The sequence below is a fragment of the Lepidochelys kempii genome, chromosome 1 (assembly GCF_965140265.1).
Source record: "Lepidochelys kempii isolate rLepKem1 chromosome 1, rLepKem1.hap2, whole genome shotgun sequence".
In the NCBI taxonomy this organism is placed as follows: Eukaryota; Metazoa; Chordata; order Testudines; family Cheloniidae; genus Lepidochelys; species Lepidochelys kempii.
The window spans coordinates 219,576,451-219,648,539 of NC_133256.1; the positions used below are offsets into that span (position 1 = coordinate 219,576,451).

The 72,089-nt window shown below is 44.4% G+C and overlaps 2 protein-coding genes and 1 long non-coding RNA gene across 6 annotated transcripts in view; all 3 read left to right on the forward strand.

Annotated features, from left to right (window-relative positions):
• Positions 1–6,776, forward strand: part of LOC140906001 (very long chain fatty acid elongase 4-like) — a 13,338-nt gene extending 6,562 nt beyond the window's left edge. For 2 of the 4 annotated variants that reach the window (XM_073329491.1, XM_073329508.1), the window contains exons 4-8: positions 193–273; positions 1,275–1,334; positions 3,079–3,193; positions 4,063–4,190; positions 5,807–6,776. In XM_073329491.1, coding sequence (XP_073185592.1) covers positions 193–273; positions 1,275–1,334; positions 3,079–3,193; positions 4,063–4,190; positions 5,807–5,977 — 555 coding nt within the window. In that variant the 3' untranslated portion in view covers positions 5,978–6,776. The remainder of the gene's footprint in view (positions 1–192; positions 274–1,274; positions 1,335–3,078; positions 3,194–4,062; positions 4,191–5,806) is intronic. The other 2 variants (XM_073329500.1, XM_073329515.1) reach the window with 1 other exon arrangement.
• Positions 6,777–17,513: 10,737 nt separating this feature from the next.
• Positions 17,514–19,631, forward strand: LOC140899412 (potassium voltage-gated channel subfamily A member 5-like). The gene has a single exon (XM_073314920.1). It carries the CDS (start codon positions 17,707–17,709, stop codon positions 19,603–19,605), a length of 1,899 nt encoding a protein of 632 aa, XP_073171021.1. The 5' UTR covers positions 17,514–17,706; the 3' UTR covers positions 19,606–19,631.
• Positions 19,632–20,315: 684 nt separating this feature from the next.
• Positions 20,316–48,164, forward strand: LOC140899417 (uncharacterized). The gene is made up of 3 exons (XR_012155310.1): positions 20,316–21,051; positions 44,240–44,371; positions 47,421–48,164. It is a non-coding gene; the product is annotated as an uncharacterized lncRNA (long non-coding RNA).
• The last annotated feature ends 23,925 nt before the right edge of the window (positions 48,165–72,089 follow it).

The following is a 72,089-nucleotide window of genomic DNA, read 5'->3' on the forward strand; positions in this document are numbered from 1 at the left end:
AAAAAAAATCTGCAAATATTTGTAGCTGTAGTGATGAATTTGAATCACTATCAGCCTGTGCTGGATTGGGACTGGTTACCTAGCATTACAATGTAAATCTCCTTGAGACCAAGGGAATATGAAAGATGGGATAGATGCAGGACAGAAAATGGGTTTCTCCTATTAGTTTTTTTTTCTTTTCTTTTCTTTCAGTTCCTCGTAACTTCAGTCTTGGCCAACTACAGTTACCTGTGTCAGCCAGTGGATTACACCCAAAGCAAGTTGGGAATGAGGGTACAGTTTCATACAGAACTAGTCTTTGGTCCCTCTCATTCTTCAGAGATAGATGGGTTGCTTTGCTGGAAGAATGGTGCCAAACTGCACTCTGGCTACCTTTGCATGTCCTAAGAAGGCTTTTGCTCCTATTCCTCTACTTTCAAATCCATTTCACTAAAAGATTTGCTTCACCGCTCAAGGAATCTCTCTAACTCATGGCACATGGATAAGCCTGTATTGTCTACCTGAGGTTCATAAAAGCTTATGGATTCAGTAATTTTCATTACAAAATCCATGATTTTTGTTGATAATTCTGTAATTTTGCCATGTTCCTATTTGTCTGCAAATACAGCCAGGCTTTGAATGAGTATAGGTGTGGATCTGGATTTGTGGCTTGGGCCCGCCTCCCATGCTGATGAGTCCACTGCTTTGCCAGGAGGCTGAAAATACTTGGCAATCAATGAAATGATACTCTGCCCTTGCCCCACCAAAAATAAACAAGCAAATCAACTAACCAACCAACCAAAATAAATAATGCAGGCTAAATGTTTACCTGTGAAAAGGGAGATCCATAAAGTCCACTCGGAACTTCACTATACCTATAGATTTTATGTAGAAGACAGTCAGATACAATGAAGAACGTCAGCCGTATAAGACCCTCAGGGGACAATGTACTGAAAACATACATCAGCATAGCTATGTCTCTCAGGGGTGTGAAAAATCCACCCTCCCCAGAGACACAGCTATGCTGGCCTAACCCCCAGTGTAGACAGTGCTTGGAAGAATTATTCCAAATGCCTTGATCCATCACTCGGGGAGGTGGATTACCTATAGCAATGGGAGAACCCCTGCCGTCATTGTAGTGCGTGTTTACACTGAAGCACTACAACGGCGCAGCTGCGAGGCTGCAGCTGTGCTGCGATAGCGTTTTAAGTGTCGCTGTTCCCTCAGGCGGACAGATATGTGTTGAACAAGGATTTTTGTCTCGGTATCAGATGGCATTTCCTTCTCTTTTCCAGCAGATGGCGAGAGTGTGTTGGTGGTTCTTCTTCTCCAAAGTCATCGAGCTGCTTGATACGGTAAGGTGGGCCTGGCCAAAATAACGGGGCTGAGGCTCTGTAATAAACCGTTGGCTCTGAGCCCCCTCATGGGACAAAGACATGGTGCCAAGGCCAATGCGCTGTATTTATTCTGTATGTGGCTGATGCCTTTCAGTACACACTCACTTTCTCTCTCTCACACACACGCTGTCTGCATGCTTCAGGGAATAAATCCTGACACTGTCATGGGATGAGGACACAGCTTCAGGGTAGTGTCATATGGAAACCACTTGCCTTCAAGCTTCTAGCCTTGCCACTGGCATCAGCCCAGTAAGTTTCTTTCCAAGCACTGGCTGTGCCTTTTCTGTCCCAATGACTGCATACCTGACATCATATTCTCTGAGTGGACGTTCCCTTTAAATCTAGGATCAGCCCCCTTTACACAAGCACACACTTTCTGATGTTTAGGTAGCTCAGACTGTCAGGGGTTCATGCAGGGCCAAAAGGAGAAATCTGAACCTGAGCGGTGGGTGGGTGGGAGAGGGACTGGTGAGGTTACACACCCACACGCTGGGAGAGTCCACTCCCCAAATGTGGGTGCAGGGTTAATTTCACCAATTAGTCAAATCTATTGTAGCGTCTGCCCGTTTTGCAGGAGACCGAGGCTAGTCATTGTCCCTCTGACTAACGTATGATATTAAGCTGAAGAGTAAACAGCCTAGGACTATGCAGGTGCCCCAGACTCTCCACTGCTGCATGTGCATTGACAAGATGAGATTATTCCAGGCCGTTGATCCTGGGATAAGGGTTTGTGCCCCGGGTGAGTTTCACCTTGAATTTCCATCATGGAGGCCAACTGTTCCATAGTAATATACCAGACCTTCCCTTGCACCTCAAATGGCATACTGGACCCTATGTGGGAACTGGTCAGCAAGGGCAGGGTGTTTGCTGGATTGCCTAGAACCCCTAGAACCGATCCTGGCTGGGGAATACTTTGACACCCTCTATGCCCAGACTTTATTAGTGTAGGGACTGCCTATGAACTGGATCAACTGGAGTGAAAGTTGCATGGCTAATGGGCTGGCCTACCCCTCTGCATTCTGAGTAGCAGATATGGGCTGTTCCCCCAGTCATAGAATCATAGAAGATCAGGGTTGGAAGAGACCTCAGGAGGTCATCTAGTCCAACCCTCTGCTCAGAGCAGGACAAACACCAAACAAATCATCCCAGTCACCACTGCCCAGAAAGCAGTTCTTCCTGGTAGTGACAAAGCAGCATATGATTGATTGATATCACCCTCTTTCCTAATGGGAACACCATCAGAGCCTGGCTGCTCAATGTGATGCCTCCCCTGGAGATCTGTGTCCGGTGCTAGTAGACTATATGTAACTTGTGCTTCTGCATCATGGACCTCAAACAAAACCCGAGATCCAGACACCTCCAAACTACATGGATGTTCAGGTCTGGATCCAGATGTTGTGTCTTGGGCCCATCTGTGTGGGTAACCACTGAGAGAGTCTGCAGTGGAATCCCAAGGTACAGATGGCTGAGGCTTTGTGGAAGGCCTCTCCTCTTCCAAATAGCATAAGGTCCGTGTGTGTGTTGGATTTGCCAGTCTTCAGCTTGGCTTCTAAAGGGAAGGATGATATGTCACCAAGATGCAAGCGGAATGGAGTTGGGGTGCTTCAGGTCAAGTGCCGGCCACCCGTAGCCCCTTGTACTCCTAGGCCCTGTCTATACATACAGAAGAACTCAAGATTTTCTCTCTTCTGACTTCTTTCAGGTCTTCTTCATCCTGCGCAAGAAGCCTGAGCAGGTGACTTTCCTGCATGTGTATCATCATGGCACCATGCTCTTCAACTGGTGGGCTGGTGTCAAATACGTGCCTGGAGGACAGGGTAAGCTTTGCTTCACTGGGCATACTTTGTCTCCCTCTCTCTTGTTCTGGAGATAATCTGAACCCTGCATCTTGACTGGTTAGTGGACAGAAACCTCACTGTACATTATCCACTTTGGTAGTGAGAGACGAGGGTATCACCACTGACACCTGTTGGATGCTTTTTTGGACTGTCCTGTCCACCTTTAGACTGTTCTAATCACTGCCTCATCCAGGACAAGACTGCCCCATTCACTGCCCAGACAGAAATGAGAACACCAAGTTCAAAGCCTAAGTTTGCACCTACTTGTTTTCCTTCCCAGAGCAGGACTGCCCTCATTCTCTGTTCAGCTAGGGCCTGTCCCATTCATTGCTGTGCCAAGATCCAGACTGTCCCATTCACTCTCTAGCTCATATCCTGACTATTCCCCACTCCCTGTCTAGCCTGACTGCCCCCTCTGACTAATCCACCCTAATGCACAATGCTAGAACTATAGAGCCAAGCTTGGCATAGGAATTCATGGTGCTTTTGCATGGGAAGCAGTTTTGTAAAAGGCCTTGGTATCTGAGTGATCTGCACTATCCAATCCAGCATTCCCTCCTCTGTCTTTGGACCTCCTGTCTGTTCCTTCTAGAAACCAGTTATGGCTCGGGCCCACACAGAGGGAGCAGGGTGGTGTAGGGTGCTCCTTGGAGGGTGTGAGATGGTATAGGATGATGGGTCATGTTTCTAGGGCATTCTTGGTGATGTTTAGTAAATGAAGGGTGTCACAAGGGAACAATATTTTGGACATGTTACCTAGGGAACTGTGTCTGTCAGTACAGGAGGATGAGTCTGATAGACTCTGTGTGCCTTGTTCTTCCTGCTTTCCTGTATTCTCTATCCCACAGCCTTCTTCATTGGGATGTTGAACTCCTTCGTGCACATCTTCATGTACCTGTATTATGGGCTGGCCAGCCTGGGACCACAAATGCAGCGCTACCTGTGGTGGAAACGCTACCTTACCATCCTGCAGCTGGTAATTAATTCCATACATCCACCTCCTCCCTCTCCAGCCCTGGGATAGGGTGGCACCAGTTTTCTGTCTGTCCCCTCCCTGGCTCTCTCATCCCTGGTCTAACCTACTGGAATGGCCATCTCCCTAGGTGTCCTACTGCAATTGATCAGGGAGAAGTCTGGGTTGAGTGGTACTCAGGAATAAGCCAAGAGACATTTCAATACTTACAGTGACTTTTTCCAGACAAGTTTTATCCCCACAAGGGGAAGAAAACAGGCAGAAGACTTTTACACGTCCGTTACCCTCCCCACCCCAATTTATAAAAGAGTTTTCTGCATCACAGCATAGTACATTTCAGCTAAGGATTCTGGGGGAAGATCATTCCAACCACTGATTCCTCGTCAGAAAGACTTGACTTCTTATGTATGGTGGCTGTTTCCATACCCCACCTCCCCACCCCCAAAGTCCTTAACAAGTAGTTTGATTTTTGTGTGTGGAAGTGTTGAGTGATCACTGGAGTTTGTGGGAGCTGTGGTTGTCCAGTAACTGTGGAAATCAGACCTCCTTTTATTTTGATTCCTCAGTGTGGATTTAAGTTGTATGTACCCAGGTTTAAAAAACAAAACACAAAAATGGTAGGCCTTATCTCCTAAATTGTTTTCTCTTGGCTTTCTCCTTTCCTCATCTCTGAGGATGTGGCAAATCCTGACATTTCAACCATGTGTTTCTCTGGTTGCTTAAGGCTACGACATAAATAGAAATAGTCCAGAGAAGGGCAATGATTACAGCCATGTGCCTGGGGGAGCGGGGAGTTAATTCCACATACAAAGAGAGATTAGGAAGACTAGGATTATTTAGTTACTAAAGAAGAGTAAGAGGAGATATTGTAAAGTTAAAATAATAAAGGGTGTAAAGAAGCCTGTTACAGAGCTCTTTTTTACCATGTGCTGTAATACAGGGACAAGAAGGCACTGCATGAATGAAAGATTTAAAAATACATGTTTACACAACATACATTCAATGTATAGAACTCCATGCTGCGAGATATTAAGGCAAATGGCTTAGTAAGATAAAAAATGGATTGATGCTTACATGAATAAGAGTAATAGCTGCAGTTACACTGGCTAAGATAAAATGTAAAGGGCTCTCAATCCAAATGTTTAAAGGTATAATCTGAACACCATCTGGTGAAAGGAAGGATTCTCCTTACCTTCAGACACCTATCCCAAAGCATCAGTTACTGGACAGTAGCAGAGAAGGGACACAAAAGAAGACTGACTAGTGATCTGCTCTTGAATGGCATGGGGCAGGATACTAAACTTTATGAACTAATTTCCTGCTCCCCCATGGCAGTGGGCAGGATCCAGTACTTCATGGACCCATGATATCCTTCAATATGATAGAAGCTGAATATTGGACTTGGTGAATAAATGGTTTCCTCCACTATGGTGGGAGATGGGATATCTGACCTGCTCCAGTCTAAAAGAAGGCTTGTTCTGGACTGAGTGGACCAATGGTCTGTTGTGATGTGGCTAGTGGAGGATGCTGGACTGGAAGAACCAATAGTCAGTTGTAGTTTGACTATTTTGCTATGTAGCATCTCTAATCCTGCTTCTGTTTTTTTCCCTCACTGGCAGTGCCAATTTGTGGCCATCGCCGTTCACTCCTCCTATAACCTCTTCACAGAGTGCCCATTCCCCAAAGGCTTCAATATTGCAGTCTTCCTCTACATCCTCAGCCTCATTGTTCTCTTCCTGAACTTCTACTACTGGACCTACACCAGGGGGAAGTGGGAGAAACTAACATGAAGGAGAGGGACATGGTCTGAGGACATTGCCAGAATTCACATATACTCCATTGCCTCTTCCTCGATTCCACTTAGAAGATGTATTTGGAGAGGGTGAGGGAGGATCATACAAGAAGATTCTTGGCTGCCTTATCATTATCAGTTGGGAAGGGAAAAGGAACTAGAGGGCTCAGAAGACAAGTAATGAAGTACTGATGTTTGCTTATTGAACATTGGTACAAATATAAGCCAAGCTGATAGATGATAGTCACCAACATTTGGTGGCCTGTGTGAAACTGGTTGTTTGTCTCAGGTCCAGTGCTAGCAGGTAAGTGTCCAAAGCACAGTTGACATATTTGTTACAAGTAACAGCAGAGGCCAGGAACTCACTGGGATTCGAGAATGTACTAGCTTGTCATCCCTCCATATCAGGGAGCATGTAGTCTCTCTCCATATTCTATCCCTCCATATCCGGAGCACACGAGCAGAGAGTGGACTTCATCCTGCTCTCTCTTTCACAAGTGTGTAACCCCACTGACTTCAGTTTACACCAGTGTAAGTGAGAGGAGAATCAGGCACTAACCACAGGAAACTTGCTGTGCTGCTGAACTTGCTCTCTGGCTCAAAAAAGGTCGTCGGACCCCAGAGCTGTCAAGACAGCACTGACTTTCACCCTAAGTAAGAAATTAATGTGATGAAGGAAAACATATTAACATACCATTTTCTGCCTTGCATGTATTTATCTTTTGATTATTGTTGTAACGCTAAAGCAATAACTTTTTAGTAGGGATGTCAAGCAATTAAACAATTAATCGTGATTAATCATGCAATTAATCGCACTGTTAAACAACAGTGGAATTCTTATTGAATACCATTTATTTAAATGGAATAGAATATCATTTATTTAAATATTTTTGGATGTTTTCTACATTTTCAAATATATTGATTTCAATTACAACACACAATGCAAAGTGTACAGTGCTCACTTTATATTTATTTTTAATTATAAATATTTGCATGGTAAAATAACAAAAAAAATAGTATTTTTCAATTCACCTAATGCAAGTACTGTAGTATAATCTCTTTATCATGAAAGTTGAACTTACAAATGTAGAGTTATGTACAAAATAACTGCATTCAAATATAAAACAATGTAAAATTTTAGAGCCTGCAAGTTCACTCAGTCCTACTTCTTATTCAGCCAATCACTCAAACAAGTTTATTTACATTTGCAGGAGACAATGTCACCTGAAAGTGAGAACTGGCGTTTTCATGGCACTGTTGTAGCTGACGGTGCAAGGTATTTACATGCCAGATGCGCTAAAGGTTCATATGTCCTTTCATGATTCAACCACCATTCCAGAGGACATGCGTCCATGCTGATGACGGGTTCTGCTCAATAACAATCCAAAGCAGTGCAGACCGATGCATCTTCATTTTCATCATCTGAGACAGATGCCACCAGCAGAAAGTTGATTTTCTTTTTTGGTGGTTCAGGTTCTGTAATTTCCACATCAGTGTTGCTCTTTTAAGACTTCTGAAAGCATGCTGGGAGGGGTTGCAAGTGCTTTGGAAGTTAGGTTTAAAATTGAAAGTCGTCTGGACAAACTGGAGAAATGGTCTGAAGTAAATAGGATGAAAGTCAATAAGGACATATGCAAAGTACTCCATTTAGGAAGGAACAATCAGTTGCACACATACAAAATGGGAAATGACTGCCTACGAAGGAGTACTGCGGAAAGGGATCTGGGGGTGATAGTGGACCACAAGCTAAATATGAGTCAACAGTATAATGCTGTTGCCAAAAAAGCGAACACCATTCAGGGATATATTAGCAGGAGTGTTGTAAGCAAGACACAAGTAATTCTTCCACTCTACTCTGTGCTGATTAGATCTCAACTGGAGTATTGAGTCCAGTTCTGGGCGTCACATTTCAGGAAGGATGTGGACAAATTGGAGAAAATCCAGAGAAGAGGGACAAAAATGATTAAAGTTCTAAAAAACATGACCTAAAAGGAAAGATTGAAAAAATTGGGTTTGTTTAGTCTGGAAAAGAGAAGACTGAGGGGAGACATGATAATAGTTTTCAAGTACATAAAAGGTTGTTACAAGGAGGAGGGAGAAAATTTGTTCTTAACCTCTGAGGCTAGGACAAGAAGCAATGGACTTAAATTGCAGCAAGGGCGGTTTAGGTTGGACATTAGGAAAAACTTCTTAACTGTCAGGGTGGCTAAGCACTGGGATAAATTGCCTAGGGAGGTTGTGAAATCTCCATCACTGGAGATTTTTAAGAGCAGGTTAGACAAACACCTGTCGGGAATGCTCTAGGTCAGAGGTGGGCAAACTATGGCCCACAGGCCACAACCAGCCCGCAGGACCCTCCTGCCCGGCCCCTGAGCTCCTGGCCCAGGAGGCCAGCCCCTGGCCCCTTCCCCACTTTTCCCTCTCCCCCGCAGCCTCAGCGTGCCGTGCTGCCGGTGTAGTGTATTAAACTGCTCCGCGTAGGAATGTGCTACCGCTCGCAGTTGCGGAGAGCAATTTACTACACTGCACTAACGCAACGCTCTGGGTGGCCGGGCAACACTCTGGGTGGTGCGGCTGTAGCGTCGCCAGCCGCCGGTGCTCTGTGCTGTGCGGTAAGGGGCCAGGGAGTTGCGGCGGGGGGGGGGGGGGGTGGATAGAGGGCAGGGGAGTTTGGGGTGCTTGTCAGGGGGCGGGGGTTTGGATGGGGTCGGGGCAGTCAGAAGGCGGGGAATGGGGGGGGTTGAATGGGGGCAGGGATCCCTGGGGGGGCAGTCAGGAAGGAGGAGGGGTTGGATGGGGCAGTCGGGGGGAGGGGTTCTGGGGGCAGTCAGGGGACAGGGAGCGGGGTGTGTGTGTGTGGATGGGGCAGAGGTCAGGGAACAGGAGGGGTTGGATGGGGCAGGAGTCCTGGGGGGTGGGGCTGTCAGGGGGCAAGAAGCAAGCGGGGGCAGATAGGGGGCGGCGGCACAGCCTTCCCTAACCGGCCCTCCATACAATTTCTGAAACCCGATGCGGCCCTCAGGCCAAAAAGTTTGCCCGCCCCTGCTCTAGATAATACTTAGTCCTGCCATGAGGCTGGGGACTGGACTAGATGACCTCTCAAGGTCCCCTCCAGTCCTATGATTCTATGCTTCACACCTCATCCCTCTCAGATTTTGGAAGGCACTTCAGATTTTTAAACCTTGGGTCGAGTGCTGTAGCTAACTGTAGAAATCTCACATGGTGCCTTCTTTGTGTTTTCTGAAATCTGCAGTGAAAGTGTTCTTAAAACGAACAACATGTGCTGGGTCATCATCCAAGACTGCTATAACATGAAATATATGGCAGAATGTGGGTAAAACAGAGCAGGGGGACATACAATTCTCCCTCAGGAGTTTCAATCACAGATTTAATTAACACATTTTTTTTTAAGGCGCGTCATCAGCATGGAAGCATGTCCTCTGGAATGGTGGCCGAACCATGAAGGGGCATACGAATGTTTAGCATATCTGGCATGTAAATACCTTGCAATGACAGCTACAAAAGTGCCATGCAAATGCCTGTTCTCACTTTCAGGTGACATTGTAAATAAAAAGCGGGCAGCATTATCTCCTGTAAATGTAAACAAACTTGTTTGTCTTAGCGATTGGCTGAACAAGAAGAAGGACTGAGTGGACTTGCAGGCTCTGAAGTTTTACATTGTTTTGTTTTTGAGTGCAGTTATGTAACAACAAAAATCTATATCAGTAAATTGCACTTTCATGACAAAGAGATTTCACTACAATACTTGTATGAGATGAATTGAAAAATACTATTTTTGGTTTCACAGTGCAAATATTTGTAATAAAAATAATATGCACTTTGATTTCAATTACAACACAGAATACAATATATATGAAAATGTAGAGAACTATCCAAAATATTTAATAAAGTTCCCTTGGTATTCTATTGTTTAACTGTGTGATTAAAACTGTAATTAGTCACAATTAATTTTTTGAGTTAATCGTGTGAGTTAACCGCAATTAAACGACAGCCCTACTTTTACCCCATTGGGCATTGCTCCTGTCAGTTCTTAGAGCAAGCAGAAAATCTTTACTTTCCCCATTTATAATTTTTGTTACTGATGATTATTACCATTACTTATTTTTCCACTCAGAATTGGAAGAGATTTAGACCAACATTGATAACTGCCTACACTATTAAATCATACTTCTACATAAAATCCCATATAAGGCTCCATCCTCAGTTTGTATAAATTGGCACAGATCCATTGAAAGTCAATGCTGCTATACATCAGCTGTGACATGTGGGTGGGGTTTTCTAAAAAAGACTGAATGGCTCTTTAGTGCTCCTAAGTCACTTAGCGACAGTTTCATTTCCAAAGATATTTAAGCACTTAAAGATGCAGCTAGTGTCTAGTGGGATTTTCAAAGCATCTAGATACTTAACTGAAAGTCATTTAAATGGAACTTAGACACCTTTGGAAATCCCATCCATAGCCCATAAATGACAAACCTGTATTTATTGCATTCTCATTTTTAATTTGGGGTATACATTTAAGTTGCACGTCTATTACGGTGTCTTTAAAGAGTTTCCATGCAGCCTGCTGGGATTTCACTTTTGGTGCTGTACCTTTCAATTTTTGTTTTACTAACTTCCTCATTTTTATGTAGTTCTCCTTTCTGAAATTAAATGCTACCGTGTTGGGATGTTGTGGTGTTTGCCTCACTACAGGGATGTTCAATTTAATTATATTATGGTCGCTATTACCAAGCGGTCCAGCTATATTCACCTCTTGGACCAGATCCTGTGCTCCACTTAGGACTAAATTAGTGATCATGAACTCCTTATTTGCAGTACTCAACTTTTTTTCATTTAAACTGGGTGATCAAAGTTGTTATTATCAGACTTAGGCATCCTGTCAGGTGGCAACAGTTGAAACTTGACAGTAGAGGTATATCCTTCTTTTTTAAAAAAAAAAAAGAGCAAAAAATGTAAATTTCCCTTTAATGTCATATCCCTAGAGTTTAAGATTACATCACAGTAATATACTGTAAGTAGCAAAAGGATGGAGATTAAAAATATCAGGCATGTGTTTGCAAGTCGGAAAGATTCATGCTGTCTGGTGGAGGCCAAAGCTTTGAGAGTGGAATGGAAAATACCGTGTAACTGCTGGATTTGTAATAGTCCCTGGGCCCAATCCTGCTTGTTCTAAAATCAGTGATAAAGCCCCCACAGATTTCAGTGGGAGCAGGATGATATTGAAATATGGCCTATACACAAAATAGTACCTAGAAGCACCACTCTAGTCTAATAGATGGCCTGATTTTAAATTTTTTCTATTTCTTTTTTTTTTTTAAGAGGCAGAGTGGGCCAGTGCGTAAGACACTGGATCAGGAAATCTGCATTCTATTGCCCGCTCTGCTGCTGAATTCTTGTGTAACATCGAACAAATTACTTCATATCTGTGTACTTCCATTTTCCCCTTTGTAAAATGGGGCTCATTAGGTCTTCCTTCGTATAGCACCTTGAGCTCTCCGGATGCAAATCACTATATAAGTGGATGTAAGTGGCCGGATTTCCAGAAGTTCTGGGCACTCACTGCTGCTCTTCAAGTCAATGGGAGATGTGGGTCTTAGCACTTCTGAGAAATCAGGCCACTTTCATTCTGTGTGCCTAAAAAATGTCCAAGTTTAGAAATTTTGGCCCTAAAGCACCAAATTAACCAGGAAATTAGCCTAATGTTCAGTTTTAAGAAAGAAAATATCCCTGAGGGATTATAATCTTAATCAAAGCAAAATTCAGAAAATAAAAGAAATCTCGATTTTAAATCTTTTCCATATATTATCACAGATGCCGGTAAGGTGCTAAAGAACGTGTGTATTAATTCTAGGGAAATAGAAAGGATAGGAACACTCGCTGGCTTTGTTATAATTCTCAGAGCTTTTCAGCTATTAACAGTGTATGTGATGCAGTGTACAGTCCAAAAGCAAAGGGCTGAATCTCCAAGCAGTTTCTGCATCTCACTGGACAAAGCGGGTAATGTAGGAGATTGTCACATGAAATAAATAAAAAATCAGTGGTGCAGAAATACACATCTGCACAACTTACACTAAAATGGATCAGCCAGACACTATAGATAGAACAGTGTGAATGTCTTGAATTCATTAATGAATTTCTTTGTGGATTAGGCCTTGATGGAGAGAGTGCTCACATACAGATGTTTATTGTGATTTGTCAATGGCCTTGTACTTAATCCTCCTGAACAGGAAATAAGAGTCTGTACAGGGGACTCCCTCAGGGACTATGGCAGTTTGCAGAAACTCTCTCTCTCTCTCTCTCTGTGGCCTGAATCATCACAACACAGGATCAAGCTGCTGGAGGATTAGCAAAGGGAGGAAATGGATTTGCCTTTAACCCCTTCAGCAGCTTCTCTGCTTCAAATGGCATCCTGCATCTGATGAAGTGAGCTGTAGCTCACGAAAGCTTATGCTCAAATAAATTTGTTAGTCTCTAAGGTGCCACAAGTATTCCTTTTCTTTTTACCCAGGAGGGACATGTTATTTATAGATCAGCTATGGCATGAATGGAGAGGAAACAAGGGGGAAGATCTAGCAGATACCCACTTCCACAGGTGGCTCGGCCCCCCATTCCACCTACCAGTGGAGGCCCATTATTAGCCCTACACCAGCTGAGGTCAATGGTAAAAGCTGATCAACATCAAGGGAGAGCTCAGCAGGGTGAGTTACAGCTCAGTGTCATATGTATTTCTAGGGTGATGCACCTTTGCAGCACTAGTGAGGATGGGATGCATCCAGGGGCAGAGCACGTGGGCACACAAATAAATGAAACTGGAAGCAGCTAGTCTCCCCAAGATGATTCATAGCCAAGAAAACAAAATTATTTGTGTACGTGTCCAGAGTGTGGAGCTGGGCAGGGGGCATTTGAGCTGTGCGAAAGGCTAGGGTTGGGGGCGGGGGCAGCTGGTTCACTGGCAATTCTAAAAAAAAAAAAATTAAAAAAAGGTTTAGGTTGGTTCGAATTTTTTTTCCCCAAAACTATCAGTAAATAAAAGTTTTAAAAAATTCTTTGGGATAACAAACATTTCATTTAGATGTTGAGAATGTTTTAAAGGGTTTTAATTAAAAAAAATAAAATGGAAGGGAATTTCTGAACAAAAAGTGGTTGTGCATCAACATTTTGACATCTTCCAATTAGAAAATGTCAAAACAAAATGTACTGATGTAAAAAACAAACAAACCAGTTTGAGACACAAACAAATTGGTGAAACTGACAAGTCGCTCAGTGTTTTGGTATGGTCAAATATGCTTTTTTCACTGCAAAAGGCTTTGGCTGAAAGGTTTTTGCCCAGCTCTAGGTGGCACAGCCTGTGAAGCTAGTACATGATTCCCATCCCCATTTCTACCACGATGGAGAATGTGGCCAGGGTGGAGGCTCTGGACCGACTGAAAAACAAGTAAAAATGGATGCTTGGGGGTGGGAGGGGTCCTTCCATGGAACATTGTGCAATTCCCTGCATTTTAGGAATAGTATTGACCTTTCAAAATAGAGGTTTGACAGTAAATCTATGTATGATTGTATTATTTATCTGTACCTGGGAGGGAGCTGGCAGAGGGATGTATGCGTGAGTATAGGGAGACAATGGTTGGGTACAGGTCTGCCTTTCTCAGGCACTGTTGCTATGGGAAGGCCTTTCTGAGGCACTGGTAGGAAAGGATGGGAGCCTCAGCCAGACACTAGCTCCTCTTCCTGTCCACACTTAAGATTCTCCTCCCTGGGGAGTCCTCATCTCACAAGCCAGTGGGAGGGGATGTTCCAGGGGAGCAGCACTCTTTGAAACCAGGAAAAGGGAGACATTTCCCTCTGCTCTTAGCAAAGGGGAAGAAGCTGTCCTTCCCTGTGCATCCCCCTGGCCAGGGGAAACCAACAGCAGTCAGAAGGGGCCTGCGCACCTAAAGAACCAGAGGAATCCCATTTACCAGCCAACCAACCACAAGAGGAGGTTTGTTACTCAGGCCACAAGCCAATCCACCTGCTCCTTCTGTGAGGAACAGGTAAGAGAGCCATGTAGAAGTACCTCCCTGAAGCAGGAAGTATGGCAAACTGAGAGTGGAAGTGTTGATCCCTTTGATGCATGGATGGTGCTGGAACGAACGGAATGTTTTGGTGTGGACGTGAGTGTGGTTGAGGTTATGTAACCCAAGGAATGTCACATGTATCACTGAGTGAAGTGGAACATTTCTGAGAAAGACCCTTGTTAAAGTATTGGCAGCATTACTACACTATCTACAAGTCAGCCTATTTTCCATGCCTCCCTCTCTATCCAATGCCACATTCCTGGGGTTTTCATAGACACTACTACCCTTCAAGAAAGCATTCAGCCACACAGCCACTGCTCACTGCACTCAGAAACGTGGGGATCCTGAACAAGAGCTGCTTTCATCATGCCCCCCCTCACATAAAACACCACATACACACAACCTGACAACCTGCCCTGTATAGAGGAAAGGGACACAGACTCAATCATACATGGAGGTGAGGGTTCCAAGGATGGTTAAACTGGGAGGCTGGTGCAGGGAGGAAGGGAGAGAGAGAGAGAGAGAGAGAAATAGTGGTATTCTACTCAAAAACTGCCCACAATCCCAAAGTAGTTGGATGTTTCTGCTAAAATGATCAGGAGGGCAAGAGGTAAGGAAGTTGCCATTTTAATTTCCTTTATTAGGTTTCAGAGTTAACACTCTACCTGAGCTGAATGAAGAGAGCTTATCTCTCTTTTAGTGCTATAATTCCCATTTGCCTCCAAAAGCGGGAAAACAGCACTGCATCAGTTCACCGTCAGAAGGTTACCTTCACAACTGTTAGGGCTAGAATTTTATTTCAAATGAAAGCTTAAATTCTGCAGAAACTCCTACAGGCATCAGAGAAATGCTGGTACAGTGTGTCACAGAGTGTTGAATCTCTCTCTCACCCTGATTGGGGCTAGGACAGAACACTCTGGGAGAGAGAAATCTGCCTGTCCTTTCCCAACTCTCTCCTCCCCCGGCTCTCCGAAAGAGGCAGTAGTATCAACCCCTAGATGCTGTGCCAGGGAAGGCTGTGATCTCCACCATAATACTGCACTATGTGTGTTAAGTGGGGCGGGGTGGCGGGGTGTGGGGAGGAAGAGAGAATTGCAGAGGGTGTTTCTGGGGGTGAGTATAGGTGGATGCTTCAAGAATATGCATTGAGCTGTGCATCCACCTATACTCACCTCCAGAAACACCCTCTGCAATTCTCCCTCCCATGAGTGTGGATCTGTGAGATGTGTGTATGAAGGGGTGAAGGTTGGTATTATGGGATGTGTTTGGGGCTATTTATCAAGGTGTACCCAATGCCATGGATGGATTATTGTGGTTGCAATGTAGGAAAACTGTGTAAAGAGGATAGGATATGTGTGTGTGTGCTCCCATGGATGTACTGTATTTACATAAACCCACTACACCTCTGCACTTACCCACTCACATAGGTGTGAACACAAATGCCATGCATGTGTGTGTGTGTGTATATATATATTTTGCAGGTTTGAATTATTATCTAAATAATTGGTATTGCAGAATAAGGGCCCTGTGTTGCAAACGTACACAGAATTTTGCTCCTGGGCAGGTAGTCCCATTGGATTCAATAGGGACTGCTCATGTGAGTAAAGTCACTTGTTGGACCCTAGGTAATAGCTGCATAGCCTTACATGTCACTGATATTGTGTTAGCTCCTGGAGGCAAATTATAGAACAGTACTGTGTCGATGGGAAATAATCACTAATGACAGCCATTTAATATAATTATGTTTTTTTCTATTTCAGGAATGGTTAATATTTGTAGGCATATGTTGTGTACAGAGATAACATTTTACATTAAGTGGAAATGAATTAATTAAACTAGGCAAATCATTATATAGCCACATGACTATAACAAAAGGATGCAATAATGAATAATGTTCCTGCAGTGGTGCATAATAGAGGAAGGAAAATGGTTTTCCACTTTAATATTAAATATTTTACTCCTGATTATTTCAGAAACCCAGAAATCCACAGCAGTTAAAAAAACAGGTACAACACGTTGTAAAATTCTGAATATTACAATATTCTTACATATATATTATATTCCCATATAGAAATTGAGGAGATGTACTGAAGATGGCAAACAAATAATATCTTAGTATTGATTCCACTCGGTGTGATAAGGTAAAACAGATTCAACCTGTTTTCTCGAATAAATTTGCATCTATTGACATTTACAAAGTTTTGATGTGGTTTAAGAATGGTATATGCTTGGATTATGTCAATGGGAAACATGATCAATGGTATTGATATGCTGAAATCCTAAATAGAAATTTATTCTGATGAAAATATTTTGTTTTCTCCTTTGGGAGGCTTTGAAACAGGTATAAGCTCCTGTCTTCTGCAGGCTAAACAAACTCAGAGAAGGCACCAAAACCCCATTTCTTTGTTCTGTCTGAACTTGGAAAAAAATCGAAAGGCCAAAAGAATCCCCAAAGTGTGTTGTGATTATGATTTCCATTATGTGTAAATGGGGTTTTATAGCCGGAGAGACTTTACAGACCCCTCTCTACAAAATCCCTTTAACGAATAATCCATGAATGGGGACAGGCAGTATAATCCTTTCAGCCTGAACTGGTTTCAGCCTGAACTGGTTGTGTGTGCAGGCATGTGGGAGCCTGTGTGTGTTTTGGAGTGTGGGCGATGTCTATACATTCACTGCAGGGCAGGCTTAATTGTATAGCTTCAATCGCTCCTGTATCCCACGAAGGGAAAATACCCTCTTGTGGTGCGAGATACAATTTGTCATGTCCTTTCTTGTATCACATTATTACAGCGGTTCTGGATTCTGTCTAGCCGACCTTTCTCACATCAACCCGTTTCTCCTGTTACACTGCTGCAAACGCACCGGCATCTCTGGATCTGTAACTGAAAGGAGACTTTCTCTGGGTCTGAGCTGGATGGTTATAGTCTCACTAAAGCCCACTGCGAGCGCTGCCCCACGGATCCTAGTGGGAACTTTGCGGAGTAAGGAGCTCGGGAATGGTCCCCGCTTTGGTCATATTTGCACTTCTTCTTCCCTGCCATTTCTCCATGCAGAACCCTTCCCCTTCCCCATCCCCACCCGCACCCCAGGACCAGATTCAGATCCCAGTGAAACCAGCGTGAACCCGGAATAGACCCACTGGGTCTGCTTGGGGGTGACTGAGGTCCGAGGGGGAGAATTTCCACGGTGAAGTCATCTACCTGCCGTGCCCTTCTCCCCCGCTGCAGCCCCCCCACCCCCCACCCCGGACTCCCACGCAGGTCCCACCCCCGGGAGGCATGTGCCCCGGAGCATCCCCTTGTCCCCCGGGGGCCGCCGCCGCCGCGAGGGGCAGGGCTGGGCGAGGGGCAGGGCGGCTGGCCGGGGCGGGCCGTGCTTGCCAGGCAGGGATGCTGTAGCCTGGTAACCGGGGAGGCTGCTGGCTGTTTGCATTGGGGGGCGCGGGGAAGCAGGGATCCTCTTTGACGTCAAGCCTAATGCTCGCTCGTTCATATCCGGGTCCCCGCGCGGTTCCCCGGGGCTCGGCTGGGCTGCCTGTCGCGGCGCAGCAGGCGGCGGCCGGGGGCAGCCCGGAGCTGGCCGGCTCGGAGGGAGGGGAGCGCAGCATGCCCGCCGCCTCCCCTGCGCCTCCCGCCCGCCGCTGCCCATGGAGATCGCGCTGGTGACTTTGGAGAACGGAGGCGCCACGGCCATCGGGGGAGGAGGCGAGGATGCGGGGGGCGGCCGGGCGCGGCGGCGGGGGGACCGGCTCCACGTCCCCAACTCCGCCGCCGCCCCCGCTTGGCTGAACGGCTGCCGCGGCGCCCCGGAGCTGGAGCAGGAGCAGGAGCAGGAGCAGGAGCAGCCCCGGGCGGGCAGCGCCGGCTGCCGAAGCAGGAGCGCCAGCCCCGGCAGCGCCGGCCGGAGGGTGCCCGCTCCCCGGGGCGCCTCGCCGCCGCCTGCTGCCGCCGAGCCGGGCGGGGGCGAGGAGGAGGCGATGGTGCTGCCGGAGGAAGGCGGGCACCGCTTGGGCATGGGCATGGGCATGGCCGCGGCGGCCGAGGCGGAGGCGGAGGCGGAGGCGAGCCAGCGCGCCCTGCACCATCAGCGGGTGCTGATCAACATCTCCGGGCTGCGCTTCGAGACGCAGCTGGGCACCCTCAACCAGTTCCCGGACACGCTGCTGGGCGACCCGGACAAGCGCATGCGGTACTTCGACCCGCTGCGCAACGAGTACTTCTTCGACCGGAACCGGCCCAGCTTCGACGGGATCCTCTACTTCTACCAGTCCGGGGGCAAGCTGCGCCGGCCGGTCAACGTCTCCATCGACGTCTTCGCCGACGAGATCCGCTTCTACCAGCTGGGCGAGGAGGCCATGGAGCGGTTCCGGGAGGACGAGGGCTTCATCCAGGAGCAGGAGAAGCCCCTGCCCCGCAACGAGTTCCAGCGCCAGGTGTGGCTCATCTTCGAGTACCCGGAGAGCTCCAGCTCCGCCCGGGGCATCGCCATCGTCTCGGTGCTGGTGATCCTCATCTCCATCATCACCTTCTGCCTGGAGACCCTGCCCGAGTTCCGGGACGAGCGGGAGCTGCAGGCCCCCCTGCCCCCGCCCGGGGCAGCCCTGAACGGCACCGCCGGGGAGGCCCCCCCGATGCAGCCCCCCAGCAGCCTGACCGACCCCTTCTTCATCATCGAGACCACCTGCGTGATCTGGTTCACCTTCGAGCTGCTGGTGCGCTTCTTCGCCTGCCCCAGCAAGCCCGAGTTCTCCAGGAACATCATGAACATCATCGACATCGTGGCCATCATCCCCTACTTCATCACCCTGGGCACCGAGCTGGCTCAGGAGCAGCAGGAGCCCGGGGCCCCCAGCACCGCCAGCAACAACAACGGGGGCCAGCAGCAAGCCATGTCCCTGGCCATCCTCAGGGTCATCCGCCTGGTCAGGGTCTTCAGGATCTTCAAGCTCTCCAGACACTCCAAGGGGCTGCAGATCCTGGGGCAGACTTTGAAAGCCAGCATGCGGGAGCTGGGGCTCCTCATCTTCTTCCTTTTCATCGGGGTGATCCTCTTCTCCAGCGCCGTGTACTTTGCCGAGGCGGACGACCCAGACTCCCATTTCTCCAGCATCCCCGACGCTTTCTGGTGGGCCGTGGTGACCATGACCACGGTGGGCTATGGGGACATGAGGCCTGTCACCGTAGGCGGCAAGATCGTCGGCTCCTTGTGTGCCATCGCTGGCGTGCTGACCATAGCCCTGCCCGTACCTGTCATCGTGTCCAACTTCAACTACTTCTACCACCGAGGAACTGACAACGAAGAGCAGCAGTCTGTTCTCAAGGAGGAGCCCAGCAGCGCTCAGGGCAGCTCAGCTGGGGGGGAGCTGAAGAGAAGTCGCAGTAAAAACTCTCTGAACAAATCTGTTGTGCACTTGGAAAACAGTGAGGGGATCAACAACGGCACTGGATCCTTAGAGAAAACCAATATCAAAGCTAAAAGCAACCTAGATCTTAGAAAATCCCTCTATGCACTCTGTCTGGACACCAACAGGGAAACAGACCTGTAAGGAAGGGAATGGATTTGGGTTCTGAGGTACAGCAGGATTTGTTGATGTTGGATATATATATAAATTTTTTTGTATCACTTAGACAGTATTTTAAGTCAGCCTATATTTTATAATTGAACAGACCTCTAGGAGTACATGTTTTTATGTTCTTTTTTCCACCACATAAAGGGCCACCTATTTTTAAAATAGACTAAGAATAAGCTACACTCCATGATGCAGGAGCTGGTAAATTATTACAGTGCAAACTGGTGTTATTTGTAGACACTTACTTTAGCAAACTGTGATTTTAAATGCGTCATTTGTAACTAATTCACTTGCTCAAAGTTTAGTATTAAAAGATTGGGAGGGGCAGTTGTGTATGGAAAATGAATGGATTTTTTTGGTACTGTAGTTTCAAACTGAAATTATTCCACTATATTTTATATATGTGTAATTGTATTTAAGAATGAATGGGGTATTTATTTTCCTGTGAAATATGACTTCATTAAAGCACTAGAAACATTAGCTAAGAAACACTTTCAGATTTCTCCCTTGTGATCAGTACAGATCTGGTTATCTAGTATGTGAAGTGAATTTGCTGCTTTTAACCCTTTAGCAGAAAACTTTTGATTTGTTGTTGAGAAAATGTTAGGTTTTTGTGAGCCTTAAATGATTAAATATTGTAGATATATTTCTTTATAAGTACTTTTATTAACAACCTTACTGTTTCAGAATTGCTAATAATTCAGCCCTGTGCTTTTTATTCCAGAAAAAAATGGTGACGCTTTTTGTTTGTTTGTTTCTTTTTCTACCACTGGTATAATTTGGAGATTTTTTTATAGGCTATTGTCCGCTGCTCCTAGTTTTTATCCAAGTGCACAACAGATCAAAAACAGTGGGAACGGGAGGAAACAACTTGAAAGCTAATCATGTGTGCGGTATCTGCAAAGCTTTTTCAATTTACACTCCAGATTTCTTTAGCACATGAATCAGGCACATTGCGTACCCATGCCATTTGTATAAATGGCTTGCTGTTTTTCATGATAATATTTCCCAAACGGGTGGCACTTAGAGTCTGACATGGCACAGAGTGCTACTTAAATAACCATCATGTGGCTTATGTCTTGGACTGAGGAGGAAAGAACCATCTTTCATCAAAATGTTTTCTTTTCGTTATTTCAAAGCAAAACCGTCACAAAGCTCTGGATTTTACAGTTTCAATCTTCCTAAATGACAATGACAGACCATCTTCATTTTGATGACATGGCACTGTGCAGCTACCTTAATGAACACTGAAATGAAGTTGATTCGTTACTTCAAATCGAAACGCTACGTTATCATTTCTGTTGCAAAGAGCTTACAATTTTTTTTACAAACTCCTGTTGCACTGCTGAAGGATGTTTCATGCCTTTATCATGGCAAGATTAGCAGGTCATGGAAGAGAAGTCTTGATTGTCAGCGCTCAAGGTTTGTTTTTATCAAATTTTCAATGCACTTAATAGTTACTTAAGACAAGAATCTATTGTATGCAATACAGTATTGTATGCACTGTTAGTGTAAATCAACCTTGCAAAAATTTCCTTTAATGCTCCATAATCCATGCACAATATCTACCCACCCATCCTTTACCATGATTGATGCTAAGGAAAAAAAAGTGATATTTTTCCCTCCTGTTCCAAAAAATATGATTCATGCCAGGTGAGCAGGCAAGCAGAATCTTTTCAAGATGGTGTAAAGAAATATCACATAAGGCCCAACTCAAAGCCAGGGACAATTTGCCTGAGAAAGGCGTGCAGGATTCTCCCCGTTGGCATTAGACCTTTGTCTTTTAGTTTGAATGCGATGCTGTAGTCTGTTTAGAAATCATTCACAACAGAAGTTACAAATAAAGGGCCCGATCCTGATGCATTCCTGTTATAGGCAAACCTTTCTTTTTTTTCCAGTGGGAGTTCTGCCTCCATGAGAAGTGCAGCCTAAAGTGCAGGTTGAGCAAAAATGTTTTTAAAAATAGGTGGCACAGTCTGCCTACTGCAGCTTTTAAGGTCTTGATCCTTTAAGGCCTTATCAGAGTTGCCTTTATGGGCAAATAGTCCCACTGACTTCAGTTAGTCCTTTTTTGAGATACCTGAGTGGGGCTTGCAGGATCAGGCCTTGACTATGTCTCCCTGTCGCCATTACCCCAGTTCTCCCTCCCTAGTGTTCTCCATTGTTTGTTCTCCCGCTTTGGTCTTGTATTCAGGTTAGACTGTAATCTCTTCAGGGAAGGGACCTGAATGTCTCTATAGTGCCTGGCAAACCAATGGGGTCCTGATCCTGTTTAGGTTCTCTGGCCACTAATGCAATAAAAATAGTACATACTAAATGCAGTCAATGAAGTAGCACTGGTGTAAAATTGGTTCAGGTGAGAGCAGAATCAGACCCAATGAGTTTGGGGAGGTAGCATAGAACTTAGTCCTGCAAGGTGCAAAGTGTCCTTAAAGTCCAATTAAGTCAATTGGCCAAATTTTGCCTTCAGTTATGCTGGATGGTCCCTGGGGTAATTGAGGGGAGCATTTCTCTGGGATGAGTTGTGGGTGCTCAGCATCCATCAAGATTGGGCCCTAGGAAAGCAAAGGAGTCTGCTTCTGCACAATGCTGTTTACAAGCTCATCAGATCATTCTTCATCCTTCAGTCTGAACGCTCAAATGGACTGTCTAATGCTTTCTCTTGGTATTTGACTGTCTCACGTGCTGTGTTTTTCCCCAATAAAAGGAAAGAGCTGTCAAATAAAAGGGAAACCAATTATTCTTCAGATATGATTGAAAATATTTGTTTGGCTTGGCTTTTTAAACTGTCAATCACACATTTAGATTTCATGGCTTTTCAAGGACAAGAGATTGCTGGAGGCTTATTAGGCAGAAAGAGATAGAGCCTGCAAGGTGCTGAGGATTGGGATTCAAGAAGTGCTTAGGCCCTGGTTCATCAACACACTTAAGCATGTGCTTAAGTCCCATTGCCTTCAGTAACTATTCAGGTGCTTGAAGCTAAGTATGTGCCTAAATGGGGACTTAGAGCCCTTAGTTCCCATTGACTTCAAGGGGAGGAATTGGGAGCCTTAGTCCTTTTCGGAATGTGCTTCATGGGTTGCAAGACTGGGCCTTAAGTGCTGTGTGGTACACCAGGATCAGAACTCAGCTTTCCACGTTTCCTATCATATTCCACTATTCTTATTATAAATGAGTACCTGCAGCCCTTACTCCTGAGAGTAATCCTTCCTCACTCAAACAGTCTCATTAAAGTCAGCAGCACTAACCACTCTAGCAGGAACTATTTGCATGAATAAGAGTTGCAAGTTTGTGTCCTGACTGAGAATATCTATAAATAAATTTCCAGTAGAGAGGGCCTGGTTCTGCTCCCATTGACTTCACTGGCAAAGCTCTCATTGATTTCAGTGGGAGCAGGCTCTGGCATTGATCACTCCTATATGCAGTGCTGAAGAGGTAAAACAATGAGGAGGAACAAATTGTTACCCAATTTACTGCTGCAAAAGAAAATCGGGGGAGAGGGGGAGGGAAGGAGGAGAAAACCAAAATTAGAAAGTTCACACATTATGAGTGAAATTTGGAGAGAGTTAATGCTGCTTTCACCCATTCTCCACCATTTCAGGAAGAAAATCTGCCGCAGACCATTATTGATTTTATGTTAGCTGACCTGGAAATTAACAACAAACTTAAAAACCTCTTTAATCCAATCCAAGGCACAAAATGTAAGAGTTTAGTAAAAAAGAAATCAATCAAAGTTTGAAAATAATAGTGGTTATTGGTCAGGACTTCTGGGCAATGTACTGCATCATGTGAGGTCTCAAGATCAACCTTCTTCAGTCACTGAAACATATGTAATGGTTATTAATGACTTGTCATTTGGGGCAGGATGATACAAGGTATTGAAAAGCACTAGCCTTTCATTTCTGGGATGCTGGCTTGAATCATACCTTGGGTCACCAGCGACACGAGTTTTGGTTGCTCAGCCTGATCACTAGTGGACATTCTTGCACATCAGAGCCTGTCATTCTACAAATGATAATACCATAACTAACAGTTCTAGAACCCCCTTTATCCCCAAAGTGCTTTCTGAACAATGGATACTGTATTCCTTTCCCACAGAGAAAAGTATAAACAGAAACACCAACTGAAAATGTCTGCAGAGAAAGGGAGCTGTATTTTCAATACAGCTTCTCTTGTGCACTGGGCCAGTAATGCTGCACAAGTGCCACTGGGCAGGGCCTGACCTGATATATAAAATAGGGATCCCGAGACCAACCCCCCCAAAGGCTGAGCAGTTCACTCTCCGTGTTCCTTTATGCTTTTCTGCACTCACACCCAGCAGTGGCAGCCTGGCTGGCTGGGGGGCAGTGCAGCCATTGGCTCTGAGCCAGCATCTGTGCTCGGTGACCTAGCTAGCCATCATTGGATGGATGGATTACCCTAAAGGCGATTTACCAAAAAATGTCAAATTATCACAATAACGTAAAAAATCTTGTAACTCCTCTGCTGAATCATCTGTCACCTCAGGTTCAGTATCACCAAGGGATTAGGTTCCCAAAGAAAGCAAGAAGGGTTGTAGCATTTGATGACATTCATGAGGGCGAAGTGAAAGACAAATCACAGCTCTGTGTTTTGGCTACAGTGTGGCATGAAGAATGTCACTCGCTACCTTGCAGAAAGCAGCTGAATAGCAGGGGCCAAATTCCATGCTGTTTTACACCCTATGCCCAGGTGCATTGATATACATTTGGCTCCACTGACATTTGCATCACATGCTTCTGTCCCTTCCCATATTTTGAGCACCTCAAACTTTAAAGCCCCACGTACTGACAGCTGCTCATCTCAAAAAGTGAGACCTTAAGCATCCTGACTGTGCCTCCCCTCACCACCCTCTCCCTTACCATCCTGAGAGCGCCCCACTTACAGACCTAATGTGTGCCAACCTGAGAGCCCTCATCTTTACCATGCAGCTTTACCTCACTTCTCTCTCAAATCACGCCCACCTGCAACCCAGATAGTGGGAGGCAGGGAAGCCCACTACAATATTATATATTCCATATAGGTGATATGTACAGTGTAATCTTGCTGCTCCAGCCTTCAATAACCAGTACAATGGCAAATCCTCATAATCAGGTTTGTAGTTTGCTTGCACTCGGTTACAACAGGGTTGATGAGGGCATTAGAAATACGATGGCTAGGTAGACAGTAGTGCAGACAATTGAGGGTCTGCAGCTATGCTAGGAGCAGGGTCAGCAGCGGTGACATTCCAGGCTGTGTGTACAGTAGAATTTCATTCCCTGCACTGGTGTCATTCCAGCACTTGGTTATCTTCAGACATCACAGATCCATGCCAAGGTTCTCTTTGCCCTCCCTAAAGTTAGTAGGGATTAGTGAGATTCTACTCTACTTAATTCTTTTGGGCAAGCTCAAGGCACTTTTAAATCTTTCCCTCCTCCCTCTCTCCCCTGCTGAATCTGCATATCCCTTCACATAGCTGGAAATGCATGTGATTTTTGTGGACAGCTGAAAAGAGATTTGCATGATAGAAAGAGCGTAGCCTTGTAATTTCTCTCTCTTGTTAAATGTTTTGGAAATCTGAGGGGGAGTAATTGCGGGAAGTTTTTAATGTGAACGAACTTTATGATTTTTTTTTTTTTTTTTTGCTTTAGGAAACACTATAATTTTCAAGGCATAAAAGGGTTATTTAAAGATGAGAAAAGTTAATGTGAAAAATAGTTTGTTGTTATACAGTGAAATTGCTGAACATTTCAATTAGATAAAGTAACCATTAGTGCAGTGGTAAGTTTCAGACTGCTTGCCAAATGATTAATTAGGAAGACATGATCAGTCTGAAAAGAGACCTTTAATGATAATAATAATCATCATAATAATAAACAACAAACACCCAGCTTTTGTATAGCACTTTTCATCTGTAGATCTCAAAGCCTTTTGTGAAGGAGGCCAATATCATGATCCCCATTTTACAGATGGGGAAACTGAGGCACACAGAGGCAACACAACTTTGTCTAAGATAGCATGGTCTGGAGGAATGAGCTCATGGCTGGTTCTGAATTCTAACTCAGCCACTGACTCATTGTGTGACCCTGGGCAAGGCACTTTGAATGTCTTGCTCAGTTTCCCCATCTTTAAGTGAGATTGACCCATGTACCTCTCTGGAGTGTTGTGAAGTGGAACTAGTTAACAGATCTCCATTGCTTGGAATAGGTAAAGCACCATGTAAGCACTAAATACTATTATTATTAAATACACAGATATTAAATATTATTAGTAGCTGTGGGGTTTTTTAGCATATTCTGCTGATTTTATATATATATATTTAATGCAGAATGAACTTGACTGAATATTAGTATGGTCGGAAGTGTCTCAGATTTTGGTTTTACCTAAATTTTGGCCATCTTGCTTTGCCATTGAATTCATACCTTGTTAAGCAGGTACTGTACTGAGGGGAATGGACAGAAATAGTATCTAAGAGATATGTGATAAAAGCAAGAGTGTAGGATCAAAAGTGGCTGGGTCAGAAGTGTGGGGAGAAATCGTAATGCAAGGCCTGGAAGCTCCAGGGATTTCAATGTGGTGTTTACACTGACTAATGCCAGTGGGGACCTGTGTGGGTTCTATTCCTATTGAGGGATCTGGAAGTTTTGTCAAGGAGGAGACCTGAAGTCTCCTACCCATCCTGTGTCTCCCAACAAAGCAAACCTGTGCACATTCAGCTTTAGATGACAGAGGGGTGTAGATGCACCTGCTGTGGACCGGCAGTGGAGCAGAGTTCAGTGTCCATGGGAAGAAGCTGGATCCACTAGGAATAGTGGACTATGGGTCCCATATTATATTGACTCTGTCAACATGACCTTATTTTATATGTTGTCAGTTTCCATAGATTGGAAAGGGTTGTTGCTGTAGAGTCCAGTTTGGTTCTGGATGTCCCCCATCCACCCAGCGATGCCATTCAACAGAGGCCCAAACTGGTTGAATTCTAGGGAAGGGCTTCTGTGACTTTAACAAAGAGGGGAGGATGCTGCTGCTTTACCTTATGTTCTACACTAACCTTCTTGTATCCCACCCACACAGCAACACTGTAGACTGGCTATTGGCATTTTAACCACCTGGTAGTTAAGCTGCCAATGGCCATTGTATACTAGCTGGAGCTTCGCTGGACTTAGAAATGATGGGAAATCTTGCAAGTGTCAGAAGAATTCTCTTGGAACCCTAGGGACATTCTCTTTGTCAGTAATTGCTATACTGTGGTCTATAGGAAATAAACCATTACTAGAACTCTCTTGTAACTCTGGGGAAAAGCGTAAAGTCCACTAGAACACCCCTCCTAACACAGGGAAGCTGACTCAGATCCAAACACAGCAGGAGGGGTTTGCCTTCACCCCTTCACAATTCAGGATGTTCGTTCAGGTCCATTGTTATTGGAAATAACCTCAAATAGTCAATTATCATGTCTTAGTATTTTGAAGCACTTGGAGGAATGATATGTTTGAAACACATGCTTGCCTCAGAAAACAGGCTCAGATTTGTGAGAGGACAGAACTGCAGTTCATGGACCAGTCTCATCCCCGGTGGAAGTGGACATAACTCCCATTGGAGTTAGTAGCAGATGTGCCCATTATGGAGTGAATTTATGCCTTTTTACTGATTCCTCTGCAGTGAGAAGCTGCTAAATATAGAATTAAAAATGGCAATGGACAATGAAGTGTAAATTTCAACTAGCTTAGGGGACAAATTCTGCTCTCAGGTCCACCAGTGTAAATCTGGAGTAACTCCACTGAAGTGAACCTTTGACCCTCCCCTGGGTCCTGCTCAGGTAGACCTGGGAATGGTCTGTTTTCACTTCATCCTTAATATACCTATTCAGCTGGGCTCTCACTTATATGGCTAGTAGGATGAGTGGACGTGTTGGTGCAGGGAGAGGGAGAGTGTGTGGGGACCCAACCGTGCTTATTCCATATGCTTGACATGCAAAATGGCTAGATTGCACATTTTTTTGTATTTCCATATTTAGTTCACACCCTGAATAGGAGTTATAAGGAGACTAGTCCCAAAGTGATTATACCTGGTGGGGACCAAAATCAGGTGATGAAATCATCTAGGGTTGATGATTGGTGTGAAATTGACATGCCACGGCATTGCACTCCCCTTTCTGGGGAGGACTCCTAGAGCCAGATGCCTAGCTGCTTAGCTGTCTGTTTTTAATTCCAGGATTGGGGAGTAGGCTTGGATTTTAGTGCCTCATGTAGGATTTTTTCCTATATTCGGTAATACACCCTAACGTGCAGGAATCAGGCCTTAATAAAGGTCTCACATAAAATCCATTGTTCATAAATTAAAACTAAAGAGTTCTCGTTGCTCGTTTTCAAACTGTATTACCATGACTGTGCCATCGCAGGGTCCAAAAAATGGTTTCTCGGTATCATTGGACCAGGGTTGTAGACATGGGCCAATATGACATACCTGAAATTTGTTTTCCCTTTTAAAAGTACTTTGTGATTTTTCCCCCCAATCTAATGTACATCTGATGTCGGGCTTCCCATACGAGAATGGTTACAGTGAGGTTGACATTTTTAGAAATATGTGCGAATGGAAAATATCCCGGGAGAGCTGCCAATAGCAGATTCTGTGAAGTTTTAGTCTCCCATGAATAGGAAACATGATACAGGTACATTTCCTGAAAAGGAGCCTAATTAATGAAGTTGGTTCTTTAGGTGTGTGTAGTTCTTGCCTTCTGTATTTAGGGAAAGAGTAGAAATGAATTCTGGCACATCTGATATAGTGAGGACACAGTCAGTTTCCTTTTCTTACCAAAGGATAAGCAACCAATCTTACATTTACTTCCCAGAAGAAGGAAAAATATCTGTGCTGCAAACGACAATGGTGAAAAGAGGATTTTCCAAGGTTTAAACCTGATGGCAGTGAAAAAATTGGTTAATACTGTTCTTGGGTCTAATTCACCACTGCATTACTCCAGTTTTATGCTGGTGTAATTGGAGTAAACCAGCATAAAACAGGGCTAGCACAGAGGTGAATCAGGCCCGGGGCCTTTTATTGTACACGGAAACACTAGAATTATAAGAATGAATGGGGCTGATTAATAGTACTGGGCATGGCAACCAGGTTTATAGGCTTCCCAGGGTGCTTGTTTTAATTACCTTATTAAATCAACTATGGAGTTAGCATACAGAAGTATTTTACACTGAGCAGGCCAAATTCTGCTGTCAGTTACAGAGGTGCAACCTGATTAAAGTTAATGGGGTTGCACGTGGGGTAAGTCAGCACAGAACTCAGTTCATGTGATTTGTACGGGTGCATCCTAAGAACAGATTTTGGCCCACTGTATGCTAATGCCCTCGTGCTGTCATTGCGATAGGTAGTATTGCTGAATAACAGGGAAAAAAACATCACATTGGCTTTAGCTCGTGCTGATTTTTCTTTTTCGTCTCTCTTTTGCTATGTAACAAACAGTGATTAGAGGGAAATTACAAAATACCAGTGGGAAGTAGGGGTCTGTTATAACACTGGAAAATAATAACCTTGCATTAAGATAGTTCCTCCCATCCAGTGATTCCGGAGCCTTTTACAAACATTCCGCCTGCTCCACAGCCCACTGAAATCAACAGAGAGACTCCCATTGATTTCAGTGGGCTGTGGATCAGGCCTATTAAACCTCACAACACCCTTAGGAGGGAGCTAAATTATATTAGCCCCTTTTTACACATTAGGAAAATGAAACACAGAAAGATCAATAGTCGGATTTTGTCCAGCTGCACAGCTGGGTGGGTGGCTGGGTTACAAAGAAACTAGCTCTACCCCCATTTGCTTTTTGCACCCCCAGACAGCAGTAGGGACACAGTTGCAGCCCCTTTGCTTCCTGGACCTCCGGGATTGCTTATTTATTTTAATTGCAGGGGCACAAGAGCCCCTAAATGGGGTTGGGTGATGCCTCCCCACGCCATGCATCAAGCAGCTATGTATGCTGCACCTCGAGAATTGGCATAGGAGTTGGCGTGCTCCTCCATGGAGGAAAAACTTTTCCTAGAACTTTCCTTCAGGTAGTGGAGCTCCACATTGTCCTCAATACAGGGCTTTGCTTACAGGGCACAACTGAACCCTAAGCACCCTGCCCAAGGGCACACAACCTCAGGGCCAGGAATAAGACACACAGTTCCTGAGCCTGAGTCTTATGCCTTAACTCCAAGGATTTAGGACCAGATTCTTGAAGGTATTTAAAGCCTACAGGTGCAGACAGAGGTGCCTCGTAGGACACTTTTGAAAATCCCAGTAGGTGCTTATCTGCATCTTTAGGCATCTAAATACCTTTAAAAAATTTAAAAGTCTGGCCTGCAGTCACTCTGGTCATTTGGTATGTTACACTGCTTCATTGTGCTGCTCTTTTTTTTTTGGTGCAGTAGCTGTATGAAAAGGGTTAAGAGCTCCCTCATTAGGGGTCTCTTCCAACACCCCTTGGAGTCACTAGAAACACTCCCATTGAATCAGGCACGAGGGCCTAGATTCGCAATGGAACTTAGGCATTGGTTTGCTCCGTGTCCCAAGAGCCAGTGCACTAGGTGGGGAGCCGCCTAAACTAGCCAGTGGGTGATGTCAGTGAGAAGGGTGTGTGCTAAGCCCCACCCCTCTCAGAGAGACAGTTGCCTACGTCCCAGCTGCAGGGCGGCGATAATCTCAGCTAGCTATTTACAACCAGGAACCACTGTCCTGGAGTTAGGCGGTTCAGGTGCCTCAGGAGTTTCTCAGAAGAATTGCTTACGCAGGCAGTAACTACAGGCAGAGGAGGAGGCAGCCACACCACCCGTCTTTTCTCCTCCCTATTGCTGGAGGGGAGGGTGGGAGAATGGATTTGAACAGGGCTCATCCACCCCTCTAACGACTGAGCTATGGGGTAATCTGAGGTGGGGGCTCCCTCAATCTCTTCTGTTCTTCTTTCGTATGGCAAGAGAGGTGATGATTAATGTTCAAATAACCAAGCCCAGATTAGTGAGCCAGTAGGTAGCTGTTGAAGCTGTTCCACTGTGGATAGATCATTATGGAGAGATTGGAGCAGGGACGAGGCACCCAGGATCTCCCACATGGGTGCCCTAACACTGGACCACAGAGTCATGCTCCCTCCTGCTCTCTCACACTCCCAATGACTGTTCCACTGTGGATAAATGCTTAAAGAATCATTGGGCCAGAGAGAATGACTCTGTAGCCCAGTGATTAGGGCACCCACCTGAGAGGGCACAGACATGACCACCACCTCCTCCTCTGGTAGGATTTTGAACCGGACCCTATCTGGTAGATGGCCTCTGAGCATGCCTACCAGATCGGGCCCTGCACAGGACTAAGGTAGCCAAACACCTGTCTTCCCTGATTTGTGAATTGCTCTGGAGCTTAGGTGGAAGATAGTTCCCCAGGTGCCTAGAGTGAGGCAGCATTGCATGTACCCAGAGGTAGAAACTTAAGCCCTGTCAAGGCTGATTCCCCACTCTGGCACTTCGAGTAGAGAAGGTGGGTGCCCGCAAGGATTTTAACAATTAATACTGGCCACTCCAGGCTTATATTAAACTCCCAAGGTTACAGTTTTTCTCTGACCTTGGATGGATAGATGCTGCCACCACCCAAGTGCAGAAACCCCTTTGAGAATCCAGGAAGGCGCACTTGGGAATTCCTTCCTGTGGGGTTCCCTCAAGCCCTTTCACCCCACCTCCAGGGAAGAGCTGAGAAAAAAAAGAAGAAATCAGCTGTTGCCGCCAGCTAATTAAACAATGTGCGCAAACCTCTTAAGACACAAAAATCCAATTCTGTTCTTTAAAAAGGTAAAATTTATTAATTAAAAAAAAAGAAAGAAAATACACCTGGGAACTTAGGCATTTGCTAGATTAAAAAAATAAACAAGGACAAGGATTTAGCATCAAGAATAGCTTTCTTGAGGTCCAGCTTAAAGGTTACAAGCAGAACAAAAACACCTGAGGTTAGCACAGAGGAGTCCACAAGCCATAAAGAAATAAAAAGCGATAAACCTGATAGCATCCTCCTAGACATTTCCTGATCTACTTACATATCTGGGGTTTCAAATGAGTAGGTTATAGGTATGATACTGGGGATTTTTCATACTTGGCCCCAAGCTTCTTACAACATAGTCGTTGTCCTGTTCACTTCTCCCTGGGAGAACAACACAGACAGACAAAAGGGGTGTCTTGTTTCAATTTTTAAAAGTTCTAGCCTTTCCATTGGTTCTTTTGGCCAGGTGCCCACTCACTTCCTTTTAACGATGCATAGCAGTGAAACTTTTTAACCCTTTGTAGGTAGAGCAATTAGAGAACAGCTACTAAGTGGGATTTTATAGCTACTGGATGGTTGGGTGTCCATAAATGGGAGCAACCTCCCCCTTTCATTTATCACAGGCCCCTAGGGAACTTTCACTGCCAAAACTTAGCCGCTGAATGAGTTTATGTGCCTTCAGGGTTTGTCATGAGTTTTGTGGATCTCAGTGGAGCCTAAAAGTGCATTGTAGGTACCTACATACCTTTGTAATCTGGGCCTAAATGAAGAAGAGGTTGTTTCATATCTGGATGTTGACCACATAAACTGGCAGAAAATCTGCCCAAGGTCTTTTTTTGTACCTTCATGCTCCACTTAAACCTCTTATTATAATATGGCCAGGAACTTTTGATAAACACTCTATTTGTTTCTGGGAAAACAACATTGCTTCCTTGATTAACTACTGTGAAAACAACACATTCATGCATGCCTCATTTATACAATCAGTTTATGCACTATATAACAGAATACATTTGGCTGCAGCTGTGGTATCTAATGTGTGTATTGGGAGCCACTTACAGCCCTCAGGGATGTAAATTGTGACCCTCGAAGGTGACTGTTTCAAAAAGAAAATATGTTTTTAATGATCATTGGAAAGGAATTCTTTGAACCACACCCTGTGATTATTAAATGGAAGTGTTTGCATCAGTCTTGTCACTAGGGGGAAGGGATCAGGGTCTTCCCTGCTGAGCAATGGGACCCTCCAGGGAGAGCAGGATAGGAGCTTGACTGGCTTTGCCTAAGCCTAAGGGAGTACCTAGGAAAGGATGGCTTCTCTCCCTTTTCCCTCCTCGCCCCCTTCCCCCAATAGCCAACAAGGGCAGCTCAGGAGAAGGGAAAACTAAAGAGAAGATGAGAATCAACAACCAATTACACCTCTCAGGGCAGGTTAGAGCAACCCAGGCGCTGCTCTAAATTGTGTCTGGGAGCCAGCTATGTTTTCTTTGTGTCCACTCCCCACTCTGGGGATATCTTCAACAGCGGGCTTGTGAGTGGCTTCCTCTCCCTTTGTGTTCCCAGAACAGCGCAAAGTATCTCCCACTGGCCACGGTTCACCGTTCCAGGCCAACTGGGCCTGTGGGAAGTGGCGCAGGCCAGGCCACCTCTTCCTGCAGCTCCCATTGGCTTGGAACGGCGAACCACGGCCAGTGGGAGCTGCGATTGGCTGAACCTGCGGATGCTGCAGGTAAACAAACCGTCCTGGCCCACCAGCGGCTTTCCCTGATGAGCCACGTGCCAAAGGTTGCTGATTCCTGTTCTAGTATAACTATGCCTGCAATAGGGGTTGTACCAGTATAACTCTACCAGTACAAAACCCCAGACCACTATGAAATAGTTATACTGGTACAACTTTCAAGTGCAGACCAAGCCTTACACCTTTTGAAATCAATGGGAATTAGGTACCTAAATACCTTTTGAGTATCTGGGACTAAATCCCATTTTCAAAAGGCACATAGATGCTTAGGAAAGTCACTGAAAGCAAGTGGCACTCAGGGCTTGTCTACATGTGGGGTAATGTGCTCTACAGGGGTGTGATTTCTAACGTGCACTAATGTCTTGTGCATTAATTGGTCCACGTAGACCCTGCTAGTGTGCACTAATGGTTCCCTAGTGCACTTTAACATAGTGCTGTTTGAGCACACCAGCAGGGTCTACATGGACCAATTAATGTGCAACACATTAGTGTGCTTTAGAAACCGTACCCCCATAGAACACATTACCCCACCATGTAGACAAACCCTTAGATTCCTAAATAACCAATGAAATGTTACCCATCATCTATAGTCATCTATACACCTACACCAAGGCCTAATTCTGCAAGGTGTTGAGTACCTCCTGTTGGGTACTAAGTGCCCTCAATGCCCATTGAAGTCATTGGGAGTTAAAAGCCATCAGCAGTTCCCAGAATGTGCTCAGCATCCTGGAGGACAAGGCCCAAAGAAGGCACAGAGGCTGCTGCGGTTGCACTATAGTGCTTGATGTGCAAACGTACTATAGGTCTCATCAAGGTTCATGGGCATTATAGGCAAACACTGACTGGAGAGTAAAACCAATCCTTTAAGGTGTGAAAATTTCTGTTCTATTCCTGCCCGGAAGGCACACCGAGGGACAGAATTCAGGTCACACACAAACCTGCTGAAACCTCTTTGGTTTGTTCTATAACTTGAACCCCAAAGGCCTGGTTTTGCACCATATAGATCAAAGAGACTTTTGCCATTGGCTTCAATAAGAGCAGGATTGAGCCCCAGGAGCACGATCCTGCTCCCATTGACTTCAACCGGCATTTTCCCACTGACGTCTATGAGGGCCTCAGTGTGGCTCTGAACTAGCAGTGAGATGAGAAAGCATTTTGGAAAAGGCTGGAGGCAATATAATTATTATTCATTGTCAACTCTAAAGCAAAGTTGTGATTCAGTCTGCATCTAGACTGTCTAGAAAGACATCACATGACATTATATAAGGCCTGATGTCACTGTCAGTGCATAACGTTTAACCTGGAAAATAGAATTGCAGAAGGAGTTCTGAGTCAAGTGGTGCTTTGTATTTTCCCTCTAAAATCAATCTGAGAGCATATCACAGATGATCTGATATTGCAGTGCATCATAATACCACAGTATAAGAGGATGTTAAGAAGTATTTTGAAGGGTACCAGAAATAACTATTGGAGCAAACATGTCAGTTCAGATACATTAATTCTAAATGAACTCACTGCATTAAAAAATAAGCCTGGAATTTTTAAAGGCACTTTGTATTGCCATAACTGTGCTCCCATGAAGCCAGCCGAAGTTCATCGATTTCAGTGGTTGCAGTTGTGCTAATGCTGTATGCTTTTGAAAATCTCATCCTAAATATTTTCTTCTTTCTTGGCTTTGCAGTTATTTTCAGCTCTGGCCTGTGGAGCTCCCTCTGTCACAGCAGCGAAGCAAAAGTGAAACCGCTGGAAGAGATGAGGGGGCTTTATACTATCTTGTTGATGTTCTCCTCCACAAAGTAGCAAGACTCAGATGTTCTCGCTCTTTGTTCTTCCTTAACTCTTCTTTTAAAGTAGTTGCACCAATGTAGAGTTCCATCTGTCAGTCTTCAAGCAGTGATGCACCCTGCTATTTTTAGGTACTTCCAAGACTCTTAGGGTTTCCTGATGCTTTCTGAATAATAATAGTAATGAATAATAAATAAATGTCCATCTATTCATGTAGCATAGATGCCTCACATCTCTCTTTGTCATGCATTTCTTTGGTGTACATTCAACCATGATCCAATTTGCAAATGACACCAGAATTGAAAAGCAACTCATCTATGTCTAATTCAAGGGGTGCTTTCATGTTTGTCTTGAGATGACTGACTACTAAAAAAGGTTAAGTTCTATTGCTATTAGATTTCATTCTATTTAAAATATTGGGTTGCACAGGGCCTGATTTAGGAACATAGGACTTGCCATATTGGGTCAGACAGTGGTCCGTCTAACCCAGTATCCTGCCTGACAGTAGCCATTAGGTCTCATCCTGGTCTCTAATAGTTAGAGACTGGCATAAGCCCTAAAGCACAAAGTTTAATATCCCTCCCAATTTTTTATTGTCATTTATGATAACTCTGGGTATTCGTAATATCCATATAAATAGCCAATCCCTTTTTGAATCTGGTTAAGTTCTTGGCCTTAACTACTTCTTGTGGCAGTGAGTTCCACAGCTTAGTTCCCCGTTGTGTGAAAAAGTATTTCCTTTTACTGATTTCAAGTTTCCCACCTCTTATTTTGATTGAATGTCCCCTTGTTCTTGTGTTATAAGACAGAGATAGCGGAAGCTTCCAATCTACCTTATCTATACAATTCATTATTTTATAGACTTTTATCATGTATTCCCTTATTCATCTCCTTTCTAAAATAAACAATCCCAGTCTTTTCATTCTCTTTTCACATAACAATATTTCTAGGCCTGTGATAATTCTCATTGTCTTTGTACCCAGATGACGCTGCACCATTGATTTGTACAATGGCATCATAATATTTTTTTTTAATTATTCTCCCTCTCATTCCTTATGTATCTTAACATCTTGGTTGCTTTTCTGAGTGCAGGTGCACATAGAGCAGAGCTCTTCCTTGAGCTGTTTACAGTGATGCCCCAAATCCCTTTCTTGAGTGGATACAGTTAATTTAGAACCCTTAAAATGTAAGGGTGGTTTAATTCCCCCCCCCTGAAATATTCACTGGCCATTGCCCATCATGTTGTCCATTCCACTAACTTGTTTAGATTTCTCTGAAGTTCCTTATAGTCTTTCTGGTCCTAAATAACTTTGGGCCATCTACAAATTTAATTGCCTCACTATTCATCCCCTTTTCCAGATCATTATAAATGTTTTAAACAACATGAGACCTAGTACAGAAGCTTGAAGCACACCACTACTAGCCTTTTGCCCTGATGAAAACTGATGATTTATTCTCAAGTCTGCACTAGTGAAAGTTATTGATATTGGTCCACCCAACCACAACACCCACCCAATCTGAATGTACCCTTCTGAAAACATATTCAGATGTCACAGGAACAAATTACTGGGAGGCTATTGAAAACGAATCCCTTGAATACAAAATGGTATTTTTCAGTCTCCTAACAATGTGTTATTTTCACCATTGTGCATGTGTTTTCAAATTTTAGGAGGCAAAAGTAAGGTTGGTAAATGGTGTTTATCGGGTGGATGGTGAGTGATGAAGGATTATAAAGCCATGAGGAACTGACTGGACACGTTAACTTTTCATTGCCATGTATTTTAATGATTGTATTTTTTAAGAAATGCAGAAGTTGTATGGCAAAAGTGTAATGTTGTAGTTTGGCTGTTCACTGGACTACAATGAAACATACTTTCAATCTAACAAATTTTGTTTGTGTGGTATATTGGAAACTGGCTAAAAATGACTAGCTATCATTTTAAATGTGAGCCATTTCCTAGTTCTGCTTGCAGGAATGAGGGCTCTTACCAAAGCCATGTGATCTGGGTCATCTTAGTCAGTCAGCAGACAGTAAGTCTGGAAAAAGCCAGCTTAAAGCAAGGTGGGGTCAGCTGTACCTCATTGCCTTAGGGACCTACCTGCTTTTCTCTCTCTCTCTTTCTCTCTGTCTCTCTCTGTCTCTCTCTCTCTCTCTCTCTCTCAATCTTCTTGGGTTCTTATGAGTTCTTGTTCTGAATTCTGTGAAATAAAGTAGTGTTATATTGCAGTCTTCCAGCAAGTGTATTTATGTTTTTATCTAACTTTTCTGGGGTTTAGTCTATACTTGAAAAATGTAGGCTGGCAGAATTACCTCACTCAGGGGTGTGAAAAAACCACAGCAAGATGAATGCAGCAAGGTTAACAGAAAAATGCTTTCACTGATCTCACTAACATCGCTAGGGGAGGTGGTGTTCCCACACTGCTGGAAAAAAACCCTTCTGTCCGTGTAGACGGTGTTACACTACCAGGTTATGCCAGCATAGCTACAGTACCATAGCTATGCAAATATAGTCCCTGTAGTGTAGACATACCCTATGTGTATGATGAGAACATAACAGTTTGTTTATGAATGACACCGTTTTTTGAACAAGCACCAATAATTTCAATCAAATTGGTTATAAAGTCTCCAGAAGAGGAATCTAGCTCTGACAGACTTTAAGAGGCTCATCAGAGTGGAGGTACCTTCCTGTAGTCCCCACTGTTCCAAACTCCGTCTTTGTGGAGGGGCAATTGTTAATTGCATGGTGAAGGACACCACACTTTGTGTTGACAGGATCGGTATTATTTTGCTTGGGTAATCCCTGCACGTTCTGGGAGGGTGATGCTCCAGTTCTCCTTTCTGATTCACAGAGAGAGTACCTTCACCATGGAGTTTCCTCAGGACCAGGGAGAGGGACAGATGATGTCACAGAGCTATTACTCCCATCTTTCCCTGTATGCCAGGTCAGATCTACTCAGTCTAGTTCTCTCCCATGCTTGGAAGTGAAAGGGATAATCTAACCCTAACAAATTTGAACAGCTAACACATGCAGGTTAGTTGTGAGTCTCTGTATGGAAAATAGTGGGCCCAGTCCTGATTCCATGGAAGTCTCTGGGACTTCGCTATTGACTTCATGGAGTTGAAGAGTAGGTTCAATACTGTTACATTATATAAAGAACACCTGTAAAACACTTGTCAGTGACTTTATGATATTGAATGCAACAGAATGAAATCAGACTCTTGTACCTTTCTGAGGGATGCACTGTACAATCCTAAATATCAGCATCAGGTTTCAGTGATATATATGATGACTTACTCTTTCAATGGAAACCTGTAATAAGAAAGACTGTTGGCTTCCTCTCTGTAACTGATCTCACTTAAATTCCAGCAAGATAACCAACTAGTTCATGTATGCATCCGATGAAGGGAGCTGTAGCTCACGAAAGCTTATGATCTGACAAATGTGTTAGTCTCTAAGGTGCCACAAATACTCCTTTCTTTTTATGGATACAGACTCACACGGCTGCTACTCTGAAAATAGTTCATTCAGGGTCAGATTAAATATAAATGTGGCCTAAATCAGCCAAAAAATGCAGAATCCCACATTTGCTCATGGATTTTTGAGGGCAGATAGTCAGGGAAAACACACACAATGTCTCCTGGAAAAGAAAATTCCAGCTCCAGAAAATTGAGCTCTCTTAATTTGGAGGCCTCGACACAACATGGAGAAAACATAAAATCTCAAAAATCAAGGGACATGTCTGATGCGGATAAAGGAGGAGAATAAAATGGCAGTGCTAATTTCTTCTGGGATTCCTTTCCTTCAACTGTCACACCAGCTAAATTACTATACCGAAATGGTATCACTTTATATTGGGGAAGATTTCTGCCCCTTTAAAGAGCCTATTCTGTTCTATTAAGTCTCTAACCCTGCTCCTATTACTGTACCTTTCAATGATGCATTCAGCAAAGCGACTAGTGTCTCTACATGCTTCTTATTGAAATGTTTTTCTTCAGTGCATCTCAAGCCAAGCCAACATTTATATTCTAGTGTGGTCCTTCATGTACCATGAAGTTGCCGTTGTGTGGTACATGGAAGACAAGTGACTTGGTCAAAGTCAGCCAATGAGATATAGCAACTGAGAGGGTTAGGAGTCCAGACCCCCTAGGTGCCCGTTTCTTTGCCTTAACATCTAAATTAGGTCGATTTTATAGAAGTCGGTTTTTAGAATTCAATTTCATACAGTCAATTGCTTATGTCCACACTAAGTGCATTAAGTTGGCGGAGTGTGTCCTCACTACCATGGCTAGCATCGACTTACAGAGCGGTGCACTGTGGGTAGCTATCCCACAGTTCCCCCAGTCTCCGCTGCCCATTGGAATTCAGGGTTAAGTTCCCATTGCCTGATGGGGCAAAAACATTGTCGCGGGTGGTTTTGGGCACATGTCCTCAGGCCCCCCTCCCTCCCTCTGTGAAAGCAACGGCAGACAATCGTTTCGCGCCTTTTTTCCGGGGGCCCGTCTGCTGGCCCCATTCAGCCCCTTGCCTGTCTGGATGATTGGAACCCCAGGCAGACAGTGGGCTGAGCAGGGCCGGTGGACAGAACCCCAGACCGGCTGCGGCCCATCCCGCTGCTGGTCTGGGGCTCTGTCCACCAGCTCCTGCCAGCCGGCATCCCGGCCATCAGCCCCGCTAAGCCTGCTGCCATGCTTGCGATACCATGGCAAGCATGGAGCCTGCTCAGCTCACCATCACCGTATGTCTCCCGGGTGCTGCTGGCCTACAAGGTACGGCATTGCTACACAGCAGCAGCTCCTTGCCTTCGTGGCAGACCGTGCAGTAGGACTGATAGCCGTCGTACGTCTCCTGGGTGCTCTTGGCAGACCTCGGTGAGGTTGATCGGGGCACCTGGACGGACATGGCTATCCTCCTCTTAGAGCACCGAATAGGAGTGACTCCAGGTCATTCTCTTCTTTAAATTTCATCTCATGGAGATTCAGTCCTGCCTGGAATATCATGTGAGCTGGAGGCTTCTGCCTCAGGCTGCTCTACCAGCCGGCAGCACCACGCGGTAGCACTTACCCCAGCCTGCCCCTTGCTCCCATGGCTCATGAAGCCTGGACTGTAGTAAGGAGCAGTTCAACTTGTGGAATGACAAATCCAGAATGAAGGGTTGCACTCTGTGGGCCACGTTAAGATTATTTCAGAGTCCTAGATAGCATTTAGTCCCTATAAAAGGCTTCATGAAAATTTCCCCCCGCCCCTAACAAAAATGTTAATTTATCAGAGCAGCTGAAAGGGTAAGGAACCCAGGACTATAACTTAGAGAGAGCTTCCATATTATTTAACTCATAATTCATATAATTTAAAGTAAAATTTCACAGGGCGGTCTGTTCTAAGACTAAAAATGCAGGAGGGGAGTCAGAAAAAGGTGAATGTGATAACCACTACACTATGCAAAAAGAAAAGGAGTACTTGTGGCACCTTAGAGACTAACCAATTTATTTGAGCATGAGCTTTCGTGAGCCACAGCTCACTTCATTATCCGATGAAGTGAGCTGTAGCTCACGAAAGCTCATGCTCAAATAAATTGGTTAGTCTCTAAGGTGCCACAAGTACCCCTTTTCTTTTTGCGAATACAGACTAACACAGCTGTTACTCTGAAACCTGTCACTACACTATGGAAACCCAACTTGAACGTATCCCTTGCGTGTTCCCTATTATACCTTATGTAACGTGTGGTTGTGTATTATTAATAGTTTGGTGTGTCATGGGGCTTCTCCTTTTTTGCCCCAGACTTTGCCGAATGCACAGGACTGTTTTCTCTAGCTACAGAAGCTACCTCATGCAATGTCTATATCTGTGGCCTTCCTGCTCACACAGCGGTCATGCCCCCGCCCAAGGCTGACACAGCGACCTGGCTCGGGCAGGATCGCTAGCGAGGCATGATACTTTTGCTGTTAAGCAAACACAGCAATTCTTTCCCGGCCTCTGCCACCGAATCCCTCCATGCATTAAGCCGTGCCCTATCAGTGCAGGAAGACTGCATGAGCTCGGAAAACATGTCATCGCGAGTGCATTTTTTTCGCCTTCTAATCTGTGATAACCTCAGGGACGGAGATGATAGGGAGAGCGTAGAAATATTCATGGGGGACTGCATGGTGCTGCTGAGTGCTGCTGAGTTCGCCATGCTGGCCAAACAGGAAATTAAATTCAAAAGTTCCCAGGGCTTTTCCTGTGTACCTGGCTAGTGCATCGGAGTTCAAAGTGCTGTCCAGAGCGGTCACAATGGAGCACTCTGGGATAGCTCCCGGAGGCCAATACCGTCGAATTGCATCCAGACTACCCCAAAATCGACCCAGCGATGTCGGTTTCAGCGCTAATCCCCTTGTCAGGGAGGAGCACAGAAAAACTGATTTTAAGAGCCATTTAAGTCGACAAAAATGGCTTCGTCGTGTGGACGGGTGCAGGGTTAAATTGATCTAACGCTGCTAAATTCGACCTAAACTCGTAGTGTAGACCAGGGCTAAGAGACCGACTTCCTAGTTACATCTTTCCTAGGCTGCCTATTTAAAGCCTCTTTTCAAATGAGAAAGACAAACCAGTTTGTAGATTAAGAAACATCTTTGGTATCAAAACTAGGAGTGAGGGAGCTACCTATAGGTCTTGCACTAAAATAGGACTTGTCCTTAAGGAACAAATTATTTTCAGGCCCTGATGACCCAGAATAATTTATTGTCAGGCCCTGATGGCTCAATGTCATTGCGCTTCCATTTGACTCAACAAAAGGGTCGGGGGGAATAGGAAGCTGATTATGGCTCCCTGATTCTCGATGACACTCTGGCACAGGTGAGAGCAACCTGGGGGTGCTCTAACTGTTGCCAACTGGCTATGTTCCCTGATGGTCCATACATCAGTTGAGTCACAGATAAAGCACAGTGTATTTCACCCAACCTGCCTCCCTCTCGCTATGCTGGGGTTGAGTGGATGGGATGGGTCTAGCACAAGGCCTCAGTACACAGCTCTGTGACAATGGAGAGTTCCCCCTTGCCAGGCGGATTCATAGCAGTGGCCAGACTGGCTGATTTCCAGCACCTTTGCACCTCTCAGATGGTGGGAAGAGGCTGGGGTGCTTGGGAGAATCTAGCAAGATATTGTCAGAGTCCCACTCAAATCAGACAGTTAGATGTCAGAATGACCTAGATAGGATGGTACTAGTTCAAGTCAAATGAGCTACAAGCTCAGGAAAAACGTAGGCTCAGGACAAGAGGCTAAAGCACAGGACAGGTGTTGCTGAACAGTGCCTCTGAGCAGGGTTTGACAAGCACAACCTGTTACTGATTTGATTCAGTAACACCAGGGTACTGGGATACTGCAGCTGGGATCGAACATTCACAGGTGCTGACAGCAGGATGCTGCACTGCTTTGAGAGCACTGCTTCTTCTTTGGTCTACTTTGATTCCCTTAGCTTTCCCACTAAAAAAATTATCATTAAAATGGCAATAGGTTTCATTTCAGGTCAGTAACCACAGCCTCTTCAGGCTTCTGCTTCAGGGTTTCTACAGCTGGGAAAGATGGTGAGAGGCAATGACATGACTGGTGTGCTAAGGACATGCTTCCACATTCAGGATGTCCTGCTATTTGGACTGATGGAAGGCCCTGACATTTGAATCTGGGGAGTATGAGTAAGCCTTCAATCTTCCTTCCCTCTGCTGCACATCCACTCCCTTTCAGCCAGTTAGTCGTACTCTAGCTTTGGGCTGGGTGAGAGAGTAGAACAGAGGACACAACGGGTGACCTGACGTAGCATCAGCTTATAGAGCAGTAAAATGTCTCTGGCAATGGCAGGCCACTTGGCACTGCTGTATGACTGTCTAGCTCACCATCAGCAGTGGACCTAGAAGAACCTGCTGAAAATTGAGCTGACAGGAGATTAAGCTTGCTACAAAGCTAATGGATCTGCAGAGAACATAATGTAACTTTCATGGGAGTGCATCATGCTTCGGCGTCTCCTTGGGAAGGTTTTGGGGGTGTCTGTAGGACCAGGCATGAAAGACTGAGGGAGAACAGAGGGCCCAGGGATCTGACTGGGAGTACTGGAGAGATGAAGAGCTAGATTGTGCCATTAGGCACAGCCCTGTGTAAGGGTCAGTGCATATGTGTGCAACCGCAGCAGCAGTGCAGGGGAGGAGTTGTAAATCAGAAAGTCCAAGTGCCTCTCTGTTCCCCCTTGCTGCATGGGCAAGTCATCTGCTGCGGCCCCAGAACAGGGGCAGATTACTTCCTGTCCATACCAGCTCAGTTCCACAGGCTCACACAGAATGTGGAGTGGAGCCAAGGATTCTCCCTCTTCCTGCCCCTCTTTGCTCCCATCCTCACCCATTTGATTGCAGTGGGAGTAGTGGCCATATGGAGCTTGCTTTCCCATTTACATCCTAAGCAGCGATGTGGGTTGGAGGGAAGGGTCCTATGCCCCACTGTAGCCACGAAAGGTTGGACCACCTAAGAGAGTAAGAGGTCATGGATTGAGAAGGAATGATCAGAACTTCACATGCTATTCCTGACCAGGTGGCATCACTGAATAAAGGCATTATAATATTTTCAGTTTGATTCCCCATCTCATTCCTTATGCATCCTAACATTGTGGTAGCTTTTTTTCTTAATGCAGCTGCCCATGGAGCACAGGTCTTCACTGAACTGTCTCAACTGACACCCAGGTCACTGTCTTAAGTTGATACAGCAAATTTAGAACCTTGTAAGGTTTAGGAGTCATTTAAGCTTTTCCCTCCAACTTGCATTATTTTGCATTTATCCACACTGAACTTCATTTGCCCATCTCACAAGAGCCTTCATAAAGGCTTCTGAAATGTAGGTTATCCATGCGATGGTCTCTCTGTATTTGTATTATCTACCTGTCTTCGGTGTTTCTATCATCTAGGTTCCTAAGTGTTGACACTTATGTAAAAAGAAAAGGAGGACTTGTGGCACCTTAGAGACTAACCAATTTATTTGAGCATGAGCTTTCGTGAGCTACAGCTCACTTCATCGGATTTCTGTGTGTATATAAAGTCTGCTGCAGTTTCCACAGTATGCATCCGATGAAGTGAGCTGTAGCTCACGAAAGCTCATGCTCAAATAAATTGGTTAGTCTCTAAGGTGCCACAAATACTCCTTTTCTTTTTGCGGATACAGACTAACACAGCTGTTACTCTGACACTTATGTAATAAGCTAAATCAATGCCATATCCCCACTGAATGCTAAAAGCACTTTGCTAAACAGACCGCAGTAGCCACAGTAATTGTGATACACTTTTTTGTTCTCTAGAGTGACCTGGAGCAGAGACAGTGGTGCTGTTCTTGAGAAGGCTTCCCGGGGCATAGCAGTCCACAGCACACCCAATGAGACACAGTACTGGGATGGAAATTCCAGTCTGGGAAGGGTGTGAGTCATGAGTTGGTGAGTGAAAGAAACAGCAGGATAAAAATAACAGAACGAAGTGTGATGCTGAATGTTAATCTGCTACGTTGCATTATCCTTGCTTGCATTACCCATAACAAAATAACATGTAGTGTGCACTGCAGTGCATAACACAGATTGTTGTATACTATTCTGAAAGTATATGGTTTAGGATGCTGGATTGGCTATGCCTTTAATTCCTCTTTTTAGGACTGACTGAAAATTATTAATCACATTTTTCAATGAAAAATGCCTTTTCAAACAGTATGGACATTTCTGTATAAAATTTTTGCATCATTCAACATTTCCAGATTTTAGACAAAACAGTTTAAAATGAAAAATTTTCATTTTAATTTGAACTGAGTAGAATCAGAATGATTTTTTTTTCCTTTTTTTGTTTCCTTCCTCCATCTTTTCTATCCCCTTTCCAGGAGTAAATAGATAGAGAGGAGGAAAAAGCCTCAAAATTGAAACATTTTCATTTTGCTTCTATTTGATGTGAATCAATATGAAAACGTGTTCTTCTGGATTAGTTTGAAAATTTTTGTGTGTTTGTTTTGAAGTGTTTCATCAGAATATTTTGGGAGAAAATTTCAAATGCAGAGTGGAATTTTCAGTAGTTCTCACTACGGTGGCCAACTTTGGTTGGACGAATTCCTGGAGATTTCATCACATGGCATAATCTTTAATTAAAGATTAATCTTTAATTCCTGGAGATTCTAGGAGAATCCTGGAGGGCTCGCAACCCTCACACTCACCATTGGCTTAACTCTTCCTGGGGTCAACGTTAGGCCACTGCTAAACATTTCTGAAATCCCAAACAAAGTCTCTGAAATTGAAAAATGATTAAATCAGATTTTACCAGATTTTACATCTCTGAGACCTTTTCTGCACTGAACCTTATCCAGATATTTGAACTTTGAAAAAGCACCCAAGGTGATTCTCAAATTTTCCACCCAAATTTATGTTTATGTTCCATCTAAGATAAACACCTGTAGGAAAGTTAAAGGTCACTGCATATAGGCAATAAGAGCCAGATTTTAAAAGGTGTTTAGGTGCCTGACTCCCAATGGAATCATTGGGAGTTAGAGACCAGATCGGATTTTGAGAGAGGAGTTAGGCCAGCACTGACTGATATTGAAAATCGACCCTTTGCTTGAAAATTTCCCCAAAATATTCTGTACTTTTGATTAAATCAGTGGGAGTTAGGTGCCTAAAAATCTGTCCCTAGGTGCCTTACGCCCATTGATTTCAATGGGAGTTAGATGTCTGGGTGCTTATCTACATCTTTTGGATTCTAAATACCTTTGTAAATCTGGTCCTTAGGACTGAGCTAAATCTCATTGAAGTTAATGGAAAAACTCCCGTAGACCTGAATGGACTTTGGATCAAGTCCTTATGCTGTATAGCCATTTTTGGTTGGGAAGGGTAGATGCCATTACCTGCCCTGAGAGGACAATGGGGTCTCAGCAACGGGAACGTCATGGGGATTTGCTCCCCAGAGCCTCATGGGAAGGATTGATGGAGGTCTGTTAGGGTTTAGTCAGGCATCTAGGCCCTGCTCCTACACCATTAAAGTCAATGGGTGCTTTCTCTTTGACTGCAGTGAGCACGGGTTCACACCCATAGACATCTTTGCAGGCTACCGCATAGACAGCTCTTAGCATTGCAGGGAAAAAACGTATCTTCATTTTTTTAAGTGGGAAAAGGGATCTATTTTATTCTAGTCATTTCAAGTCATTTCAAAACCCACTAAAGTGTATTTTACTTTAACTTTCTTAGCATCATTTGCCTTTGGGCTCTGATGGGAGTGTGGGAAACAAAACATAGAAGACTTGCTAAAAGTGAGAGGCTAGTGAAAACAGGAGTTTATAACGCAAGACTATGTGTATTCTTATCCATCACATTCTGTAACTGTGAATGCCGTAATCACCATTCACAATGCTACATTATTCAAAATGTAAATTACTTGTCTTTGTAAATATTCTCCTCCCCCTCCCCTCCGCTTAGGTGCCTCATGGGGCTGGGCACTTACCCTGCCTCTGAGAGATGCTGAAGTTTAGCCAGGTGAGAATCCCCCTTGTCTTGCAAACACTGATGCATGTGCTTAAAGTGAAGCACGTGTGTATTTGTATTTGCAGGGTCGGGGTTTGTGAGCAAAATATTTTTCTTCCTTTCAGATCTTGTTACAAATGGCGTATGTGATTCCACTAAGATGAAACCATCTTGAATAATCCTTTATATTTCTATTTTCTCTTTCAGAGGCTGCTTGAGAAGCTATTTAGGGCATCTTTTTTATAATGTTTTTAACTGATCTTGTGTTGCTTTTTTAATTTATACTTACACCTACGTAGCTTGTCATTTTTTTGTGTATTACGTATTTTTATTTCAAAATTTGTAAAAAAAAATATTTTTTAATTTATATTTATGCAAGAAAAAGGAAGTCATTGTAATTGTGGTTTGACATCTTTGGCAACAAATTTTATTCGCTACTCAGTGGCCACTGTTTTGGTTAAGACACCATTTCATTAATCATATCTGTAAACCCAATAGGGTGCTGAAGGTAACTCCCTGGGAGAGGACATTTATGGTCCAAATTTTCAGAAAGGGAGGTTGGAGGTAGGAAAATACACAACTGCCCTTGAAGTCAATGGAAATCTGTCCATTGTAAATGGTCATTTGGCCAAGCTAACTGGTGATTTGCATACGCAAATACCTGATTTGCAGAGGTAGCTGTATTAGTTGCATGCACGAATGTAAGCATGTAATTGAGCATACAGTCCTGCAAGTGGATCTACCTACTTTTCTGAAAATGTTACACTTAACGAGTGTAGGGGAGAAAAGTAATTTCTTTCTTCTGTGAAATCTGTCTATGCAACTGTACTGAATTAGAAGAATTGTCCAAAAGGAAAGTCAGGAATGATTTCCGGAGGCACTGATACATTACTGGTTTGCTCTAAAAAGTTAGGAAAATAATGGAACATTGTAATCTGTGTGTCTGCCACTCCTGATCTAAGCCATATGTCTGTGTTTGGTATGTATCCTGAAGGCTGCACCTGCAGTTGCTTGGTAGAGGACTGGCTGCCTTTCTCCTGGTGTCACGCTGCAGTAAAAGGACATTGGGAAGAAATTCAGAGATTGGAACTGACACAGGTAGCCAGATTCCTTTCCTCCCTGTTCCCATACCTTCTTGGAATATGAAACTCTATCAAAAGCCTTTCCCTTGCATACATTGCTTTGGAGTTGCCCAGCTTCTTCTCCGCCGTCCCCCCACCCCCCTCACATGGATGTGTTCCCATCGGTTGGATTCCACAATTTGGATGTTTAGGAATTTGTTCTTTTGGGGGTTTTCTCTTACAGAGAAACTGTTCTGCATTCAGAGCCCAGTTTTGAACTCGTTCTCAGACACAGCGAAACACATCAGTGACTCTGCTGTTTTGGATTTTGTATGGAAATATGTGAATGATTGATTCTAATTCTTTGCTTTCCTTCCACTAGTGCTGTTCTTTGTCAAAGTCTCTCATAGTTTAGTGAGATTATTAAAGTACCATTTATTTCTGTCTTTTTTGACATTCATTTTCTTTTATTTCTTTTGTATTTTTAAGATGTGAAGTCTCCGGGGTTAATATTCCAAATCTTAGCATCAAAGTGCTGTGCATACAGGTCTAGTACACACCTGAAGGTTAGTCTTCGTTTTTGTGTGGCTTTGACTTGAACACTTTTCCATTTCTCTTTCTGTTAATATTGGTATTTGGGAAATGTGCACTGCCTGTATTCTTTCTGCCTTTTGCCCCATCCCTTAATTCAATAAAAAAAATGTTTTCCTCAAAACTATGTTATTTATATAGTACAGAAAGTCTTTGTAGGTGTGCATTGGATATATCTGGCATACATAGGAGATCTTCTGATGTGGGGTTTGAGAGGGTGGAACTATACCAGTAAAAGGGCAAATTAATCCCTGCAATAACTACACCATATTGCTTACATTGAGAAGATTTTTTTTCAAAAGCATCTATTTCCTAAAACATTGCACACCATGGGTTAGAATCAGAGCTTGTATAAGCAGATGCAAATCAATGGAGTTTCACCCATTTACACCAGGTCTAATTTGGCTTCATGTGTATATCATATGTTATTCCAGCTCAGTGGTGAATCTATGACTACAATAAATCCTTTGTCGTGCTCATGAGGGTGTACATGCCTTTTAGGGATCTTAAGAGGAAACTTTTGGGGGTAGTATTACACCACAGCCTCCCTGAGAAGAGAAGAAGGATGGTCCAGTGGCTAGACCTGTAGCCTGCAAATTGGAAGACTTGGCTTCAATTCTGACTCTGCTGTAGGCTTCTTGTGTGACCATAGGCAAGTCAGTCTGTGACTAAGCTCCCATCTATAAAATGGGGACAATAGTAGTTCTCTAGCTAACAGAGATGTCTTGAGGAAAAAGACATGAAAGATTGTGAGGTGATCAGATGCTACAGTAATGGCATCCATATAAATACCTAAGATACACAGAGGACACCAGCAGGGTATTAACCAGACACAGCTGCTTTAAATTAGAAGCAGAGCGCTCTCTTGTTACTGTGGGATGAAGAAAGACAGCTGTGTGTATCCCAACTGCTGCTCAAGCTGAGCAGGTGGGTTCTGTTCCTCAGTTTAAAGGAGTGATACACAGCAGGAGATGAACTATAGCGGAAGGTACAAGAAAGGTTTCCTAGGATGGATGACTCTTAAAAGCTTGGGTGAGTACAATGTTTTTCTTCTGTGAACCCTGTGTTGCTTTTTGAATTGAATATACTCGTATGTGGTACTGGAAAAAGTCTGGCTCACCTGTTTCAGACCCTTTGAGCCATTCGCCTAAGCTGGTGTAAACTAACATTGCTCCTTTCACATTATGGGGGCTCGGTTAATTGACACTATCTGAGGATCTGGCCATTTATTGTTTAGTTGAAGTGTGTTGCCATAAAACCCAGCCTCCAACAGGGGATTTTCTCTGTTTGAAATAAAATGAATGTTGTGACCTGAGGTGCTATTGATCAGACACAAGCCTTTAGACCCTCACAGTCTGAAAAACAAAGAGCTCCTCAAATAACACTAACTTTCCTTTCCATGAGAAACTGCTACTGTGACTTTCAGCACTGCTCTTTCTTGTGTGTAGGGTCAGAAGTCCTGATCATGCAGCATGCTTAATTTTATACATGTGAATAATCCCAGCTGATGTGAATGAGACTATTTATTTGCGTACACAGATGTCTGCGGGTAGAGGCCTTTTAATTAGCATTTTTAAAAACATTGTCAAATAGTGCTTGATCTCAGTGTGAATCTTTAAAAAAACTTTCAGAGGAAGGACATGAAACACTCCAAGGTCTCTTCTGCTTTATGGAGATTCAGCTTCTTTTGTCAACTCTATTAGATCACTAGCAGGAGAAACTCAAGGCCACTGTTACTGCTGCAATATTCCTTTGGGGCCTGATGCAAAGCCTATGGCAGTCCACTGGCATTTGTCCACTGGCATTTTTCCACTGACATCAATGGATTTTGGTTCAGGCTCTTGCTGCCACACATGAGTTCATTAAACCAGGATATTTACGAACCATTCTCAAAATTAGAGATGCTTTTCATCCTTGCCCATGTCAGACTTTGTATCAAGTCAATGACTGTTTATAATAATCTAACTCTGTCAATTTAAAAGTGTCCATAAAAAGAAAACTCTTGCTGGAGTTCCCCTGAGAACTTTTCCACTCAGTTCCTCTCGAACTCTATCTTGTCAGTCAGCTTTCTTTATTTGGCATGCCCCCCTAAGAGGGTGTGCCCCACAGTTTGGGGACCACTGCCCTAAGCTGTGGTAAGAGCTGCCCAGGGAGCCTGGGTAGCTGTGGGGAGACCTGGCCCTGCACCTGCCTGGGGCAGGAGTGCTTGAGAGTAGCCCCCAGCCCTTTTCGCTGCTCCCTAGGGTGCACTACACAGGGCAGATGGAGGGTCCAGGGCTCCCCACAGTAGTACAGGCTCCCTGGGCAGCTTTTACCATGACCCGGCTTGTGGCCAGATCAGGGGGCAGGGCCTTGGGGGGTAAGGGGAGGAGCAGAGGTGTAGCCTCATGGCAGGGGTGAGGGATGTGGGGGGCTCAAATGTTCTTTGTGCCCAGGGCTCCAATATATCTTAATCTGTGTCTGTCTGTATTGACTGCTTGACTCCCATTGAGTTTTGGACATGGAGTATATACACCTCTAGCAATGTCCAATAAGTAGTATGATGCATCCACAGAAACAAGTAGTTGGGGCAGTGTAGTTTAGTTAGAATTACCATTAAATGAAGACTTTAGTTTGGATTAACTCATTTCTACATTGTCATTTTTCCTTTCTACCTGATCGTAATTATTAGAGGGTGGAAAGCCATTCTGGCTTCCCCATGTGCTGGTTCCTCTTAACAAACTGCTATTACCAGGCACAGCTACTCTCACTTCTCTTGATTCCTTTTATATTTCCTCTATTCTGATGAATGCTCTGAACACAGCTGCCACCTCTTGAGCAATCCAAAGAGAGAACACTTTTCTTCATAATTAATTTACTACTGTAACTTCTGTAGAATCCTGACAAGTGCATGCAACTGTATAATATTATTCTATTAAAACCAAGGACTTTCTACCCCTTATAGATTTAATAAAGAAATCAAAGCACACACTGGATATAAATCCCAAACTAGAATCCAAAGTACTTTGAATTCCTTATGGCAATGATTGGTTCCAGCATACTTCAGAGGACAACAAGAAAAACACCTACTTCTGAGCAGCTGCAAATTGAGTAGTGTAGAGTCTGTAGACTGCAGTAATAGAAATGTCAGTCCTCCTATGTTCACTGCTCCTGTGTGGAGATTGAAACTATGGGGGTACTGCAAGTCAGGATAAAACAGCATCATTCATAGGGCTGGGTAGGAAGTGGGTTTTCTTATCCCCAGAGAATTTGTGAGATTTCAAAAATCTTCCCCCTCCCAAATTGGGATGAAAAATTGAAATCTGAGATTTCCATGAATGAAAATTTCACCCTCCCCTGAAAACAACAATAACCAGATTGGTTCTACTTTTGATTTTAATATCTTCTACTTTTTTTACTATAATTAACTTAATTTTTAAAACAAAAATATCAGTTTGACCTGAAAATCTGAAGTTTTTGTTTTTAAAATGTCAGAATGAGACTTGTTAACTTTTTTAGGGGCAGGGGAGGGGGGATAACAGGAAATTCATTGAAACCGACCCTTTCCTGTGATCCGTTTTGGTTTTGACATATTGTCATTCCCATATGAGAAAATAATTTGTCAGTAAATTCCCAACCAGCTCTAATCAGTCATTCTGTGGGTGGGCTCAAAGGCTGGAAAATCAGGGGGTGATGCAGGATGGGAATGGGGTATACGGGCAGAGCTGTGTAGCATCCTAGAGCCTGAATAGCAGGAGATGCTGTAGGTCAGAAATAATGCGCCCTGGCAGAGTTATGTGTGGTGCCACGGCTTGAATATCAGGGGATGTTCCCATTTGGTATTAGAATCCACAGGCCTGTGTATGTTTGTGGCAAGGGAAACTTGCACAGCTCATGCCCACCATGTGCCTGGCTAAAATCACTGCCAACTCCATCTATTGAACACTAATTCATTTTTCTTTTTTTAAGAAGGGAAGATGAGCAAAAGGAACATCAATTTCTAACAGATGGGACTAGAGTAGGGCAGCTGCAGGTATACAGTACATTACACACAGCATTCAAGAGTATGTAGAAACCTTTCCAAACATTGCAGAGGCCTCTCTCTTTCCCTGACAATTGAGTCAGGTAACTGTATTTTTCCACGGTCACACCACAAATCCTGTTACTCTCTTCTGCCCATTTGAAAAACTGGGGGGACTCAGGGGAATGCTAATAGGATCTGGGTGTTGGGCATCAATCAAACAACTTGGTGTTGTCCACGTGAGACAGGTGAACACATTCCTGTAAGGTCATCATTTGTTTTGCATTCTGGGTTGAAATCCTCTGTAAACAAGATTACAGAACAGGCATGTAGAAAACAAAACGACAGAAAAGACAGGAGTAAACAAGATTACTAGGCCAAATGGTGCCGCTAAGCACATTATCCATGCTGCAGGAGATGTACAGCTGGGACAGGCCTGGAGGAGCTCTGCCTATGCAGGCAGAATACATTGGGGTGTAGAGAGCTCAAGAGAAGAACGCTCATTAGTGTTGCAATAGATCTGAGAGAACTGGCAAGTCTCACGATAGCTGGTGTGTGGGTTTTGTTTTGTTTTTCTTAAAGCCCCAGCAGCTCCTGAAATCCTGTGATTATGAAAGAATCTCAGCTTTCAGATAACAACAAGAAGCACATTAGCTCTCAAACCTGTAGAAAAGCATAAATCCTAATGGCTCAAAACCAGAGGTCAAATAAAAAGAACCCCCAAATTATTATTATTATTTTTTTTTTAAATATCATGACATTTAAGCCAACTTCCTGTGTGTGGGGGGGGGGGAGGCAGGGAGGCAGACTGGCTCATGAAGGTTTATTTTCTGTTCTGTGTTTTTTTTAATGCTTGATGTTGCCAATGTTGTTTGTGTGGGCCCGATTCTGTCACCCTTACTCAGACCAAGTAATCGCTTACTCAGAACAGCTAGTCCCATTGAAATCAACAAGGTTATTTTTCAGGGTAAGGAACTAGTCTCCATGAGTAAGGGTGGCAGAATTAGGCTATATAAGCTGGAGTGAGCGCCACACCCTCCTGGTTGCTAGCAGAAGGCAGAGCCCTGCACACGCTATCCAGCACTGGCACCATCATAGCAGTCCATCTCCTGTCTCCGGGTGTTCGTGGATAGATAGCAGCAGCAAGTCCTCCTTGGCCCTGTGGGGATGCACAAAAGTGGAGGAAGTTGCCCTCCTCAAGCATTGTGCAAAAAGAATCCACGTTCGGCTCAGGTGGGGAAAAGGTGATGGGTTTGAATGTTACCCTCCTATTCCTGAAAAGAGAGGGCCCAATTCTGCAACCCTCACTTGGCCTGAGTAGCGTTCACTTGTGACTGACTAGTGCTCTTAAAGTCACTTGGCGTACTCCCTCCCCAGTCCTGTGTGGCCAGCCAGCTCTGCTGGTCTGCACATGGAAGCGAAGGAAAGGGCCATGGCCCACCTCTCTTCACAATCTTTTCAGTGAGTTGCTTCTGAGGATGAGCAACTTGATAGCAGCGCCTCACTCGCTATTCATGTGGCCTCTAATTTAATGCTTACTAGGTCCAGATATAAGGCTGGCTTAGGTACAGCACAGAAGGTGTTAACTATGAATGGGTTTTGAAGTTAGAGACCCATGTTAGTGCTTTTCACAATAGAAGTGGCATATTCTGGACCTAAACCTGACAAAGCTTGCAATGGGAAGGTAAATCCAGTGTGCAGGGATCCTCCTGTGTGGTAAAAGTTGGTGTAGTGGCTTTTCTAGCATACATGCCCCATCCCACTGGTCAGGGAAAGGAGGCACTGTCGGGACTTCCCTAAGTTCAGCTGAGTTTATAGGGACTGTTTGGGGCTGTCTGTAGCCAGTGTAACTCAGAGCTGCCTTTTAATGTGTAAATAGATTTGAGTTTTTAAAACTGAGGGGGGGGGGAGTGAATTTCCCAGTGCAAGCGCTTTCTTCTGCACTGAAATCTGTCCTAACTATTTCCATGCAGAGACAGAATACTGGGAAGTGTGGTACCTACCTGGAGTATGCATGATCTTTCTTTATCTCCCTCCATTAAAAACCGTGTATGCTCCAGCAGATAGTAAAACATGAATCGCTACTTCCCATATTGCTTTTTAAAGGACCGCTGGGTCACTGTTTTTGTGCTTTGTCATTTCTAGAATAGATCTCCAGCCTGAGAAGTGGTTTCAGAAATCTTCCTGTTCCATGAAACATCAGGCTTAGTTCTGCTTTTACTCTCACTGGTTTAACTGAGGAGTAATTTCCAGTGAGGTCAATAGAAAACTAGCATAAGGGAGAGCAGAATCAGACTGACAGACTTTGTGGGCTGGCGGGGTAGCAGTCACAAGAGGGATATCTATAGCTAAAATCCATTTACTAAATGTATCAAAGGCATCATTCCTCCTCTGTGTGGAGGTTATGGATCTGTAGGAGGGATATCTAGCACATGGGATTATTTTAAACAAGAGAATACATTGGGAAAACAAGGATGTGAAATGACCCCCCGAGGAACTGGCCTCTGAGACCTAAAAAGTTTTGAAATGACCTAAATGGGTTTGAAACATGGCCAGATAAAGATGCTTGCTTTTGATATTGTGATATAGTCTCACACTACCATTGCAGCTGAAATGAACACAACTACTCATAAGAGGAAAGAGAGCTGATTTAATTCCTGTAGATATAGTCATTTGATATCTATCCTGTCTAGGATGCTCACCTCTTCTTCTCGTGCTGAACAATCCTTGTTCCCTGAATGCTGCCAAACCTGGGCAAACAGCCCCAAAAAGCATCTGAGGAAAAAAGACCCCACCAATTCACTTTAGCCCCTCTCATTTTCTCTTTGCGAACATTCATGTGACTCAAATTGTGTGGAAAGCATAAAGGTTGTGACAACGGACCCCCATTAGGCTCTCCACTGGAAAGGTTTGTGTGACTATCATGAAAGGTCTTTGAGGATTTAGGAGTCCTCCAGTCAGAATGGAGATGATACCATGTGACTTAGGTGCCTGGTCATGTAACATGGATAGTGAATTACAACTAGTAGCTACTCTTAACAACAGTAACACATAGTGTATCAATCTGTAACTTTAGTCTGAAATATGTTACAAGTCGCAACAAATTGGTAAAAATCCAAATATAATAATTCACAAAAAATCAAGTAAAATTTCTTAATTCAATTGTTGGCTGGAACAAATTCTCCTCTGTCTGCTCACAAGTCCCTTATAACTTTCTTTCCTTTCTCTACTATTCCGGCAGAGATTCAAACAACTTATACTCTCAAAGCTTTTAATTCACATTAAAAACATTGCTGCATATCAGCTATTCCAACTCTCACAGTGTCATGTTCTCCATCTCAAACAGGGCACACCTGAGCCTTCTTGGCAATGCCTGACTGTGCAGGTAGAGAATTCCCAGGCTTGGCACCAGTCCTGTGGGAACTACAGGGTTGCTTAGTGTTTACGTGGTTTTCTCTGTACTTTTGCTACTATTTCATCAGCACAGTAAAAACTGCTTTGCTCCTTATTGAAATTTGCTAAGTAAATACAGAGTAACAAGCAAATTCATCTAGATAATGAGGACCAAATTTTCTGACACAGGCCTCTGTTACTTTAGCATCCAGAATGCGGGTGCAATCTGATGCCCACTGTTTAGTGCAGGAGTTCTCAAGACCAATGTTTTGGTGTCCTCAGAGTGCAGCTACCAACTCTAGCCAACACAGATACATGTCCAAATCATTGTAATGTATTTAATTGCTAGCTAGTAAGTCTGTTGGGGGAAAAGTAACATTAACAAACATACAAGTGTCACTTTTCACAGCAGACTTACTCAGCCCTGCCAAGCCTGGGTTAAGCCCTGGATGGGGGTTTGGGGGAAACAGCAGGGGTCTGGAGCCCAAAGCCCTGTGGCCAGAGCCTGCCACCCCACCACTCCAGGGCTGAAGCCCAAAGCCTGAGCCCTACTGCCCCTGAGAAGGTGGGGAACTCACTGGCTGCCAGCTCCTACAGCATTGTGCCCCAGATGTCTCCAGAGGGGGGGCACATCCCAACTCCTGCTGGCAGCCCCAGTAAGCAACACCAAGGCTTTGCACCCAGGAACAATGGGGGTGGGGGGGGCTGCTACTTTGCCCCACCCCAATCACATCCCGGGAGGCTGTGGCCACAAGAAAAGCCCCCCTGGTGTCCACATGTGGCTACACTGGAGAAATGCTGAGTTAGTGTCACTTAGAGATCTACATAAAAATGGAGGCCAGTGTCTGAAAATCAGACCCTCAAAAACAGTGGGATAAGTCCTTCAGTTCATAGTTGGGCAAAACTTTCACTAACTTCAATTAGGGTTTCATTGAATAAATACTGCAGGATTTGACTCCTTGCTGGAGAAATCAGCAGCAGTCCTGCATTCAAATAAAGACTTTTTTACAGGAACACACCACAGAGCATTTCCAAATACCTTAATAGATGTAATTTGTCCCCCTTATCTGTGTTCCTCATATAATCTAATAATCTGTTGCATCAAATCCAAACAAATAAGAGACAATAGAAAAAGAGAAGGGACACATAATGATTAATTACATTTTAAAACTAGATGTAAAGCAGCCTAACCACAAATAGGTTGCACTTTTGCATACATATCTATGTTACAGTTTTCCAAATCTGTCTGAATGAATTTCTGGTGTTTAACTGGTGAGATTGAATATCTTCTCACACTGAGCCAAATTTTTACCTCCGTTTTACTGGGGGTCAATCCTGAGTAACTCCAGTGAAGTCCATGTAGCTTCTAAGGATTTACACCAGTACAAATGAGAACACATCTGGTCTTCATGGAGATTCCCTTAGGTCCAGATTCCAAGCATAGGAACCAGCCTTGGTGCTGCTCCACCTGTAAAAGACAGAGCTCAGTCTCTAAGTGTCTTTTCTTTCATTTGTTGGGTGGTCTGGTGATGACTCTCCTGGTTACAGTTCCAAACACGTATAGGGTAGGCACAAGTGCAGACCTCTTCAGGATCCTCTTTATTCCTATGAGCTATAGCTTGTCTGTTTCCCAGATGCCATTAGGAGTTAAAAACAACAGGTCCTCTCTGCAGTTATGAAGACTCTGGGCTAAGAAGTTGGGATGGATGTGCAGTGGGAAAGGAGGAAGGAATGCCCTTCTAGGCCATGGAGAAACTGCAGAGCTATGCTGTAGCAGCCATGTCAGTCAAGCTGAAGCAGCATTTTATAGCTGTAATGTACACACTCCTCTGCCCAAGGGAGTGAGTCCCAGAGGATCTGTATAGTCAGATCAGCAAATTGCTGGATTAGATTAGATAGAATCTCTTGACTGACTGCTAAACGAAGAGATTAAAAGTGTCTACAGGAATGTGAAGCATATAAACACTTGGGAGAAAAGGATTTTTCGGGGCTGTACAGCAGGGTACATACACAAGTAATGGGATAACTTTTTTTTTTTTTAAGGACAACTTTGGCCCAGTAGAAAGAACCAGTTTAGAATGGGGTGATGTATTTCACTCTGGAAGTCTCCCAAAGGGAGTGGGGAAAGCCCCATCATTCACATTTTAAAGGATGACTGGTCAAAGTACTGTGGGAGGGAGAAAACCCTGGAACAGCACTGCAGGGGATGAATTACAGTAGGTGACCGAAGAAGCCTCTTCTATCTGTAACCTGGGTGATTCTAATAGCCAAGGAATGGTCTGACCACGTGTGCCTCTGACAGGTTGTGGCAGCACATTGCCCCAAATACCACTAGACTGAAGCCCTGGCTCTGCCGTGAATCAGAGGCCGCCTGCTTAACCAGTTGCAGTACCTGAGACCCACGCCTACTTATGTAATTATATGGTCCTCATCACTGTAATATCTGAACGTGCATGGGGGGCAGGTTAAGGGGAGGAGAAACAATCTCCCACTGCAATACTGACTTGTTCCAATCATGCTTCTCTTATGAACACTCCCTTGCACAAGACTCCTGCTAAATGAGGCACTGCTGCACGTAGATATGCACTGTAATTAGAGCTGGGTTTTTCTCATCCTGTGAAAATTTTCAAGATTTTCAAAACGGTTTGAACAGGACAAAACTGTGACCTTTCAAACTTTTTCACTAAAAGCGAGCAAGAGAATAATCTATAGCCCAGTGGTTAAAGTACTCACCTGAGATGTGGATCCCCCTGCTCCAAGTCCCTAAATCAGGTAGAGCAAGGACTTGAGCCTGGATGTCCCACTTCCTGGGTGAGTGTTCTGCCCACTGGGTATTCTGGGGTGGGTCTCAGTCTCTAGTTTTAACCAGAAATCCCAGATCGAATTTCTTCCCTATGAAAGTCTAGCTGAAACTGGTACAATCCCACAACCCCCGCCCCCATTTTGACAAATCAAGACGTCCAACAAAAAGCAGGTGAGTCATTACATTCCCAATCAGTCCTAATTGTGATAGCAAAGAGGCAAAAAAATGTTGGTTTTTTTCACTAGATTTGTGTGCAAGCAGAACTTCGTATGAACTGGAGAACACACCGAACTTCCTCACTCTACATTTATTGTTCCACTGTAGTTCATCAATATCCTTTACAGTCATAGGATGGAATGAGCACCCTCTGGTGGTTGGGTGTTTTTACTTGAAAAAAATGGAGTGGTGTTGTAATATCTTTTGCATAGTCTAATGGTTCATATACCTGGCTTGTGGCTTGAAGGTTGCAAGCCCAAACCCTGTGGGGTGGTGTTACACATTCTGTAACATATATCTATTTTAATCTAGATTACTGTACTCATCACATTGCTGCATTAATTATCTTTGCCTTCAGACACACTGGGTCAGATCCTCCCTTAAGGGTACATCTACACTGCAGCTGGGTAGCTAGCACAGAATCGAGCTAGTGCATTAAAAATAGCAGTGTAGCTGCAAGTGCTACGCCTGAGGGCATTCTTCCCCCCCAAAATAAAAAATTCTGTGCACAATATTTTAAAATTCTGCAAATTTTATTTGTCAAATAAATGTGGAGGCTCCAGCATGGCATTGGGGCACACAAGCCACTGACTGCACAAAGGTGAGAGATCAGTGAGCACCTCCAACCCTGACCCCTGAGACATGGACTCAGTGGTGAGGCTGCATCCAACCCTGACACAGCACAAGGACAGGGCCTGCCCTTCTGGGCCAGGTGTGAGAGGCAGGCTCAGCAAGGCAGGATCCAAGTGTGGATGGGCTTAGTTTTGGGGGGAACCGGGTGTGGGCTGAAAGGGTTCTTTGGGGCAATCTGGGTGTGGGCGGCTCAGTGGGGGATCCAGGTGTGTGTGGGGGGATGTGTGTGTGCACACTGGCCTGTTGGAGTAAGGGGGTCTGGGTGCAATGATAATGGGACTCTGCAGGGGGGTCCCAATGAAGGTGGCTGGGGCTCAGCGGGGATGCAGGGTCTGGATGTTGCTGGGGGGGATAGAACTCAGGTGTGGGAACTGGTGTGGGAGGCTCTGGGGGCATCCAGATGCTGGGGGAGTGGGCCTCAGTGGGGTGGGGATCCAGGTGGGGGTGGGTCATTGGGGCTGTGCAGGGGGAGTGGGACTCAGGGCTCGGTGGGAGGGTCTGGGTATGAGAGGGTCTGGATGCATGGGGGTTGGGCAGATGGGGGAGAAGCTCCCTGTACAGAGATCTCTCCCCCTCCCCCCGTGCAGCTGAAGAGCAATAGGTGCAGGAAGTGTGTGTGGGGGAGAGTTTGCAGAGCTTTCTACAGCTGGGGGAGAAATCTGGGGGTGGGTTTGACCCAGACCAGGATGCCGTGCAAGGGAAGAAGAAGTCCCATCCTGCCCAGCCTGGACTAGCAACTGAGCCTGGCGCAAAATAAGAGCCACTAGCCCAGTCTTCCCCAGTCCTGGCCCCTACCCCACAGTGATTTACCTCCTTGCCAGCTGCCCTGGACACCCAAAACATACTGCTAGAGAGGGTCACATGGCCACTCTTGTGGTTTCCCTTTGCTTCCCAACCAGAGAGTCATTTTTCTACAGGTAAGCAAAGAAATCTGCAGGGGACATAAATTCTGCACATGCACAGTGGTGCAGAATTCCCTAAGGTATAATGTGCATTGGGATGGGCTAGCTGCCTAAGTGCAGTCGTGCCCAAGATCCTAGGCATGTACTCGGGCAGCTAGCCCATGCTGCTGTGGCCACACTGCTATTTTTGATGTTAGCTCAAGCAGAGCTAACAGGTATATCAACTTGAGCTAGAAATTGCACCGCCCAGCTTCAGTGTAGGTGTAATTACGATGTAAATTAGAGCATCTCCACAGAGTTCAATGGAGCCCCACTGATCTACACCACCTGAGAATGTGACCCATTATTACTCCTAGAACAGCATACCCAAATAAAACTGAACTCAGGAACAAATGTAAGATCCTCTCCTCAACACCTCGCTTGGAAATAAGACTTGGACTTTATCTAGGATGTCATGACTGTCTAAGTGCTCCCAGTCATAAAGGGGTATACTTTCAAAAGGGCCTCTACTGGGCCTTCATGTGTGTGATGAGCACATACAGGGTTGCTCATACACATGTGCCTCATTTATGAGGTATAGGTGTCTTCTCACACACTCTGAAAACTCTAATCCTAGTGCACGTGCTTTTAAGAGTAACACCTGGGCTGGAGCAATTGTTTGACTATTAAAGGGATTCATCCTGGCGGTGGAGCATACTCAGGTGTTTGCACCTGACAAGTGTGAGTACATGTACATGCAGGTGCAAAAGTGGCAGCCTGGCCTCTGTAGACTTACCCAAAGGAGAGGACTCCAACGATGGAGGGACAGGCAGGCAGGCAAGCCGTTAGCAGAAACAAAATAAATCCTAGAATGGATTGTAGTAACAGTCTGTCAGGAGAAAAGTGGCAGTCAGTGAATTAATCTCTAAATTCAGGGGCTAAGACTGATGTAGCTTTATCTTTTTGATGTGAGATGGGCAGATTTTTATCAGCTTATTCTTTCCCTCAGTTAGTCCTAGACTGCAAGTATCTGTGTCTTTTAACTAGAGTCTGCTGATAATCTCTCTAGGGGAAAAAGTGGTGTTCAGACAGGGGTAGTTTCCTTTTCTTCATTGCTTGGAGTAGATCAACTACCATGTTATCTAGGGCTTTATCATGGGTTCATCTGAAAGATATGACCAAAAAAAGGTCTGATCCAAGCATGCTTTGGGCTGCCCTGTTACTAACGTAGAGATCTTATAAGCAAGAGATTAGAAATGAAGCCAGCAGCCCACTAATATTCAGGTACTGAGATTTCTTCATTAGATGGGCTGCATCACAGCTGATTTGCCTTAGGACATATACACTGTGCTATGTTTTTGTCCTGAATCAACTTTAATCTCTAAATTTCTCACAGCAGAAACTCTGAAATTATTCTATTTTGGAAACATTAAAATGAACTTACTGAAATGACCAATTTAATATTTAACATAATACAATATTTTCTATGTTTTAATATTTTTATCATTGTAACAAAAGAGTTGCCATGCAACACTCCAATTAGATTTCAATTGTTCCAAATTTTTTCCATCTACCATTTTGACAAAATTGATATGAAACATTTCCATCAGAAAATGCTGTTTTGTTGAAACTGAAAACTTTTCAACCTGGTCTCATCCTGTCAACCCCTCTCTTACTCCTTGTATTTGCATAGACTCGCATTTGCAATCATATTAACATTCTTGGGGAAACTCTAGTGCTTGCTTAGAGTGGAAAAAATTATATTAGCTTCTTTTAATTCAATCTACCATGAAAGATGAGCTGACATGATGTGACTAGCAAACTCCATGAATCACAGTTTGGAAGCCACAGCTGTAAAGAACGCAGACATTTTTTTTTATGGGCTTCCTTCCTGTCCTCAGATTCTCAAAATGCTTCCAGCAGAAGATCTGCAACCATGAGGGAAAGCCATGTCAGAATTAAAATGTCATCTTTCCTCTTGCTGAGGTGCAACACACTCATGTAGAAGAGGATGGAGAAATCTTAAACTGCTGCTCTACCTGTTGTGGAGATAATAGAATAATTCATTTTCCATGGCCGATAATTTGGCACCACTCCCAAATTCTTTTTTAATGTTTCATTCTTTGAAGCCCCTTGGTTTGTCTAACAACATGGATTTGGGAGGGGAACAGTGTATTCTAAAGGCTCAGCTGCTCTGTAAATTTTAAGTAGAATCAATTAAATGTCACACCTGAAGACTTGCAATGCTACTTAATGGGACACCACTGTGTTGCATTGCTGATGTTCTCCATACAGCTCTAAGAGCCATGGGGAAGGATAACCACATAGGTGAACATAATGGTACATTACTTTCTGTTGTAATAGGCACGATTCATTAGATTTCTCTCATTTATGTGAAATGTTAAAGGATGTAACTTGTGGAAAGGAAGTCAATCACTGCAATGGAAGTTGGTCAGTAGTCTAAATTTTGATCATGAAATTCCAGTATTTCAAAATTGATCCTAAGTGGGACATCTCTACAGAGAATTCTTTCCTGGGTATCTGGCAGGTGAATCTTGTCCATATGCTCAGGGTTTAGCTTATCGCCATATGTGGGGTCGGGAAGGAATTTTCCTCCAGGGCAGATTGGAAGAGGCCCTGGGGGGTTTTCGCCTTCCTCTGTAGCATGGGGCAAGGGTCACTTGCTGGAGAATTCTCTGCTCCTGGAAGTCTTCAAGCCATGATTTGAGGACTACAATAGCTCAGACAAAGGTGAGAGGTTTATCGCAGGAGTGGGTGGGTGAGATTCTGTGGCCTGCGTTGTGCAGGAGGTCAGACTAGATGATCATGGTGGTCCCTTCTGACCTTAGTATCTATGAATCTCCAAATAAAGATATGAAAAAAAATCAGATCAGAAATGTCAGTGTGTTTTGATTTGGTTCATTTCTGTCCTCATGAGTCGTCAGTTCCTCATGGGGATTGTAGTTCAGATGCCTCATGCCCCCATTCTGCTCCGTGCCACTCTCTGCAACTGGGTTGCATCTTCTGGGATACGCTGGGGTCCTGTGGTGCACTGCAGCAGCTCAGCCAGAGAGGAGACTGTAGTGCAGCCAGGGATCCTGGCCCACAGAAGTATGGGGGCATGAAGAACCAAAACTACAATTCTCATGAGCCTTGGCAGTAGCTCTGGTAGACGCAGTAATGTCAAAATGAGAAAATTCGTTTTGATTTTTCTTCTAAAATAAAATTCTGGATTTTTTTCATCAAAGAAACCATTCCACAGAAAATTCCCAATTTCTAGGAGACCAAATATCCCTAGAACATCACTTCTTATGCTCTTTTCATTATTTAAATAGTTTATTTAAAGCCACACATTACAAAGTTAACTTTTCCACATGAGATAAATTCAGTGGGCCAGATTCTTCACTACCATGCACTCTGTGTACTCATAACTGTGAAAACAAAGTAGCAACAGCAGACTTCTGCACATGCGTAAATGATTGCACAAGGTGTGGGGCAGTTGGAAATCTGGCCCCCTCTCTGTGATTATTTCAATGTGCTGGAAATTGAGGACAAGATCCTCATCTGGTGTAAACCAACATAGCTTCTTTAACTTCACTGGAGCTATGCTCATTACCACCAGCTGAGGATTTAGCTCTTTTCAGATTTCTAGCATTTTTCCCTTAAGAAAAAATACAACTCTATTCTATAGTAATTGTACAAAACACAACGGCATGCAATAGTGATATTGCATTTTTTTTTTTTTTTTTTTTACTCTTACTGTGGTATTCTTAAAGGTTGAGAAATGCTAACACTCTGAGCCACACCCTGACCATGGATACATTGCGTGAAACTGAAATGATTTCATTGCCTTCACTTACACCAGTATAACTGCAATTGTCACCCAAACCAGTTTCTTTCCCAATTCACATTTTTTTATTGTAGTGTGAGCTGAAAATTAACCACCAATTTCCCTGGCACTCAGATATATAGAACCCGATTCTGATCTCATGCCAGTGTAAACTAGGAGTGACTCCATTGATGTAAATGGAGTTACTCCAGTGTGGAAATTGGTGTAAGTGAGATCAGAATCAGGCCTCTTAATCTGTGCTGAGTTCCATTCTGAGCTACCCCACTGGAGTCCATAGGCCTGATTATCCTCGCTTACGTGTTTTTGACTCTGACTTCAATGGAGCTATCCCGATTTACACTACAGCAAGTGAGAGGAGAATCCAGTCCATTGAGATTCCACAAGCTGTACCTGAGAGCAAATTTCATCCAACAGAGCTGAAATCTGCCCTTGAATGCAGCACCATCAGTGATCCTAGTGGCCTCTTACCAGTGCTTTGTCCCATCTTCCAATGAGCACTGGTTTGGGTATCAGCAAGCACAGCACCAAAAGACGAAGAAGTATATAGTCCTGACTCTGAGTTGACCTGGCAGAGTAACGACCTATGTTCTGTCATATACTTAAACTCAAACATGAAGGGCCTTAGGGGAAAAGTGCCACAAGTAGGTATGTTTAGATCCCTGAATACCTCTTTCATTTGCAATTTCTTTCCCTTCCCTTCCTGCTCTCTGTACTGCGCCCACACAGTGAGGTCAACCAGAAGCCAGGCACTTGACAGAGCTCTAGGTGTTCCTTGCCAGCAATGGGAATGTTGCTTGCAGTTGATGCTCTCCTTCCTCCATTCTTTGTCTTGCTTGAGGATGAAAGCTTTTCTAAAACCTGCTGCCTTACTAAGAACAGGAAATCAAAAGCTGCAATTCTAGGGATTAAAGTGTATTTCCCTGTTCAACACACATGAGCAGAGATGACCCGTGCCCGCTGACAGTGCGGGGGCAGAGTGAGGGCAGCTGGCTTCAGCAGTGTTACTAAGCATGCTCAGCACAATCTAAGCAGGGATGTGACCCACATCTTCTCCGTGTGCCCCTTTCCCCCCCCCCCCCCCCCCCCCCACTTTGCCTCTACAGGCTATTCTGGTTACTCCTCTATAGAATCCAATGAATAAAGCTTTCAGAACTAAAATGTAGCTAATATACAAGGAAAAGTTACTTTTCAATAATGATTCTATATTAATTGTATCTTGTTTGTCAAGCAGTAGCTCATAGTAAACCCACTTTAATGCGGGTTTTCTTCTTCTTCTTTACTTCTGAGTTGTATGTTTCACCAGGGAAAACTTCATTTTTTTCAGCTGTACTTACAGCTCTGTGTTTTCTCTTTGCCTTTCAAGTAAACAAGCTCCTGAAAGGTCCCTGTCTAGCAATCCTGTGTCCTCCAAAAGAGCTCACCACAGAAACAGAAAGAGCCTTCAGAGTGGGAAAGACAACAAAGACATAAGTCAACTAGTCTTTGACCTCAAAGAAGGAGGTGGAGCCCCCACCATAGGAACAGCCGTGGGTGGTGTGACAGATGTTGGAATAGCATGCATTATCTTTAGAAATCCTGGTATTACATTCTGTAATAGTTTTAGGTATGACTGTGTTCTACTCCATGGGGGAAGGTTACAGCAAGTTCTCCAGAAATAAAAAACAGAGGGGTGTGCTGGTCGCTTTGGGAACCATGCCACCCAAGGTAAGCACCGCCCCCCTGACCCCTCCTGTATCCCAACCCCCTACCCCAGCCCAGAGCCCAACCCCCCACACCCTCTCCTGCACCCCAACCCCCTGCCCCAACCCCCTGTCCCAATCAAGGTACCTCACTTTATTTTTACTTACTTACAACATAGGAGGAGGATGAAGGGCCTTCTTTCTGATCCTTCAAACCATCGGGGCCTTCTGTCCAAGAGAGGCTCCCCAACCCTCGTGGAAGGGTTGGAAAGACTCTGATTTTTTCCTTAAGAATGAATGTGCGTGCTTAGAAAAGGCTGTGTGGTAACTTGTAATTGCTGGCAATACACTGTTTGTAGCCCTTGGGGAGAGAAAGTAATGCACAAGAGCTGGCTTTTAGGCAGACTGGCTTGCTGGGGACATCACAGTGTAAAGGCAGGGGGCTGTGATCCCAGTTAGAAAGTAGTGTGAATCCCTGCCCAGAGACAGGTGATCACTGGGGGAGACCTGGCTGGGAACTCCTGGAGTGGATCATGGCATGGGGGAGTACAGATGCAGTTACCCTGAAACTGTGACAGCCTCCACCTCAGAAGAGTAGATGCCACAGACTTGGAAGCCAATTAGCCTGTTTAAATCCTGATGGTGGGCAATGCACCCCCCTACCCCACCCCAAAAGCAACAAATGACCTGTTCCCTCAAATGAGAGAGGGGCCATAGAACCCAGAACTTAACTGAACATGGGGGCCAAAAAATGAACAACCAGGGATAGGTGTGCAGGTCATGGGAGTCAAAATGAGGAAGCCAGAAGGGGACACCAAGCAGATACCTCTAGAAAATGCCCACTGCTCTGAGACAGAATCTAAGTCCACTTTAAAGGGACTCTGTCTAGATGTGTGAATGGATAGGGGACTGGAAAAGGGCCCTGGAGTCACAGAGAATTCCACCCCCCTCACCGACCCCCCCCCTCCCCTTTCCCAAGGATGCAAATGTTCCTCTCCGAATTCTGAGGAAGATGAGCAGAGCCCACCAGCTAAAGGCCTGTCCCCTATGTGAGGGAGGAGCCACAGGGTTTGAAAAACAGATAACAAGACAACAAATGAAAAACCAGTAAAGTGTCAGTTTTAAAATCGGGGAATACCAAGCAAAGAACCCCAGACAGTGCCTACTTCTCCACAAAGAAATCTAAGGAATCAGTGAACACTATCCAGAAGAACTATGCCAGGAGCGTGAAGCAATGAGGGAATAGAAGTGGGCCCCTCAGTGGCTTATTCCTTCACCCACTTACTCCCCTGGTCCTTCTCGCATGAACAGAGAGCAACAATACCCAAAGTCCAAAGATGCAAACAATTCGATGTTTATTGGGGTGAACTTCCAGGAAGCATGATTGCAGTTTCCTTCCTTAGTGTCCCCCTTCCCAGCTCTGACACCACAGAGCCTTACACCTGTGTCCCTGTTCCCATTCCACCCCCCTTAACAAAACATGATTCCAATTCCCCACCCCCATTCCCTGTTTACTTCCTGATTGACTGAAGACTATATAGTAAAACTTGAGTTCTGCTTAGCTATACCTTAACCAATCATTTTACTGAAATTTAACTAACCACTCTTAACATATTGTAACATGATTATTTTACCAATTATATCCCACAACCTTAATTAGTTTACACCCAGCAAAATTAATTATACAGCAGACAGAAACAATTACAGAACCAGACAGAGACCATGCAAATAAACAATAGCAAAGTGGCAACTATAATGACAAAACAATACAGAAGTGAGGATTTCACAACTACGTCTATAAAGACGTAAGAGTTTCCCAGCTGTATCTATTGATAAGTGAGTTCTTACCGAACAGAAAACTATCAAACTAAACTTCCTTTTACATCCTCTAGGCTCTTCCCTTTCTCTGGAGGTGATAGAGCGAATCATCCTTTCCAACAGCCCCAGATTGCCTTATTTCAATATGACTAGTTTGGAATGTGAGGATGTGACCGGTCGCTTCCCAGCTTATGGCTGCCTCTGCTGCTTAGCCAGAGATCTTAGCCTAAGAACAGGGCTTCAGACTGTGACAGTAAGAGAAGGCCCTTACACCAGAAGACAGTGATTTTGATTCTTTCTTTTATACCTCTATAACTAGCTAAGTGATAAGAATACACCTATATTCTTAGAGTATAGGCCTTTACAGTCAGGCCTGAATATCTATATCCTAACACACAGTTGCAGAGAACTTCCCTATGGAAGCCAGCTAAACAGACTGCCCTGGAGACTGAAGTCCTCTTTCTTCACACAGCAGGTACAAAGTACATTGGAAATTTCCTATTCACTGACCTCTCCTACCCGTCTCCCATTGTCATTTGTTAACTAGAGCAGGCTGAATATTTTTTTAATCTTGAATAATTCATTTGAACATGATATGAAACTTGTTAGATAACTCAGAACTGGGCTGATAGATAAATTAGACTATTACTCTTGGTCTACGCTGTAAATGAGAAGCAAATCAGCCCCACAGGGAAAAGGGATCTGTGGGAAAGGAATCTGTATCTGTTTTTATATTTGTTTTTAATTTCTTGGGTGTCTTTTGTTCTTATTAGTTTTAAATAATGGTCTGACTATGGCATTTTGTATAATAGGTGCACAGTATTAATAGCTAGAATGGAAAGTGTTAGTTTTAATTTTTCAGTGAGTGATGAAGCATATGCCCCACACTGGCCCATAGGGGTTAACAGAGCCTTAGGTAGGCACGCAGGAGGCAGTCAATTTGGAGGAGCCTTAGGTAGGCACCTGAGGAACAGCCAATCAGGGCTGGCCCATATAAGAAGGGCTGCAGGGCAGAGAAGCTTCAGTCATTTCCTTGAGCTTAAGGAGGGATGGGGGACTGGCTGCCTTGCAGACTGAAGGTAGCAAGCACCCTGAACAAACCACTGCTGCAGGCAGAGACTTGGGGAGCTGAAGGCAAGGACAAAGAGGGTGCTGGAGCCAAGGGAAGTGGCCCAGGGAGATCTACAGAGGAGTCAGAGGGGACGCTGCAAGCAGCAGCCTTCTACAGGGTCCCTGGGCTGGGTCCTGGAGTATTGGTTCAGCCCCGGTCTCCCCCACTCGCCACTGGGGAAGTGTCTAAACAGTAGACTGCAGTCACCACTGAGGGAAGTGCCTGGACAGCAGACTGTGATACTGTCACCCAGAAGAGGGGAGCACAGAGTGCGGCATAGCCAGAGGGTTGCGTCACTGCAGAGGAAGCCACAGTCCTGGGAGTGACGTGGGTATCTGGAGAAGAAGTTATGGTGGCGAGATGCCACCAGAAGGGGCTGCAATAGCTAGCTAGCAGAGCTGATCCTCAGGACATTCGGCAGGAGGCACTGCAGTGGTGAGTCATGCCCCGTCACACAGTGCATTAACCACTTTAAATTTTTTTTAATGTTATGACCAAGGAGATGATCCTGGAATGGGAGCCCTTTGAGCAGACCCTCTGCCCAGTAGGGAAAAGTTCTGCCTGAATGGATCCAGTTGGTGGATTAGGGTCTCAATTGCATGCAGCAGCTAAAGTCATTGTAAAAAGCTAGTAAACCTGAACTTCAGTCACAGATTTCTATTTTTTAAACATATATGTTTTATTGAAAGAACAATACCACTAATTCTAATGGTGGGACCAAGGGTGTGTGTGAAAGAGATAAACAAAAAGGAGGGTGGGGGGAGGTTCATTTCAGATGAAAATCTTATGAATATCCTGTAGGTTCTAGGACAAGGCTAGGTTTCTTCTCAGAAGTATTCTTGTGTTGTGAAATCTTGTCTTGTTCATTTCACAGCTGAATGCAACTTGGAATTGTTGATCATGCTCTTGAATATCCATTGTTGCAAGAACTGTAACATAAATGAGTGTATCAAAGTACAAACAAATACAATGTGTGCAAAAATAGTCTCACAGCTACATGGCATCGGTGTTAAGGCTTAGCTTCAGCATCAAAAATCATCAGTTTCAGTGCACATGTAAGTTTATCTGGCACAGTAGAATCTATTGCATAAGGAGAAGTCACATTTTAAACCAATATGAAGAGGGCAAAATAAATGTGACTGTTTGAGGACCGAATCATAGAAGATTAGGCTTGGTAGAGATCCAAGGAGGTCATCTAGTCCAATCCCCTGCTCAAGGCAGGACCAACACCAACTAAATCATCAGCCAGAGCTTTATCAAGCCAGGCCTTAAAAACCTCTAAGAATAGAGATTCCACCTCCCTAGGCAACCCATTCCAGTGCTTCACCACCCTTCTAGTGAAATAGTTTTTCCTAATATCCAACCTAGACCTCCCACACTGCAACTTGAGACCACTGCTCCTTGTTCTGTCATTTGCTACCACTGAGAAAAGCCAAGCTCCATCCTCTTTGGAACCCCCCTTCAGGTAGTTGAAGGCTGCTATCACATCCCCCCTCACTCTTCTCTTCTGCAGACTAAACAATCCCAGTTTTTTCAGCCTCTCCTCGTAAATCACGTGCCCCACCCCCTGATCATTTTTGTTGCCCTCTGCTGATCTCCCTCCAATTTGTCCTCATCCTTTCTGTAGTGGGGGGCCAAAAACTGGATGCAGTACTCCAGATGTGGCCTCACCAGTGCTGAATAGAGGGGAATAATCACTTCCCTCGATCTGCTGGCAATGCTCCTACTAATGCAGCCCAATATGCCATTAGCCTTCTTGGCAACAAGGGCACACAAGCTGGATGCGAGTCAGCACTCATACACTGTAATCCCCAGGTCCTTTTCTGAAGAACTGCTGCTTACCAGTTGGTCCCCAGCCTGTAGCGGTGCATGGGATTCTTCCTTCCTAAGTGCAGGACTCTCATCAGATTTCTTTTGGCCCAATTCTCCAATTTGTCTAGGTCCCTCTGGACCCTATCCCTACCCTCCAGCATATCTACCTCTCCCCATAGTTTAGTGTCATTTGTGAACTTGCTGAGTGTGCAATCTATCCCATCATCCAGATCTTTAATAAAGAGTTGAACAAAACTAGCCCCGGGACTGACTCCTGGGGTACTCCACTTGATACCGGCTGCCAACTAGACATCGAGCCATTGATCACTACTTGTTAAGCCCGACAATCTAGCCAGCTTTCTATCTACCTTATAGTCCAATCATCCAATCCATACTACTTTAACTTGCTGGTAAGAATATGGTGGGAGATGGTATCAAACGCTTTGCTAAAGTCAAGATCGATCATGTTCACTGCCTCCCGCATATCCACAGAGCCCATTATCTCATCAGAGAAGGCAATCAGGAAATCCTGCTCTTAATATTAGATCCTGGTCCCACTACCTTCAAGGGCCAAGAGAAAGTAATTCCCTCTCACACGGGCTTGTAGGTCTGACTCAAGGAGGAAGACCAGAGTTGTAGCTTAGTTTGAAGATGCTTCTTGGTTGGAAAAAGCACTTCAGCCTCTTATTAACATTTAGCAAAGGAAGTTATGAGTAAGTCATAAGTTGGTTTAATCAATTTGGGAAGGCCTGGAAGACAGGATGGGGGTCACTAAAGCAGTGGTTTTCAGACTCTAACACAGCTATTCCCCTACCATTTTTTTCCTACAGTCATGAACCCTCCTTCAAATATATTTATTTTGAATAAATGGTGGGTTCTTCTCATCCCTCTTTTGTGCTGCTGGGTCTGATATGGGGGGTTGGGGAGGCTCTAGCTGTATTCAGTGCTGAAGTAGCAGATGTGCTAGGTGCTGGATGCATGTGCTAACATTTATGTGCATTTAATTGCAATGTTTTGGCATAAACCCTTCTAGCTCTGGAGCTTACAGGAAGTTGAAAGGGAAAAGAGACTCTCTCCTTTCCCCTCTAGGAGGAAAAAGCCAGCTCAGATAAGATTTGCTTATAATAATTTATAACTTGCTTACCCATAGTTCCAGATGGTTGTGTTTTATGAATGATAATAGCTTGTTAACATAATTGTACAATTCTATGTCCTTTCATCAACACAAGGTAGACCCTTTAGCCAGTGGGTCACCCTGACCTGACAGCTAGTGGGTAGGGAGTACAAGACCAACAAGTGGAGTGAGGGGCTGTATGTGAGAGAATAGCTTTGTTGGAAAGAGCAGGGACTCTGGACAAGGACTTAGCCTTAGGTTCCTAACATTCTGGCACCACTGAGATCCTCAAAACCCTTACTCAGCTGCCATCTAGTCCTGGAGGTGCCTAGGAAATGTCTGTCAAGTTTCTGCCAGTGAACATGTGTACAGCCACCTCAGTCTGGGCACCTTATCTCATGCCTAAGCTGTAGTGAGATCCTTGAATGAGGTGTTCCCCCACCTATCTTGCCTGCTTGGCCCTACCTGGTAGGTGTTCTGAGAGCCTCTTTAACCCCCACACAATGGCAAGCAGCAAGAGGAGGTGGTAGTTTCCCTTAGCCCAGTGGTTGGGGTACTCACCTGGGGTGTGAAAGACCAATGTTCACTTCTCTCTTTCTCCCCCCCGCCCCCACACTGCCTGATGAGAAATTCAAATTCTTTCACCTCTCATGTAAATGCCCTAACTGCTGAACTAGAGTAATTCTTTCTGTCCCAATGAA

What these genes read in the sequence shown, in the direction of transcription:
- LOC140899412 (XM_073314920.1), top strand. Translation starts at nt 17,707, where the DNA reads ATGGAGATCGCGCTGGTGACTTTGGAGAACGGAGGCGCCACGGCCATC.